At 40.9% G+C, this 72,089-nt stretch overlaps 1 protein-coding gene, 1 long non-coding RNA gene and 3 other non-coding genes across 7 annotated transcripts; 4 read left to right on the top strand and 1 right to left on the bottom strand.

The window, feature by feature from the left end:
• The first annotated feature begins 6,067 nt into the window (after positions 1 to 6,067).
• Positions 6,068 to 6,140, top strand: Trnaa-agc (transfer RNA alanine (anticodon AGC)). Its single transcript has one exon. It is a non-coding gene; the product is annotated as a tRNA-Ala (tRNA).
• Positions 6,141 to 9,246: 3,106 nt separating this feature from the next.
• On the top strand, positions 9,247 to 9,319 carry Trnaa-agc (transfer RNA alanine (anticodon AGC)). The gene has a single exon. It is a non-coding gene; the product is annotated as a tRNA-Ala (tRNA).
• A 4,705-nt stretch (positions 9,320 to 14,024) lies between these two features.
• LOC143400995 (uncharacterized) lies at positions 14,025 to 25,050 on the bottom strand. Its single transcript, XR_013091552.2, has 2 exons — positions 24,931 to 25,050; positions 14,025 to 14,327 (listed from the first exon to the last, which is right to left on the bottom strand). It is a non-coding gene; the product is annotated as an uncharacterized LOC143400995 (long non-coding RNA).
• Positions 25,051 to 25,156: 106 nt separating this feature from the next.
• Positions 25,157 to 51,579, top strand: Znf322 (zinc finger protein 322). Of its 3 annotated transcripts, XM_076859295.2 has the most exons (4): positions 26,239 to 26,328; positions 26,428 to 26,513; positions 37,057 to 37,130; positions 47,332 to 51,579. In XM_076859295.2, the coding sequence occupies exon 4, from the start codon at positions 47,514 to 47,516 to the stop codon at positions 48,711 to 48,713; it is 1,200 nt and encodes a 399-aa protein (XP_076715410.1). In that variant the 5' UTR covers positions 26,239 to 26,328; positions 26,428 to 26,513; positions 37,057 to 37,130; positions 47,332 to 47,513; the 3' UTR covers positions 48,714 to 51,579. The 3 variants fall into 3 exon arrangements, with proteins under 3 accessions (XP_076715408.1, XP_076715409.1, XP_076715410.1); XM_076859293.2 differs by lacking the exons at positions 26,239 to 26,328; positions 26,428 to 26,513 and adding an exon at positions 25,157 to 25,416; XM_076859294.2 differs by lacking the exons at positions 26,239 to 26,328; positions 26,428 to 26,513 and adding an exon at positions 25,434 to 25,804.
• A 17,424-nt stretch (positions 51,580 to 69,003) lies between these two features.
• Positions 69,004 to 69,077, top strand: Trnan-guu (transfer RNA asparagine (anticodon GUU)). Its single transcript has one exon. It is a non-coding gene; the product is annotated as a tRNA-Asn (tRNA).
• The last annotated feature ends 3,012 nt before the right edge of the window (positions 69,078 to 72,089 follow it).

Genomic DNA, 72,089 nt, shown 5'->3' with positions numbered 1-72,089 from the left:
TCAAAAGGTGACAGAAGCAAGGTGCAGAGGCAGAACGTCCCCTTGCTCAACCTGCCAGTTTTATATCAATAGGTTACATTAGGTCACTGGCATTATTGGTACATTATTGTTTATTGTATCACTAAGGTTGTTTATTCTGCAGTTACAGTCTACAGTTATAATATGCAATGTTAGGAGCTTTGTGTAGTTCTCAAGATTAAATCCACTGTTCGAAGTTACTGTTAGGTGGGCAGGTCCAGGAGCAGCAGAGCTTGGTGAAACATTGTAGTTATGGAGCAAGCAAGTTCCTTTATTCCCAGGAGCTGTGCGCCTGAGATCAAGGTCTGGCTAACAAGATTCCAGCACAGAGCCTCCTTGTGGAGAGTGTTGCTACAGCAGCTAGGCATCCTGGGTCTGCACAGAAACTTTCCCAGCAGCTGGGCATCCTGTACTTTCGTACAGACACTTTCCCAGCCACAAGCATGCCACAGCCATGAAGTCATCAGAGACCCCAATCCCAAACACAGAACCCTTACAAACCTTCCCCTGACTTTTAATGAATGGGGCATGCACACAGAGCCACTCTAAGTCTCAGGGTTGCATTCAGAGAAATGAAACCAGTCACCATACATTGTAGTCTACTGCCCATCTGACCTAAATATGCCATGTGGATGGAGGCAGCACGGATCTCACAGCCCTGAGAAGTCCACTTGGAGCATGAAATGCTCTCTTTCCTTTATGCCTGCATACAATGTATTTCTCAACCTTCATCCACTTGTGCAGACTTTTAAACATATGTAGCACTAAGCAATAAGCACCCTGCCCCAAGGAGCTTATTGAGGAAGATTGCCAAGAAATGGGAACTCCCTGTAAACGACACAAAGCAGAGGTGTGCCTGGATGTCTGGGAGTGCTGGGAGGGAAACAACTCAGAAACCAGGGGAGCTGGGAGAGGGGTGCTGTCTCCCAGAAGATGGCTTTGGATCCATCAAAGCAATTGGACAAGCAAGTATAGGTGAGGGGCCAGTGTTCTGCATGGGGTGATCCCTGAAGACCGGCATGTCTAGAGTCAAGTATGGAAAGTGAAAAGAGGACATAGAAGTGCAGAAGGGCCAGAGGAGGCCTGGGTTGCTCTGAGAGGCCCTAGGTAGCCTGCCCATCCAAGGACAGCTCTGAGGAAACAAGCTGATACACAGTTTAGGAAGCCCCCTCAAGAGCTAGCGTGGCTGGGGAAGAGTCAGACACCTCACAAGGTGCGCAAGGATGAAAAGCCCAGGTTTTACTCCTGTGTGTTTATCCCTGTGGCTCCTGCAGCTCCCCATTGGGATTTCCTTCTGGACTCTCAGCTCCTTCAGCATAGACCCCTCCCAGGACACCAAACCACGCAGTGTAGGCTGGCACGGTTCAGGAACACGGGGGGGGGGGGGGGGGGGGGGCAGCATGAGCTTGCTCCTCCTTTCTGTTGTTTGCGCTGTTTGTTATCTCAGCACTTAAAGGACCATAAAATCTCAGGAGGCCTGTTCTGATGGAAGCCTTGCCGTCATTCGCACCTGGCTCTAAGCAATTGAGCTAAGGAGGTGTCACCTTAGGTATTTAAGGTCAGTATCTCAATCACCCAGGGAAGTTTTCTCAAATTCGTGTTGGAAAAAGTTATGATTCCTGGATTCATCCTAAGGGGGAAGTTCAAGTCCATCATCTGCTTCAGTGGTTCCTGAGGAAGGGTTTCCATGGCCACCTCAGAGAAACTGACTCAAAACAAAATCACCTCCCCTTTCTCTCCACCTGCTCGCAAGGTGGACAGAAGTCAGCGCTCTGGGCCTCTCTGTGGTGGCTTCTAGTGCAGGTCCCTCTGTGTCTTCGACACCTTTGCCCCATAGCAAGAATCTTATTCCCCCAGAATGCACTCCGTTTTTTCACCAAAACAGAGAAACCACTCTCATTTTTCTAACTGAAAAGGATAAGTACGCTCAATTACAATCCTCGGGCTTACTTTTCATTTCTTAAGAAATAAGCTGAGTCTGTTGACACCTCTCGCACAAAGACCACTCAACTTTAAAGTCCTTGCTCATGGTCTTGGGTTTCCAGAGGGTCCCCGGCGCTCCCCTACTGCTCCTACCCAGGTCGACACATTCTGGTCCACAGGAAAAAAAGTTTCTTCACCACGTGCGGAGCTGGTCGCGCGTGTGCAGAGACGGCGGTTCCTCGGAATTCCCTGACGAATTGCGTGGCCGGGAGTAACCAGGTCCGCAGCTCGCGACGTCTGCAGACGTGCATCCCAGGGACGCTGCAGGCCCCAGGGAGTCCAGCCCACGGTGTGCTCATCACCGACGACCAGGCCCTCCGCCGGGCGCTTCGCCGACACGCTGCGGCTCCCCGGGCTGTGGGCACGACTCGCCCCTCGCCAGTGCCTCTCTCACAGCTGGCCTTTCCACCCCACGTCTGAAGTTTCACCCTCTCTCCTTCCCTCACGGTGCTCCCGCGGCTCCGCTCCGACGCCGGCTGGAAGTGCCCTCGGACCGGAAGCTGGAGGCCTCGGAGTTGAACTGTGGACAAAGCCCTGAGCAGCGACGGAAAGCGACAGCGACACGATGGCGGAGCAAACTTCCCCAAGCCGTCCGTGTGGTTTTAAAATCCGCACCCGAAAGGGCGGGGAGGCGACAGGAAAGAAAACCCCGGGAAATCTTGAGCTTGTTACCCTCGCAAAGCGCCGAAAGACCCTACAGTCGTGGCCGCGGAGAACCTCGGCTCGCGACGGACCTGTGGGCCCCTGCTCAGTGACAGCTCAGCGCGGCAGCTGGACTTCCTGGGGACCAGGCGGGCGCCTAGCTGTTTCGGAAGCTCCGCGGAACCTGCACTTTGCCCAGCTCCTTCTCCGCCTCCCGCTCTCCCCGTGACGCCTTCCGCGGGAGAACGCCATCGGGGGACCCTTCCCTGCTAGCCTCCCACGCCGACTCCACGAGTAAGCCCCTAGAAGGAGAATGTGAGAACCTTGAAGTCGTTTTAAGTCAAGAAAAGAAGAGCCTCCAGCCCCAACGCAAAGACCCTGCGGCTGCTGCAAGGCCCGCTCCCCGCACCCGCGACCGCGGGTTTGGGTGCGGCCAGACCTGCCATAGTCAGCGACCGAAAGAGCCCCGACTTCGGCCTCCGGGAGAAGGACGGGGGGCGCTGGCGACGTTTAAGGTCGGCGGAGAGGCCAGAGCCCGGTTCTCGACGCAACCCGGCGCCCGCTGAGGTGCCGGGCGGGGAAGGAGCCCCTCTCCGAGTCCCTCCTTTTCCCCTCTGTGTAACAATCGCCCGGAGACCTTCTTATTCTGCCATTCGGGCCAAAGAAGTGGGTACCACCCCAGGATTCTGCAAGTGCCCAAGATCAAGAAGCGAACCTCAAACTTAACGCAACGAACACGGAGTCAGCCGAGCCCCGCGCGCCTCGCAGCATCAGATCCCCGTCGCGGTAAAAAGGGGGCGTCCCTGCTGGTTCTAGGACTGAGGAGCAAGCGCAGGACGTGAGATCCACCTCTTTCTTATTTGTTAAACTAGACTGTTGTTCCCGATTCGCTAATGGACCTCTCAGAGCCGAAGTTCCCCAGCCATACGTAGCTTGATCCCGTTGGGAAGAAAAAGGACAAATTGAGGGGTGAATTTGCAAAAACCCTAGGACTCACAACACAGAGAGCGCACCAACCATACGTTACAACGACATAGATTCAAACTGTTTAACACCAGCCTGGTCAAACCCGAATCTGATCTAACATCTCTGAACAGATGTGCCCATTGGAAGCCTTACTGTCCAGCTACTGAGCCAGGAATTCACCCCGAGGGTAATCTCACCAGGTCCTGCTGAGAAGGGTCTTACAAACGCCACCTAAAACTATTCCATGAATAACTCCACCCCCAAAACTTTTAGAGCCTGTCCCTTTTTTAGGAGACTACAGAGATCATAGAGGTGGGCTCTTTTTGACTCAAGTTTAATGAACTCAACTTAGTAGGATCAATTTGTTTCCCCGGTCTTTTCTTTTGCAGGTGGGAAGGTCCTACAAAATGTTGATTCTGGCCCATGCCTATGGGCATTTACAGACATTTCCACTCCGTGGTCATGTGATCAATTAGCACAGAATGAGTTTCTCAGTCTGATTATGTCTAAAAAGTATTAAATTCAGCAACCTGATTTCCTCTGAAATAACTGCTAAATTCAACTATCTGAAACTGATCTATTAGTTCCATGTCCTGGAATTAAGGGAAGTAATAGGTCATAAGAGGTCTCAGTCCCTATTGAAAAAATCACCACAAAGACACCACGCGGAAGACGGGGAATCCAACAGTATCTATGAATGATTGATACACTGTGGATGGAGGAGGTTGTCCTAACTATGAAAGATTAGTTCAGTATCGGAAAGTCAATCATTCCTAATGCATCACAATATCAGGGCACCATTCATTCATTTTTTGGCATCTACTGTGCTCTTTAAGATTGTGGGAGGGAGAAAACATGTTTTTTTCTCACTACTTCTATACTGGGAGTGGGGAGGAAAAAATGAATGAATGAATTTACATGACATATGCATTTGAGATGCACACAAAATAAGATGTGTGGCCAGTAAGCACATTAGATATTCAATAACATGGATCAGTAGGGAAATGCAAATTAAATTCAAATACAAACAATACTGCACATGAACGAGAATGGTTACAGTTAAAATGACTGACAACATCAAGAGCTCGAAGCATGGGAAGAGACTGGACCTCTCACACTTTGATGGTGGTAATATAAATTGGAGCAACCAGTTTGGGGAAAATACCTGATACTTTATTATCAAATTTAGCATATCCTTTTATATGATCCAACAATGACCTTTTCACCCAATTGAAACAAAAGCATATGCCCACAAAACCCCTCTCCATGGATTTTCATGGCAGTTTCTTTCGCAGTAGCTAAGTGTTATCAGCAGGTAGAGGAACACTGATTTTCTGTCATACTCTACAAGGGAATGGAGGCAGTTTTAAGAAGAACATACACTGGTATATGCAACAATATGAATAAATGTGTCACACACTGAGTGACAAAAACAGATGCAAAATAGTGCAGACTGCATGAAATTCAAGAACAGACCAAACTCAGTGACACAGACATTCTACAGGCAGGTAGGTGTGTGGCAAAGGTGGGTGGGGAGTTGAACAGCAAGAGCCCTGAGGAAACAGTCTGAGATGATGACTTTGGGGGGTTGAATTGTGTCCTTCCAAAGGACATGTTTAAGTCCCAACCCAGCACCTCAGAAATAGGATCATCATAAAGACTTAATATGAAGCCCCTCTTAGAGTGGGCTCAAAGTAATATGGCTGGTGTCTTCATAAAAAAAAAGGGGGGGAGGAAACTCTGATACAGAGACAAATAAAGCAAAGAGGAAGGGGATGTGAGGACCCAGGGAGGAGACAGGGTGACAGGAGTGACATACCTAAGCAATGGAACCCAAGACCCTTGGAAAACACCAGGAACCAGAAAACCTGAGACGGATTCTCCCTTAGAGCTGCCAGAAAGAGCCCAGCCCTGCAGAAACCTTGGTCTCCGACTCCCAACCTCCAGAACCAGGACAGTAAATGTCTTTTTACCCTTGGGCTTGGGATCTTTACTATGCCAGCCCTAGGACACCGACAGAATGGAAATACCTCTAAATTCAAGGACCTGATGTGCAACAGATAAGCACCACATTCCAGATTCAGGAGGAAGTGGGTAAGAAATGATATCAGTTCCCCTAGACGGAGAAAAAAAATAATAGATACAAAAGACATTTGAGCTTATTTCCATATATGGAGTATGGCTTGGGGAAAAGTGCTCTTGGTGCCATCAAGAGAGCATTTGGAGAACAGGGGCCGTATTCTCCTTCATCTCGGCGGGAGAAAGAAACCGAGTGAGAAATAAGCTCCCCGACGTCTGTCCTGGGTCTCCCTTTGCCAGCTCCGCTGCTGTCAGAGGGCCCGTCCGGGCTCGCCTGCTGGGAAAGCTTTCGGACTGTCTCGGCAGCCGGGAAGGAGAAGCGGGCACGGAAGGAGATGGTGCCCTGGCTGCAGGAACAGCCGGCGGAGGCCGGGCGCGAGGGGGATTAGCTCAAGCGGTAGAGCGCTCGCTTAGCATGCGAGAGGCAGCGGGATCGACGCCCGCATCCTCCAGCTTTTGTCCCCTCACTCCACAGTCCCTCTGTCCCTGGGGCCCGGTAAACACCTTCACCAGATTTGCTTCCAGCTCGGAGCCACCCTGAACTGTACTCTTTTTGCGAAATTAGAGAAGAAAATCATATGTTACAAAAAACAAAATAGGAAAGGATTAGTACATGCCTTACACTCACAGGTTTGTAATGTTTGAAAGCGTCAGCTACAAGTTAAAAAAAAATATTTTTCTGAGAAAACCAAATGTTCAGCCTTTGGGTGAGGAAACAGCCTGGGAGTTGTGTGAGGGGGCACAAGGGTCTGGATGTGCCCACCTTTTGATTTTATTCACTTTGACAAACCATGTTCAGCTCAGAATGCTCAAGAGGGCGGTTTTTCTTTGCACTACTGGCTGCAGGGGCTTTGCCGTCCTTGACCCTACTGTCAAGATTGCCTTTCTTCCATTCTTTTCTCCTTTTCGTCACTTCTATTCTTTTGATTCCTTTTAGCTCTGCCTATGTTGACTGCAATAGAAAAATAGTTTTATCGATTACATGTGCCCCATAAAAGCCGATTTTCCATATCCCATTCTTAGGATATGCATTCCTCATGAACTGGAACCATGAAGGAAGGCCCTCCTGATGGTGCCCCAAACCATCTACAGTTCACGAAGGCTGGTGGCTAATATCTGCACCCATAAACCACTCTGAAACTACGAATGTTCTCCCTACAGATCATGGGCCTCATCCATGCCTGGTGCTGAGAAATGCTTCAGGAACAAATCTACAGAGTGAGATTAAAATTCTCAAGTGTTCTCTTCCTGGACTCCTCCAAGTTTCTCCATCATTCCCAGAGTCCTAGGGCAGGAAAGTGAGTGTAGCCTCAAGAATGTGTGCTCTAGGAAATGTAGGAGTTCTCCACCACCCATAGCCACCCAGAGGCTTGGATCAACAAAAAGATAGGGGCAAGGAGTTCAACATGATTAAATGAGATACTTGGGTCACAGCTAAAGGCTGTGATAGACACGACTCTATGGTCAAATTGGTTGATTCCATGTCCACAATTAGAAATATGGGAAGGGTTTTTGCCTATTGAATTTGGGCAGGGGGAGAGAGGGTAACCTTTCTTTCAGGTAAAGGAAACTGCTATTTCAGACTCAATGTCCCCACATCTACCCAGAGCTAAGATGAGACTGACAGCAGTGTTCTCATTCTTGAACTTTCCTTATAGTCGTTCTTTAGTCCAACTTAGGCAAGGCCTGCACTCTCACTTAGACCCAATAACCTTTAAAATTCTCCCAGCCACAAACTTGTTATCTCTCTGTAGAAGAAAAACTGGATCCTTATCTTTCATGCTGCACAAAAACCAACTCAAAATAGACCACAGACCTAGGAATTAGATCAGAAACTATGCAAGTCCTAGAAGAAAATGTGGGGTCAACACTCCAGAATAGGCACAGCATAGAAACAAGCAACCCCTTTCTCAACGGGACCCCTGAAACTCAGGAAATAATGCCAAGAGTTCATAAAGGGGATGAGTAAAATAAAAAAGTTTCTGCACAGCAAAGGAAACAATTAGGAATGTGAAGTGAGAATCTATAGAGTGGGAAGTATCTTTTCTAGCTACTCTTCTGACAGAGGATTCATGTCTAGAATATACTAAGAACTAAGTTTTTTAACTTCAAATCAAAAATCAATTACACAATTACTAAATGGGCAAATGAATTAAATAGACACTTCTCAAAAGAAGAAATACCAATGGCCAACAAATATATGGAAAAATGTTCAACATCGTTAGCAATCGGGAATGCAAATCAAAACTACACTGAGATTTCACCTCAATCAGTCAGAATGGCAGTCATCAAGAATACAAATAATAATAAATGCTGGAGAGGATGTGGAAAAAAAGGAACCCTTTGACACTGTTGGTAGGATAAGTTAGTACAACCACTATGGAAATCAGAATGGAGGTTCCTGAAAAGACTAAGCATGGAACCACCATATGATCAGCTATACCACTCCTCAGTATTTTTCCTGGAGAATCAAAGTCATCTCACTATAGTGATACATGCATACCCCTGTTTATAGCAGCATAATTCACAATAACCAAACTTTGGAAACAGCCTAGGTGTCCATCAACATATGACCGGATAAAGAAAATGTGGTATATATTGTGTAATGGAGTTTTATCCAGCCATAAAGAAAAATAAAATTATGTCATTTGCAGAAAAAAATGAAAAGAACTTGTGTACATTATGTTAAGCAAAATAAGGCAAACTCAGAAGGTCAAGAATAGTGTTCTACTGTCATGTATAACTAATTAGAACAAATTTAAAAATTAAAATTAAAAAAAGAGTCATACTTTTTTCATATGCAGAAGCTGGAAAGGAAAAAAGGAAAAGGTGAGTGTGGATCTCATGAAAATTAAAGGGAGATTAGTAGAGGAACAGGACTAAGAGTGGGAGGGAATGAGGGAGTGGGGAAATGCTGGGAGTGGTAGTGGCCTGATTACATTGTTACATTGAGCGCCTGTATGAATACGTGACATCAAATTCCATAATTATGTCCATCTATAATGTAATGTACCAGGAAAAGAAAGGCGGGGTTCAAAAACAAACAACAACAACAACAAACCCTCTCCCAGCCGCTGGTCTTCCCCGCCCCGGTGCGGGTTTGTGTCTCTGGGACGTCGAGGGGCGCTGGACTTCAGAAACTCAGGCTTCAGTAGAAGGCAGAGGAGGGCTCTGCGTCCCGCCCGCGAGGTGGCGCGGGTGGCTGAGGCGGGTCTGAAGAAAGAGGCCGCTGCACCGCTGCCCACGACCGCCGGTGGGAAGGATGAAAGAACTGGCATGAACCACGACTCCGAAAGACACAGAACATTAACGTCTGTCAAAACCCAGAGAAACTCTAGTGACAGCCTCACCCCGGAGCAGCCCCAGGCAGCGCCTCCACCCTTGGAACGGAGGTCAGGAAGGTGACACTGTATCCCCCTGATCTGCTCGGGGCTAGCGGGGCTAGCGGGGCTTCGCCCCAGGCTCAGTCTCACCCTGTCTGGGGACCTACGCGAATCCCCGCTGCCGGGAACTGGGAAAGTGGCCCGCTTGTGCCGCGCGCTCCGGCCGCTGGGCAGCGGGGGATTAGCTCAAGCGGTAGAGCGCTCGCTTAGCATGCGAGAGGTGGCAGGATCGACGCCTGCATCCTCCAGGCCTTTTCTTCCACCACCTTTACCTTCCGGGGTAGCAGGGAACGCGCTCAAGGCAGAGCGCCCAGCATTCATCAGCCTCTAGGTTTGACCCCCAGCACTGAGCGCCTGCGCGCGCACGCACACACCTATATCCAACCGGTGATGGAGTTTCTATTGGATGAAAGAATTGGCATGAATTCTCTGTATGATACCTAACATTTGTCAAAACCCATAGAATGTACACCACAAAGAGAAACTTAATGTTATTTAATGCATTAACATGAGTCCATTTATTATTTAAAATGTAACAAGTATTGCACTGGGAAACAGTGCAGTGATGTGGCTTGTGGGAAGTCTGCTTAATTTTTCTTTAAACCTAAAACTGCTTTAAAAATAAAATCTATTAAAGTAATAATGATGCATTCTTTTTCTCTTACTATTTTCAAAATACAATGTGTATTTTACAATTATGGCTCACTTCATTTCATCTGAGCCACATTCCAAGCACTTTATAGCCACATGCTACCAGGTCGAGTAGAACCACCTTGTGTAGTTCTTTTCTCCTGGTTTTCACTACAGCTACTATCTGAATTCTAGAGGACCTCCTCTCCTGAGTTCCAACCTTCATCCCTGAATCCCTCACTGATGTTTACTTGCACACTGCATGAGTATTTCAGGACTAACAGAACATGATAATAACCTAATAATTTATCTTCCCAAACCTCTGTAGTTGAAGAATATCCACTTGGGAGAAAGGCACCAACCAGTATCCATGAAATTCTCCAAGTCAGAAAACATCTGTAGTTTTTTTCCACAACAAAGCCTAATGATTCTACTCATATCTAAATTAGGAACATTAGCTTCTTTATATTTCCCCCCTTCAATAACCCAAGCTAATTTTGTTCCATGGCCTTTGCATAACTATTGCCTCTTCTTAGAAGGCTCAGGAGTCTTCAACGTACCTGACTTTTCACATTTTTTAGATTTCTCTGAAGATGATTTCCTTAAATCATATCAAATGTTTCACTTCCATTATATCTGGAATTATTAGCTGTTTTATTTTTAGTGTTGTCTCCTTTCACAGAAATGTGAGACTACTGTCTGTCTTGACCATGGCTGAACTGTCCAGCATGGCAGGTGATATAGCTAAAGCCAGCCTGTATTAAATGTGTTGCAGGAATGAGTGAGTTTAATTTGCTCTGTAAATTTGTTCAGCATCTTTGCCAGGCTTGTGATAATGCTCTAACTCTTCCCTCGACTTTTAAACTTGACTCATCTCTAATCATCTCTTGCACAGGCACCACTGTTGTCTTCCCCCCCCCCCTTAATTGTAGATGGACACAATACCTTTATTTTATTTATTTTTATATGGTGCTGAGGATCAAACCCAGTGCCTCACATATGCTAGGCAAGTGCTCTACCACTGAGCCCAACTCCAACCCCACCACTATTGTCTCTTAAAATGCAAATTTGATCATGTTACAAATCCAGTATAACATCATTCAGTGGCAACATTGCGCTTACAAGAGAATGCTCAGAGCCCCTCAGCTCCAAAATGTGATTCACCGGCTGTTCACTCCCTATGGGTTCATTTCTCTGAGACCTTGAACTTGCCTAAATTCTCTTTTCTAAGTTAGCAGTTTAACTCCTCATCCCATTAAATGAAATTGCAATAGTTGCCTTGAAAATGATCAAAAGGAATGGGGTGAAGAGATACAAACATCGTTTTGTATTTGCTGATTATAACAAGGTGCAACCTAAAGTAATTACTGCCAAAGATTTGGCTTCTGGGAGAAAAATATGAAAAAGTCAGGTGTCCAGCTGTCTGACTCAGACTCAGTCAATATTTGCTAAAGCCACAAGTGTGCTCATACATGCCACTAAGAACACAAAGGACAGTTCTGCTTATTCCTTGGTTGCATTATTTAATTTTACCTTTATTTTTCATTTTGAGGCTTAAGGGCTTAGGAACATTTCCTTCCATTATTATTCTGGGTTCCTTTCCCTACACACAATGCACCCCTGATCCCTGCTCCCTGACCACACAGGTCTGTGGTCTCCCAGGCAGGAGTTGCTATGTGCCCAGCTCTGGGCCTCTCTCCTGGAAGGACCTGACACTGGGTCTGCCCCACTTGAGCTGCCCTAGCCAGGGTGTAAAGAATCATTCCAAGTTCCTGCCTGTAGCAGACTTCGGCAGACACCTGATAAGGCCAGATAAGGCTACCAAAGGAAAAAGTGGTCTAAGTCCTGGGAGGAAGAAAGAAAGGCACTCGCCTCCTCCAGGCACCAGTGGAAGTAGGTGTTGGGAAGGCCCATGGGTAGAGGCTGCCCATTTCTGTCCTTCTTGGTGTTTCTGGGACTCGGGCTTTCTTCCAGGAGCTGCCATTCCTGTCCCAAATGTGAGCGTGAAAACATTGGGTCATTTGAACAACTGACACTTTCTCTGAGAATCGTCTTCACTATAGGCAAAAAGCCACTCTAGCACATGTGGTATATTTTCTTCATGGCCACAGAGGACCAGTTTATTTCACTGTCAATGCATTCCAAACTTTGTACCACACAGAGCAGTTTGGCAAGTCTATTGAAGTTACACGTATCCTTTGACCCAGACACTCCACTTCTAGGAATTCATCTTATAGAAACCCTTAAACATGTGCCAGAAAATGTACATATGAAATTACTAATTGCAGCACTCCTTACATCAAGAGACTGGAAACCCATAAATGATGTGAAGTATGGTGAAACAGAAATTCGAAACCCATTGATAAAAACAAGTATTTACACTGTATAAAAAGCTGTTAATTGCAAAAATTACATTTAGGTAATTACATTTAGATAATTCCTTGTACAAACTTTAAGTAGCTTTGGAAACACATACAAGCATTTCAGAACACTGCTCGCATTTTGGTTTGGGTATCAACTGCCTGGGAACACTTGGGTCACCTTTTGGAAAAACTTGGAAATATCAAACTGTGAATTTGTTATCTATCCAAAAATACACTAAAATTTTAAATAAAGTAATTATCCTACATACTATGCTATTTTTTCAAAAGAAAACCAAAAAGAAAAAGTGAATTCATTGTATTCTTTATTCCCAGCCTCAACCAAAGTCTCTGGACTCCCCACAGCAGTCTTCATCTATAAGGACAATTTGTATGTCCAGTCCAGGAACTGAGTATGTTACAGTCCTAAAACCTTGAAAAAAGAGATTTTCAAATTATTTTCCAATCCTGGTGGCACTTTTCACTTTTATCCACCAGATGCTGAGGGCAGGGATAAGAGTTGGCTCAAAGCGAATGATTAATTTTTTTGGTCAATTTATTAATTTATATGACTAAAGACCAGGATCAATATTAAAAAATGGGACATACCAGACAGAGATCATGCACCATTTCTCAGTAGGTGCCCCAAGCCTTCCATAACCGTGGGGCTCTTTTGAGTACAGGATTAAAAATGAATCCATGCAACTTGTTTGGGAATATTTTGGAGAACTAGTGACCCTACATCAAAAAAAGCTAGAAATCCAGAAAACAGTCCATTCTTGGAACGAAAATAAATGATTCCTAGAATCTGACCAGGAGATAGCAGGCATTGCTGTCTTATTGCAGTGGGTGGTGCTTCAGTTTCCAAATCTAAAGGTTCTGAATTTGAATCTTGTTAGAGTCTGTAAACAAGTCAGGATGGTGCCTGGCAAAATGCCAGAGGGAGTGGTTTGTGAGGTGGAGCCAGCCAGCTTCCTTATTGGTTGACTGCTGTATCTATTTTATGCTAATTAAGATAAGCCGTGTGGAATGCATAAATACCACTCCTGTCCTACAATAAATGGCTCCTACTCCTGCTGTATCAAAGTACACAAGTTGTTCGTCCCCCCCCACCCCCAGTCTGCTTCAGCGGAACTGTGGCAGAATCTCAAAGAAGTCAGCTTTTCACCCTGCAGATAGTTATCTTTGAAAACATTACACCAGTCACCTTCTCCACCTACAACTGATATTGGTCCTGCCTGTGCCTGCTGGGGTGCAGCCCCATGTGCAGCGAAGCATGAAATGTCCAGGCCCAAAACATATAGGTGCCAGCACCTCCTCCCTTTCATGGGCAAACTGCTGGAACCTGGGTGGCCACCTCGGAGTCATACACCGGGATGCAGATGCAAAAATCACAGACTTTTTGTTGTTAATCTTCCTGTTTTTTATTTTATCACACACAGAAGAGGGAACATCTGTGTCAATTGGTTCTTTCTGCTTTCCCCCAGTTTCCACGCTGACACTGACACGGCTGGCCCCTTCTAGAGGAGTCCCACAGACTACATGTGCTACGCAGGAGGCCCGGGGAGGGAGCAGGAGATGCAGGTCTGTGCCTGGCTGATGGTCTGGGTCTCAGGGATGCACTGGCTGCATGCTACTGGAGAGCTCTAATGACAAGATCTCTGCTCCTTGAGTCTCTATGAGGATTGACCTGACAAACAAGGGTGGCCAATTGCATTCTGTAGAAGCCAGAGCATGGACTTCGGACTTGGGGAAGATCCGAGGTGCAGAGTGGCTTCACCGCAAAGCACCAGTTAGCCAAAGGAGGGTCTGACCCCAGTGGGGACCCTGTAGAAAACAAGTCCACGCAGCAGAGGGACAGAGTGCAGCGCTGGAATGTTTGCCCTTATCTCAACTGCAAAGCCAGGCCTGAGCAAAAGCCTCAGGACCTTCAAAATCATAAAAGGAAACAAGGAGGCCAACGCTATTTTCATAACATCAAGACCATTTACTATGAAAAAGGCTGATGGGTGACAGTCCTGCGCTCTGTGTGGGTCATGGCAGCCACACTCTGTGATGCCAGTGGTCACCAGGTCCACAACCACGACAGCTGCTGGAGACTGGAGAACATGTTCGTTTTATTAAGTCTGCACCTTGAAGCACTCATTTTTCCAGTATTCTGTGGAAAGATGATAAAGCACCTCTTCTAGGTACCTGAATAAGACGCTTGTCTTGGTGGCTTCTGAGCTGTGAATCCTCCGAGCTGTTTTGTTTCATTGCACACCATCTATATTTGAAAGAACAAGTAACAGTCAAAACTATAATAGATGCAAACTTTGGTAATTGGCATTGTCTGGGGGAAGGGGAAGAGAGACTGTCACTTCAGGGAAAATAACTGGCAGTATTTTTTCTTTCCTTTATTTATTCTAATCAGTTACACATGACAGTAGAATGCACTTTGATACATCATACATAGTTGGAGTATAATTTCTCATCCTTCTGGTTGTACCTGATATAGAATTAAAAAAATAGCATTCAAGTGAAATTCTTCATTTAGATAACTTTAAGCTTTTAACATCCAATCATTTTTCCTGATGAGACTGTATTAATGAATGTTCTTTTATACTTGTTTGATATTATATACTGAAATGTTTTGACACTTGGAAGAGCTAAATACCTCAGTGAATCAATATTACCAAGATGTCACAAAATCACACATCAAAGTTAGTGATATCACTTTAGATTCTATGTCATTAACCCACCCTAAAGAAATTACCACCTGTCAAATCAAAAATTCAAAGAATGTCCACAATTACCTGGAAAATATGATTTAAAATGTGTTTAAATCATACAATGTGAATTGTATATAATTGTGATTTTTCTCTGACCACAGAACTGTGCAATGCCACTTTTTTTCCAATTTATAAAAACATATCAAAAATTTAAATGTGGAAACAGAAAAATATAGCTGTCTTCCAATAAACTAGTCATTAAAGAGTTAAAAGTTGTTCTTTTTATGTTTGCTTCAAAAATACAATATAGGTTGATCATTATTATTTCAAACAAAACTAACAAACATTTTAAAAGTTTCAGTTTTTATTTTTAACATGGTAAGTATTGATAGAGATTATCTACAAAGACCTTTGGGTTCACAATATTTTTAATGTATCAAAAGAATATTACTTATAGTTCCCTGATCAAGGTTCTGGGGTTGTTAAATACACAATCAGAATTACTTTTCTCCCTTCCTCCAACCCCGTTCTCTTTCTCTATTTTCTGCTATTATAATTTTTTTAAATTAATACCTTGTGAATATAGATAATGGCAAACTTCACTATGGTATATTCATATACGCACATAGGAAATTTAGGTCAAATTCATTCCACTGTTCCTCCTAATCCCTTCCCCCTCCCCCTGAATCCCCTTCATCTAGTCTACCAATCTTTCTCCTATTTTAATGGAATTTCACCCCCTCCACACCTTTTGTGGACCACCCCCCCCTCCGGCCCCCCGCGCCTTTATTTTGGACTAGCTTCCAAAATTGACTTTTGGAATCTGACTTATTTCACTTAGCATAATATTCTCCAGTTCCATTCATTTACTAGCAAATGCCATTATTTCATTCTTTATGGCTGAGTAACACTCCATTGTGCATATATACCACATTTTACTTATTCATTCATTTGTTGAAGGGCACCTAGGTTGGTTCCGAAGCTGGGCTATTGTAAATTGTGCTGCTGAAAACATTTATATGGATGCCTCCCTACAGTATGCTGATTGTAGAGCTTTTGGATCTATTCTGAGGAGAGGTATAACTGGATCATATGGTGATTTCATTTCTAGTTTTTTGAGGAATCTCCATACTGCTTTCTGGAGTGGATGTACTAGTCTATAGTCCCACCAATAATATATGAGAGTATCTGATCCCCCACATCCTGTTGTGTTCTTGATAACTATCATCCTGACTGAAGTGAGATGAAATTTCAATGTAGTAGTTTTGATTTACATTTCCCTAATTGCTAGATGTTGAATATTTTTTCATATATTTGTTGGCCATTTGTACTGTTTTTTTTTTTTTTTTTTTTTTTTTTTGGTACCCAGAATTGAACGCAGGGATACTCAGCCACTAAGCCACATCCCCAGCCATATATATACATATATATAATTTTTTAAAGAATATAATCCCATTTTCAAAATATTTATTTTTCTGGTGGACACAATACCTTTATTTATTTTTATGTGGTGCTAAGGATGGAACCCAGTGCCTCGTGCATGCCCGCTACCCCTTAAGCCACACCCCAGCCACCCCCAGCCCTATTTTGTATTTCATTCAGAGAGGGTTTCACTGAGTTGCTTAGCGCCTCACTTTTGCTGAGGCTGGCTTTGAACTTGTTATCTTCCCACCTCAGCCTCCCCAACCGCTGGGATTACAGGTATGTGCTTCCATGTCCAGCTGTATTTCTTGTTTTGATAATCAAAATAATTTTTACAAGTACAAGGGTCCTATCCAGAAAGCCTGAGAAATGTTACAGAATACTTCTACAATCTCTCTTGAATGTCTCTCTTCCTTCTCATTCCATCATTCATTCTACTCATAATTTATTGAGGATATGGCCTATCTCAGGTCTATATGAAGTTTGAGGGTCCAGAGGGAATGGAGCCATCCCTTCACCTTAGGAAGTGACAGGATACGCAAAGTTTCAGTTCCTGGTTCTTATAGCAAAATACATTCTCCTAAATATTTCATTTTGATAATGTAGAGAACTCTTCAGCTCATACAACTTTACTAGGGCTGCCATAACAACCTGGCAGAGTGGTTAAAACAACAAAGATTTTTCCGCATAAGCCTACACAGAGGCCTATATTTCTGTATTCCTTCTACTACCTCACAGGCTTGGATCAGTAACAACTACTGAACAAGAAATCTGGCCTGTATCACAGAGTAATTATTCTCTATAGCTGTCACAGGGTCCTGTTTACCCAGCAAGAGGCTGGCCATGAGGTTGAAAGCCAAGACAGAAGCTTGACTTAGTTCCTTGAATTCTCCTTGGGAGAGAGAGATGTTCCGTGAGGAAGGAGTGGGGCCATTAATGAGATAGGACAAGATATATTCAGGAATATCCTTCTACTATTTCTCTCCTCCAAATTTGAGTTCCTTCCACTTAAGCTCTTTTGTGAAGAGAGACCAACAGATATACCAGACATGTGGCCTCACAGAGAAAAGGTCTTGTGCAGACCCAAGAAGGTGGCCATTGGCAGGCTAAGGAGATAGACCTTAAGAGAAAGCAAACCTGCTGACACTTTGACCTTGGACTTCTAGCCTCCTGGACTTTTGAATAGAGCCTTCAGATATGGCCAAATCTCCACTTGCTTTCGTCCAGATTTCCAAAAGGAAGTTTTGCCTTCTCCATCTGTCCTTTTTCTGTAGTCTTCTCTGATGCCCACTGCCCTGCACCACTGCCCAGCAGAATAACCCAATTTCCCCAAAGTGCTTACTTGTCTGGTATAGAGTCTAGTAAATTAAACCAGGAACAAGGATAGAAAATCAGAGTTCAACCTGGTTAACAGTGGATAATGAATAGAAAAGGAACCTGAGCTTAAGATTTTATTGAATAAAAAATAAAAAAGAAAGTCACTACTGATGGATGTTGACTTCCAAGATTACAAGACTAGTATTTTTACTCGAGAACTTGCTACCTCTAAACTAAGCATATTTTTATTTCATTTTCAATTATGATTTTAAAAGGTAAGAATCAAGTTTTTAATTTTTGTTTCCAGTGCTCAGCTAGATTATATGGTAGATGCAAATAGCACAGTTTAAAAATGAGCTCTCTAAATTATCTTTACATTCATTCAACTTGCTCATTCTTTTTATACCTGAGTGGGAAAATCCGATACCCCAGAAAATCAGGTGAAAAGCAAGATTCTAGTTGAATCTTTAATGGTGATTCATTTTTGAAATGTTATTGACTAACTTTGGATCAAATCAGACAGGATTTTTTTTTGTGTGAAAATGTAACTCCTCTGAACCAGTTTCTGGTAAATAAGAACAGACTGGGAGCTTGATGAATATGGTACATGTGGCCATTTGGGACTCCTCCCTCCATGACCAAAGCAATAAAGATTATCTTTCCATTTAAGGCTGATTCCTTTCCCTTACTGCAGATTCCAGACTCTGCCCCATGGGCTTCTCTTTATCAAATGCCCCTTTCCTGAGTTTTCATTCTTCTCTACTGATGTTTTCCTGTTGGTAACATACTCACATTTATCCCCACGTCCCCCCAAACCCTAGGCCCTGTCCCTCTGTGGGTCCTGAGTCCTATGATAGTTAAGGGCTCTCTGTTCTCATTCATAGTCAAGAGTTCACACTTCAGCAGAAGATATTGCTTGGGTCCCCCTTTCCCCTGGGTCCCCCTTTCCCCCTGTATCCCATGGAAGCTGCCACTACTAAAGATGAAAGCAACCTCTTTTTTTTTTTCACCTTACCTTGTTTTTATTATTATTTTTTTTCTTTTCACAGCTCCAAACATACATTTTTTTTTCCTCCCTGCCTCTCCCCTTTAGACTGTGTCCCCAATAGAACCAGGACTTTGTTCATCAACATTTCTGTAGTCACTAAAAGAGTATCTGACAATTATGTGCATATACAAACATGTACCAATGAATCCCATCATTTGTGTTTAATTATAATGCACCAGTAAAAAAAAAAAAAAATAGTGTCTGATAAAAAGTGCACACTCAGTAGCTATTTGGTAACTGAGGGATTAATCCTAAAATCTTCAGAAGGAGCATATCCAACTCAGATTGAGGAAGTCTGGGAGAGTCTACTGTCCAGAATTTAGGTGTCATAATACCTTACACCAGGGGATTTCACAAGAAAGTTAATGCTTCCAAAATTATAGTCACCCAACATTTCCCTCTATTCTTCATAGTCTGGAAGGGAGTTGATTGCTACTTTTCCCTGACAGAAAGATTTTTCTCTGCCTTGCAACATTTGATGGTTTGTCAGTGCTCCCAAGATCCTACAGACTGACCTGCATGGGTGCTGGGGCAACACAAAGCCGTGATCAGCCAAACAGCTCACCTCAGGCTGTTTACTGTCCAGAAGAAAATTAGTAGTGCAGAAATTCTACAGGAAAAGTGTGTCAGATCATGGAGCAAAATACCAAGAGGTGGAATTAATCAGGGAAAAGAAAAGAGGAGGATGATCCAGGAGACTCAACGGAGGATTAATTTCACATGTGTGACTCCTGCTGGAACTCAGACAGAGACAAACTGGAAGGAAAATACACTATGTGAGAAAACCTCCCTAACTGGCAAGAGATGTGAATATAGAAATTAACAGACCTCACCGAATTTTAGGAGATGTTATCAAGAAACACTTTCACTTCTGGCCACATTGGAATTAGACTAGATTTACCTTCCCACACTAAATAAGTAGAAAACCAGCCAAAATGTATGCAACAATCACGACCACTGAGAACAAAGAACCAAAGGCAGGGAGCTCTGTCAATGTTCCCACTTACTGCCTGAGAGAGTTGGAGTATCTTAGTGAAATTCTTGAACTTTGAGAATAAAAAACTACAAGATGAGAAGAACAGAGCATGTAAGAATGAGGAAATAAAAACACTGTAATTCTCAGTAGGAAAGGGGGAGAAATGAACAAATGAAGTATATAGGATCCTGCATAATTATTATGTTCTGATATTATAATAAACGAGTATGGATTTGATTATCAGTTTAACTGCCAGCAGAATTTAAGATAGAGATGAAATTCCAAATCACCAAATTTGGAAAATCGATAAAGAAAAATTTAACATAGAAAGAAGAACTAATAATGGGAGAAAACAATAGCAACAAATAGCAAAATATAAAGAAAACATGCCACATAATGAAAAGCATAAAGTATATAAGTTCTCACTAAATTATTAAATATTGTATATTACTCAGCCTTAATGAAGAATGTAATTATGGCATTCACAGGTAAATGGATGGAGCTGGAGGATATCACACTAAGTGAAATAAGCCAATCCTCCTAAGACCAAAGGCTAAATGTTTTCCCTGATATGTGGATGCTAATTCACAATGGGGATGAGGGAGTGCTAGGGAAGGATAGAGGTACTTTGGATTAGACAGAGGAGAGTGGAGGGAGAGGAAGGGATATTGGGGTTGAAAGGATAGTATAATGAATCAGACATTATTACCCTATGTACATGTATAATTACATAACCAGTGTGATTCTACAGCATGTAAACCAGAAGAATAAGAAATCATACCCCATTTATGTATATGTCAAAATGCACTCTACTGTCATGTATAACCAATTAGAACAAATAAAAAAATGAAAAAAAAATAAATCAATGTTATCTATTCTTCAAATGTTATCATTAATTTAAAATCTGTATGGGGCCTGATTTTTTTGAAATTTTTTTTAGTTGTACATGAACACAATATTTTTATTTTTATTATTTATTTTTATGTGGTGCTGAGGATTAAATCTAGGGCCTCATACGTGTGAGGCAAGAGGTCTGCCACTCAGCTACAACCCCAGATCTGGGCCTCATTATTTTTAAGTGTTTACATTTTATCATCATTCCAATGCCTACATGGTTTTTGTTTGTTGTTTGTTTTCTATTCAATTTTTTTACTTCTTAACCAAATATTAGAGATTTATCAGTCATGCTAAGCTGCAGTAACAAAACCCTACCTTTGAGAAGTTTCACACAATGAACTGTTCACATCACAGTTTGAAATGGATTAGAGAGCCATCCTGCAGCTTATAGTTAGCCTGCAGCTTATAGTTAATATGTGTCTTCTAAAGTCAGAATAAAAGAGGACTAAAGGAATAAGAAAGCAACCTCTTGCTTACTAAATTCCACTCTTCGGAGAGGCAAGAACAGTGGTAACAAGCACAGACTCAGGCCAGACCATCTGGATTTAAGTCCCCACTAGGCCTCTTATCAGCTGTATGGTTCTTGCTTAAATCACTAAACCTTCCTGAACCTCATTTTCCTTTACTGTAAAATGGGGCTATTTTATTAAATGTCATAAACTGCTTGATAATTAAAGATTTAATAGAGAGCTTATAACAGTGTTTTGAACACAGTTCATATCATGTAAACATTATCCAAGTCTTTCATGTTTAATCTCATCTAATATTTCTGCAATAGTTGACATTGCTGACAATACCTTCTTAAATGAAACGCTCCTCCCTTAATAATGACCTATCTTTGTTTGTTTTTCTCATTTGCTTGCTGCTTATTCTTTTTTTTTTTTAATCAAAATGTAAAATGTCATCACTGTCTTTATTTTTTGGACACATATTTATTAAACAAACCAGTTTTACATATGCAACTGTAAAATCTAAAGAAACAGAATAAATTTTTAATAAATTCCTCATCAATGTAGTTCACTTTCAAAGAAATGTTTAATTGGCAGAGTAGAACAATGTGTTTCCACATGCCGATTGATCAGTGCAACACTGACAGTTATAGTTAACATAGTCAAGAAGCTGAAAATTGAGATTTATGGAAGACAAACTTAATTCTATCTGTTTAAAAAAAGGGGGGGAATAATTTAAACTTGTAAATCACACACTTTTCATGAAAAAACAACTAATTTTATCCCTATTTTCATTTTAAATGACCATTGAAGAATTAAACAATTTTGGGAAAAATTAAGTAAAAATAAAAAAACTATTAGTATACATTTATTAGAATAAATAAAACCAAATGTTAACTATTTTTCACTATACCATGAATATTGGCACTGTTTATTTCATATTCACGTCAGTTTCAAAGCTTAAAAAATCCTAATAAAATTAAATGGTTTGATCAGTCCAGTTTTTTTCAACAAACGAATCCCTTACTTCTAGATTATAGATTTTAAAAACTGAATTTTTGCCTTTGAATTTTCATACAAACAAAATACAAATGTATTTCTTTTATGTTGGTGGCATTCTAAAAGGCAAGAAATTCTGTTAATGTTGTCCTTAAAAGTACAGAATTAAAATCATGATAGAATCCATCTAGTGTACCCATAAGTGTGTGTTTTGATTTCACATCCTTTTCTTATAAAAACTGAGAATTCATAATACACATCATGTGGATATTTTGGGGTTAGAAAACCCATGGCTCTGGGCATTTTAAATAATTCCTGAGTTTCTTCACTCAGGAATTGCATGCTTTTTTACCTTCCCTCAAAATAAAACACTGATGATACCCTGGCAGCAAAACTTACTAAATTATCTTTAAAAGTAAAAAAGCAACATTATTTTCAATTGTCTGAATAGAATTATTATAAATGTTTCAACTTTCACAACCCAGGATTTTTTCTACTTAGTTTCAGACATCTCATGGTTCTCACTCCTTTTTTCACTGTGAAGATATTGATGAGTCCAGGCACCCCAGGCTCAACAGCACCAACTGCAACATAAATGATAGAATTTTAGGTCATCCACCTGGAAAGTAAGAAAGAAGGGGGGAAAAAAAAAAAAAAGCAAATGTTTCCTGTTTCTGGGCCACAGTGAGAAGGTTAGTCATTTGTCCATTAGCAACACTTCTTCCCATCTCCTGCTTGTACACTTTTTCTGTTCTTTCTGCAACATTCCTCCAGGTATAGAAAGTTTTCACTGCATATTTTCTGGAGTCAGCAATGCCCCCAACTTGTCAAACAGCTTTTTCCAACCCTTTGCCCAAAGATTTTACTGAAGGCTCCTATTATTAAATAAGATTTTCTGGAAGCACCTCTGGAATTCTAACTTGTAAACCAAAACTGGTTGCTTCCACAATCACCAGGCAGTGCTTCTATAGGGGACGTATAAAGAAAAACATGTCCTTGGACCCAGCCATTTCCAACATCTTAGCTCCCAAACACAGACTCTGTCATGTAGCTAGTGTCTTTCTTGTACTTCTTCTGAAATGATTCTCTTGGGTCCCTCTCCTCCAATGATGAAAATTAAAATCTGGATATTTCTGGTTAATTTAAGGATACCACTAAGAAAATTAGTCTCCTCTACAGGCCACACTGAGATGATTAAGGATCAGTTCCTACAGCAACCCAGTTAAGATGTATCCTGTTACCACTGAGTTCCATGGCTATTTGTCCTTATTCTCTATCCCTAGCTCCACACTTACAGAAAACAAACAACAACAAAAAAACTTCTTAAAGATGTTTAACCTCAGGGATAGCTGAGCTAGTTCCATACTTGAAATTCCAGGAAAGGTTTTCATTTCCTATAAAGCCCACCAATTGGGATCTTATTCTAAAATCTCTGGGACTTATTTCCTGTCTCCTATGCAGTCTCCACATTCAGGTAACTCCTAGTTTATATTCATTTACCATAACTTCTCTTCCAGTCTTTTCTGACCTATGTTCCCAGACCGCCCTATGCAACTTCTACCTCACACTATTTTTTTCTATTTTTTATCTGTTCATTTTAGTTAACATGACAGTAGCATGTATTTTGACATTTCATATCTACATGGAGTATAAATTTCCATTTTTGCCTCACATTGCTTTTGACACCTAACGTCTCTATACTAGGTTGTGAGTCTTAAAGAAATGGAACTGGGTCTTACTTGCCTTTAAATTCCTAATATCCAACATAGTATCAGGTGCTTAATAAGTGGTAAATGAATAAAACAAATGAGTGTTGCTTCAGCCAATGTCTCTTTAAAGAAAAGGTTGAAGAGTTCGACAATTATTCAGACCACCTTATGTGTAGTACAGGCTCAGAATCCAGTTTAATTTTATTCCAGTTCTTCTCTACAATACACTCCACTATTGAAGTAATCATAAGTACTAATGATCCCAAGCACAGGACCTACCATCAGTTTCAATTTCAGCTTCACCAGTAACTAAATATGTGAACTTGGGAAGTTAATCTCTCTGGGCACTATCTTACTTCTAAGAATGTAATACACATTTCTTTCAATTTATTATGACTGAATGATAATGCATGAAAATAGTATTTGGTACCACAACATCATACACTCAAAAAAAAAAAAAAAGTTACTAAACAACATCACTAAAATATTGAGATGACCCTAGGTGGAATATTTTCGCCTTACTTATAAGTTTCCATTTAAAACAAATGAAAATAAGAAAGTTGCAAATATCCCCAAAACCAAAAGTGAATGTTTCCTCTAATATGCAGACACTAATTCGTGGGGGTGGGGGAGACACTAGAGAAGACTAGGGTTACTTTAGATTAGGTAGAGGGAAGTGAAGGGAGGTCAGGGCAGGGGATGTGGGGGATAGGAAGGACAAAAGAATGAAACAGGCATTATTACTGTATGTACATAGACTGCATGACCAAAATGATAAGGAAGGAAGGGAGGGAGGAGAAGGAAGGGAGGGAGAAGGAAGGAAGGGAGGGAGAAGGAAGGGAGGGAGGGGAAGGGAGGGAGAGGGAGGGAGGGAGGGAGGGAGAGGGAGGGAGGGAGGGAGGGAGAGGGAGGGAGGGAGGGAGGGAGAGGGAGGGAGGGAGGGAGGGAGAGGGAGGGAGGGAGGAAGCAAGGAAGCTGCGGTCCTCCGCTGAAGACTGCGCCAGCCGGGAGGTGATTGATCCTGCGCGTGCAGGGGTTGCTGTCCCGCCCCCACCCCAGGACCAGCCTCAACCCATTCTCCCACAGTCCTGGCACTCAGCCTTGCCCTCCGAGGTCTCAGGGCTGTCCACAGCTTCCTTCACGGGACACCAGGCCAGGAGCACGCACTACGGAAAGCCGCAGGAGGTCTCGGCTCTGCTCCGGCCGGCCGAGAAGCCCCGCCAGAAGGGCCCGGACCTTCGCAGCCCTCCGCACCGCTCCCGCAGGAGCGCCAAGTGTAACCATGGCCGCCGTCAGGGATCGAGAGCGCCCGCGCGCCTCGGAATCTGGTCCTGTCCACACCTTGGCTTGCGTCTCCACGGCTGTAGCATCCAGCGGGGCTCGCGTCCAGGCCTAAAGGCCCTCATGCTCCGCGCCGCCCCCTCAGGAAGCTTACCCAACGCAGCCGCAAGCCGCGCAAGCGCGCCGGGCCCCGCGTAGGTCCCGCCCCCGACGCCCGCCTCCATTGGCCGAGAGGGCCGGCGGCCCTTCGAGGAGCGTGCGTCACGTGACTGAGGGCGGGGCTGAGGCGGCTGCTTCCCAGCTGGGCCGGGAGGGCTCCGCGCTCAGCCGGCCCGGTCGGCCCCGAGACCCCGCGGACTGCCGGCCCCAGCCGAGCGGGGCGGCGGGAGTGGCTCTGGCTGTTGTCGGCTTTCCAGGCCCGCTCGCCTTCCTTCCGGAAGCCGGGTAGTCGCTCCCCGATGCCGAGGCTGCGGTCGCCGCGAACCGGATGCGCGCCTCTGAGACGCACCGGAAGTGTCCTCTGAGGCCGAGGGGCGGCGCGGGCGGGTGAGCTACGGCCCTGGGTGGGCCGGGCGGCGTGCGGGTCCGTGCGGGGCGGCGCTGGTGAGGCAAGGCCGAGCCGGACCCGCGGCGTGTGGGGTGGCGCAGTGCGGGGAAGGCCGGACCCGGCCGGCGGCGTGCGGGGCCGATCGGGAGCGAACAGCTCCTGCGCCTAGCGGGTCCTGCGCCCGCACTCACCGGGGATCGTGGAAGGCCTCAGCTGGTTGAAAGCGCAGCCCGTCGGCACGGTCGACGGGGGTGAGGGCGGGAGACACCGCTGCAGGCGTACGCGGCTTTTGCGGACGTGGATGGCCCCTGCCTCCTGGGCGGCGATGCCTCGCGCTGGGCCGAGTCGTTCGTCCTAACCGTTGCCCGGTGGACACCGGCATCACAGGTAGCTGGGTTACCTACACCGGTCACGGCGCGTTGCGGTCTGTAGGATCAGAAGAAGGGGTCCTTGACCCGGAGGTTGAGAGAATGAGGACCAAAGCAGTTGGCAAAAGGAGAGGGATTCAAAGCGGAAAAGCAAGGCCTCGGGCTTTGTTAGGAAATTGAATGCCGAGCGAGTCTTGACATTTTGTATGGAGCAGGTCAGGAGGGAACTTTCTAGCAGGTTTGCTTACAGGAAAATCATGAAGGCAGTGGTGGAAAGAGGTGTAAAGTACGCTGCAAGGATGCTCACCAGACTGGAGAGTAAATGCGACCAGTATTTATTAATTTTTTTTGTGTTGTTGTTGTTTTTCCCAGCGCTGGAGATGAAACCCAGAGCCTGCACGTGCTAGGCAAGTACTCCACCACTGAGCTACACCTCAGGTCCTCTTTTTATTTAATTTTGAGACGGGGTCTGGCTAAGTTGACCTGGCTGCCCTGGAACTTGTGATCCTTCTGCCTTAGCTTGCCCAGTAGCTGGAATCAAAGGTGTGTGCCATGGCGCCTAGTTTGGGACCAATATTTAAATAGCACTAGAAAAATTATAAGCCTTACGAAGTTATTTTGAACACTATTTTTTTCTTTTAGGAGAGGGAGGACTTGAGTATTGTGAATAGTTCTGGTCTGGAGACCTGTTAGAGCCAAAAGGAATACAGTCTTGAATCTTTCTTATGGTAAATGGCATACCAGACTTTATGTATATTTTCTTCTTCTTCTTCTTCTTCTTCTTTTGGTGGGGGCGGGTACCAGGGGTTGAACCAGGGGTGCTTAACCACAGCCCTTTTTTTGTTTTTTATTTTGAGACAGGGTCTTGCTAAGTTGCTGAGGCTGTTTGATTTTGTGATCAGCCTCCCAAGTTAAGCTACCAGGATTATAAGCCTGAGCCACCTGCCTGGGATTTGTTTTGTTTTGTTTTTGTAGTACTGGCCTTTTATTTTGAGACAGGTCCTGCCCAGATTGGCTCAAACTTATGATTCTCCTACTTTAGCCTCCTGAGTTGTTGAGCTTAGATGTGGGCCTCGCCTGCCCTAAGCCCTGCATTCATATATATAACTGTGGATTTGAGGGTAGGACAGAAAAGAATGGGAGAAAAACCAGTGGAGAAAGAATGTTCCTAGCCCTTAACACAGTAAAGCTGTAAGACTGAGCAGTGTGCCCTATCAATTCAAGAGTGTGTTCTAATTCTTTCTGTCTTGCCAGCATTTTCATGATAGACTTACAGTAATTGCTTCTTGATTAATATGCCACACAAAGAACATAATATGCCCAGTGCTTAGGCGGGCTCTGGTGTCAGAAGATATATACTTAACCCCAACTAGCTTTTTGGGGTGATTAGCTAACTGCCCTGAGCATCAGATTTTCTATTGAAGATACAAACATTGGTATTAATATCTCTTTTATATGGTTCTTGGGAAGATTAAAGTGAGGTAATCCCCTGTAATCAATGCAAAATAAATGAGGTTATCCCTAACAAGGGCCTATAATGTAAGCATTATTTATTTTTTAGGTAATGCTTTAATTAATGACTTTAATTGTCTCATACATACTTTCACTATAAAGATATCCTTGAACTCTTAAGCTTTGTGATTCAGCCTGTCTGCTTGGGAGGCTTTTGTTGCTTGTCTGATGATTTTGTACACTTTAACCACCGTGCACATGAGAATACCAGTCTCTTCCTAGATGGGGAAAGAGAAGCATTGTGGAGGGAGGAGGGTATTTGGGTTTGCCTGATGGACCATTTGGGTCTACTGGCATAGCCTGTTGTATTGCTACTGGAGATGAAAGGATGATAGCCCTTTTTTGTTCTGACATTTGTTTCTTCATATTTTTTACTTATTTAGCAAATGTATTTTAGATGGTAAGGATATTGCAGTGAAAAAAAGACTAGATCCTACCCTTAGTAGATGTTATATTCTTTTTTTCTTTTAATCCTGGACCGCACGCATGCCAAGCGAGCGCACTACCGCTTGAGCCACATCCCCAGCCCCTAGATGTTACATTCTAATAGGAGAGTCAAATAAAGGAACAAATATAAAATGTGTATTACAGAGTTGAATTGAGAAAAGTGCATGAAGAGAAATAAAATAGGACAAATAACTTGAGCTATTTTTAGATAAAGGTAGTCAAGATGTGCTGCTTTTTGAGGAAGTAATTTTCAGGCAGAAACTTGAATCAAAGGAACAAACAACTTGTAGCAATTAAGCAGAAGGAAGAAGTGGTATCTCTGAGGTATCTTGTGAGACTGAAGGGAGGCAGAGATGACACATTTTCTAGGGCAATAAAAACTTTGGCTTCTGTCTTGCCTGCATTTTCTGAATGTGATAGGAAACAGCATTTAAACTAGGAAAATGTCATGGTCTGCTTTGAGTTTGATAACCCATCTATATTGTATAGGTGCTGATATTTCAAACTTAATACATGAATGGGAAATTAATATCATTATTTTTTCAATTTTTTTTCTTCTTGGTGCCCCAAACTTTCTTGGTTATTTATGTCAAATACTATACTTTAGATTTATTACATTAGGGAATAATCGGATTACTTTGCCAGCCTATGATCAAACTCAGAATCCTTTATATTGAACTCTCCTTTTGAACTTTATCGCATTTCAAAAGACAAAATACCATAAACCCATCATTTTGTACCACCTATTTGTCTGCATGCCTGCATATCTATTTAGTTATGATTCTGAATTGAAATTCTTCCCTTCTAACATTTCTGCATATATTTTCCCCTAATATTGCCATGTCTTTCTATTAATCATTAACCAGCTGAGTCTTTTTATTTAGTTTATTATCTTAGTGGGTTTTGAGCCAGACTTGACACAAGAGTCAGGTACAAAGGATGAGCTCAATAAATGTTAGTGGTTAGCACATGCCTATAATCCCACCAATATGGGAGGCTAAGGTAGAAGGATTGCAAGTATCAAAGAAGTTGGGAAATTTAAGTAACTTACCCAAGTTCTTCCATCCACAAAGGAGTACAGCGGGAATTTGAACCAAAATGTGATTTCAGAGATTAACCTTTTAATATTGAAATAATTTCAGATTGTTTTTTTTATAGTTGTAGTTGGACATAATACCTTTGTTTAATTTATTTATTTTTATGTGGTCTTGAGAATGGAACCCAGGACCCCACATGTGAGCCCCACACGTGAACGTTCTACTACTGAGCCACAACCCTGACCCCCTAATTTCAGATTTTTTTTAAAAATTGCAAAATAGTACAAAGAATGCCTGTATAACCTTCGGTGTGTTCTCTAAATGATAACATTGTATCACATTTGCTTTATGATTTTATATGTCTGTATATACACACAGATATGTATACTCTTTTTTTTTTTTTTAATAAGAATTTGAAAGTGATCTGAGGACTTAATGTCTCTTACACTGTGAAAGAAGTTAGTCCTGAAGTCCTAACTTCTCTCTTATGTATACATGCACAGTGCTACTAGCTACCTGCCATTCTTGGGAGAATTGAGAAAATAGTTATTCAAATATATTTTCTGTAGTGCTTTATTCTCTCCTGGAACGCTAGTTGAGGAAATCTACCTAAATACTCAATTGCTTATCGCATTTCAAAAGACAAAATATCAAAAATATTTCCTTCAATTACCAATATAATATTAAAATCAAGAAGTAAACATTCATATAGTACTATTATCTAATCTCCAGACAGTATTCAAATTTAGCCAGTTGTTCCTATAATGTCCTTCTTAGCAAAGGAGGGGTGTCTGTGGTCCACGATCCAATCTGGCATTATTCGTTTTGTTTAATTATGATGTCTCCTTTATTGTGTGACATCTTCTCAGACTTTGATAACCATGGAATTTGCTGATAGAGTGTCCCTTAGTCTGGGAGTGTCTCCGACTTCCTTGGGTGGATTCAGGTTCCTGTTTGGGGCATGGTGCCACAAAGGTTCTGTGTTCTTCTCTGCACAATGTTTTTGTTTGTTTGTTTGTTTGTTTTGTTTTTAAAGAGAGTGGAGAGAGAGAAAATTTTTTTTAAATATTTATTTATTTTTTTTTAGTTTTTCGGCGGACACAACATCTTTGTATGTGGTGTTGAGGATCGAACCTGGGCCACACGCATGCCAGGCGAGCCACTACTGCTTGAGCCACATCTTCAGCCCCTCTGCACAATGTTAGAAGGCACCTGGAGTTGCTTTATTTGGTTACTGATGAGGTTGACCTTGATATCTTGGTTAAGGTGAAATCTTTCCAGTTTCTATGCTGTGAAGTTATTCTTTATGGTCTTTGTGGCTAGGAAATGTCAAGAGTGTTATATCTTGATCATCATAGTCACTTGATCATGTAGTCACTTTTCACTAAGTAGACTGTTGTCTGAGACAGTACTCTTCTTTTGATTAGACATGGTGATTTTTAAAAAATTCTACCATTTCTTTTACACGTAATTGCTGGCTTTTCTATGTAAGAGACCATCTTTCCACTTATTTATTCCTCTGTGAGTACAGATGCCTGGATTCTTGTGTTAGTTCACTGCTGTCATGACTTGTTTTGTTCTACTGTGTCTTTTAGATTTGCATGGTGGCAGCTCCTTCATCTCAGTTCCTGGGTTGTTGTGGTACATCATTGCTTTTTGAGTACTTCCTTACTTTCTGGCCCAATAGGCTATTCCAACCTCATCTTATAGCTTCCAATCCTATAATCAGCCATTTTCCAAGGAATCCTCTGTTTCCTTTCCATGGAGAAACCAAAATTTTGGTCTTGGTATATTCGTTGCCACTAGGATTTCATTTCTGTGACTTTTCAGCAGACATTACTAGGAAAAAAAACACAGATATTTCACACATACAGTACCTTCCTGTCTTCTCTCTGTGTACTTGAAGTTCTGAACTCGTTCTGATACCTGTCTCTGATTCCAGTTAAACAGTAGAATTCATTCTAAATTTTTCTGTATCTGTAATTTCCCTGACAGTGGGGAATCTGGGTGGCATTTTTACCCTATAGCACATCCACATTTACTTATTTGTTTAATTCCAGGATGAATGTTTAACTAGTATATCCTACCACCATGAGGAAAGAAAACAAAAATACCAATTAGTTTGGTAATTTTTTAATGAATCTGTTTATTTATTCTAATTAGTTATACATCACAGCAGAATGCATTTTGATTCACAGTACACAAATGAAACACCATTTTTCACTTCTCTGGTTGTACACAAAGTAGAGTTGCACCATTAGTATAATCATATATGTACCTAGAGTAATGATGTTGGCCTCATTCCACCTTCTTTCCTACCATCTCCCCTCCCCTTCTGTCCCTCCCCCCCAGCCCTTTTTTATATTTTATTTAGAGACAGAGTCTCTGAGTTGCGGAAACTGGCTTTGAAATCAGGCTGGCTTTGAACTCGAAATCCTCCTGCCTCAGCCTCCCGGGCTGAGGGATTACAGACATTTGTGTTGCGCTGGGCTCTCTGTAGTTGCTTGTGGCTGTTTACCTTTAGTTTGAATTTATGTAGTTCCAGCACTGTATTACTGTGTTTAAGCGTTGTTCTACCCTTTTCTTGATGGTTGTTATTCATTTGAAATACAAACACATTTGGTTTTGAATTGTTTATCTTTTCTTAATTCTTTTTGGCCAAATAGACATTCATATAGTTTTAAATTTCTGCTTTCTTACATAAAAGATGGCATTTTTTTGCACTTTTCTTTTTAAACTATGGTAGAAGTCACTCTACTTTGTTCTTAAAGATTTCACTCAATTCTTTCTTATATCTGTCTGCATAGTACTTTGTTATGTTTGGTTATACCAATCAATGAGTGTGGAGAGCCCCCTCCAAAATGCATGTAGCACAGGGTCTCCCTCTGCTGAAGTCCCATCCTGGAGTGGTGCATTGGTGAACCCTGCCTGGAGTGAACCTCTGTTGCCACTTTGTCATCACACAGACTGCATAGTTTATGTTAAGGTTCGCTTTCATGTTGTATGCTTTGGGATTTTGACAGATGTATATAGGTCTATGTCTTCCCTTTGTTCTAAATGGCTGTGCTCCACCTATTTATCCCTCCCTTCTCACTGAGTAACCATTGAACTTTTTTGCTAATTACTTACTTTCACCTTTTCTAGAATGTCATATAGTTGGAATCACGTAGCATGTAGTTTTTTAAAATGACTTCTTTAATTTAGGAACATTCCTCCATGTCTTTCTGTGATTTAATCTCTTCTTTTTAGTACTCAGTAATAATCTGTTATTTAGATGTACCACTCTTTATTTATTCATTCACTTACTGAAAAATATCTTGGTTACATTCATGTTTAACAATCATGAATAAAACTGCTATAAACATTTGTGTGCAGCTTTTTGTGTGGACAGTGCTTTTCAGCTCACTCAGGTAAAAATCAGGGTTTGTGATTATTGGGCTAGTTTATGTTTCTCCCACAGTCTCACCAGCATTTGGTTTTCAGCCATGCTAATGGATGTGTAGTAGTACCTCGTTGCTGCTTTAATTTGTAGCTCCCTGATAACATAGGGTGTTGAGCATCTGTTCATATGCTTACAAGTGGTGACTTGTGTGTCTTCTTTAAAGAAATGTCTTTTATGTCTTCTCCCTTTTTTTTCTTTTAGGGGTTTTTTGTTTTTTGGTTTGTTTTCTTGCAGTACTGGGTGCTGAACCCAGGGCCTTATGCCTATTAGGCAAGCACTCTACCATGGAGCTACATCCCTAGCCCATTTTATTTTGAGACTGGGTCTCACTAGGTTGACCAGGCTGACCTTGAACTTGTGATCCTGCTGTGTCAGCCTGCCCAATAGCTAGGATTACAGACTCTGGACCAGTGTAGCACCTGGCTTCTTATTGAATTATATAAATGTGTGTGTATGTGTGTGTGTGTGTATAAAATTGGTTCTTATCAGATTTGTCGTCTTCAGGTGTTTCCTTCCAGTGTGATTTGTCTTCTCATTTTCTTGACAGTGTCTTTTGCAGAATGGAGGGGTTTTCATTTTAATGAAATTCATCTTATCAGTTTGCTTCCATGGATTGTGCCTTTGGTATTATATCCTTATCCATAGTTATCTAGTGATTCTTTTATGTTATCTTAGAGATTTTATAGTTCTGTGTTTTACCTTTAGATTTAAGTCAATTTTTAAAAACTAATTTATTTAACAGTTAAAATTTGTGTGTGTTTATTAATGTACAAGATGATGTTTGAGATGTATATACATACACACATACATCAGGGAATGGCTAAGTCGGGGTGTTTAATTAATGTATTATTCACATATTTTCTTGTGGCAAGCATCCACTCAGAAATTTTCAAATATCAGTTTATTGACTATTAATAACTATAGTCACCAGGACATAGTAATAGATCTCTTAAACTTAATTCCTAACTGAAATTCTGTATCTTCAACTAACATCAACCCAACCTCTTCCACTGAGCCACTAGTAAACACCCACTTTGCTTTCTGAAGTAAAATGAATTTAGCTTTAGCTTTTTTACACTCTGTATTAGCGACATTGGGTGGAATCTTTCCTTCTGTGTCTGCTTTAACTCAGTTAACATATTGTCCTCCAGATTCATCTGTGTGGTTTCAAATCAAAACATTTCTTTTTCTGTAAAGCTGAATAATACTTCACTATTTGTAGGTAAGACATTTTATGTATCCATCTATTCATTGTATGATCCATTTTAAGTTAATTTCTATAAAAGGTGTAAATTTTGTGTCCAGGTTAATATTTTGCATGTCCATTTATTCCAATGCCATTTTTGAAAAGTTGTCTTTTCTCTATTATATTTCCTTTACTCCTTTATTAAAGATTGGCTAATTATACTTAATGTGTATCTCTTTAGCTTCTCTGTTCTGTTCCGTTGATCTATTTGTCTGTCACTGGTACCCTGTCTTGATTACTGTAGCTTTATAGTAAGTCTTTTTTTTTTTTTTTTTTTTTTTTTTTTTTTTTTAGTTTTTTTAGTTTTTTTAGTTTTTTTAAAATTTGTTCTAATTAGTTATACATGACAGTACAATACATTTAAGCACTTTGATATACATAAATGGAGCATATTTCTCATTCTTCTGATTATGCATGTTGTAGAATGACACTGGTCATATAGTCATATGTACATAATGTAATAATATCTGTTTCATTCTACTATCCTTCCCACCCCTGTACCCCCTCCTCTCACTCCCCTTTATCTAATCTAAAGTAACTCTGTCTTACCTAGCTCACCCTCCCCTTATTGTGAATTAGCATCCACATATCAGAGAAAACATTCAGCCTTTGTTTTTTTGGGGATTGGCTTTTTTAATTATCATGATATTCTCCAGTTCCATCCATTTACCAGCAAATGCCATAATTTCATTCTTCTTTGAGTAATATTTCATTGTGTATATATTCCACACTTTCTTTATCCATTCATCTGTTGGGCACCTAGGTTGGTTCTATAGTTTAGCTATTGTGACTTGAGCTGCTATAAACATTGATGTGGCTGCGTCACTGTAGTATGCTGATTTTAAGTCCTTTGGGTATAAACTGAGGAGGGGATAGCTGGGTCAAATGGTGGTTCCATTCCAAGTTTGCTAAGGAATCTCCAAATTGCTTTCCATGGTGGTTGCACCAATTTGCAGTCCAGCCAACAACGTGTGAGTGTACCTTGCCACATTTATTGTTGTTTGTATTCTTGATAATTGCCATTCTGACTGAGGTGAGATAAAATCTTAGAATAGTTTTGATTTGCATTTCTCAAATTGCTAAAGATTTTGAACATTTTTTCATATATTTGTTTATAGATTGCATTTCTTCTTTTGTGACGTGTCTGTTCAGTTCCTTAGCCCATTTATTGATTGGGTTATTTGATTTTTTTGGTGTTAAGTTTTTGAGTTCTTTGTGTATCCTGGAGATTAATGCTATATCTGAGGTACATGTGGTAAAGATTGTCTCCCATTCTGTAGGCTTTCTCTTCATGTTATTGTTTCCTTTACTGAGAAGCAGCTTTTTAATTTGAATCCATCTCATTTATTGATTCTTGATTTTACTACTTGTGCTTTAGGAGTCTTATTAAGAAAGTCAGATCCTGGGGCTGGGGTAGTGGCTCAGTGGTAGAGTGCTTGCCTAGCATGCTTAAGACACTGGATTCAATCCTCCGCACCACATAAATATAAAATAAAGATATTGTGCCTACCTAAAACTAAAAAATAAATATTAAAAGAAAGTCAGGTCCTCCTAAGCTGACATTATGAAGATTTAGGCCTACTTTTTCTTCTTTTAGGCACAGTGTCTCTGGTCTATTTCCTAGATCCTTGATCCACTTTGAGTTGATTTTGTGCATGGTGAGAGAGAAGGGTTTAATTTCATTTTGTTGCATGTGGATTTCCAATTTTCCCAGAACCATTTATTGAATAGGCCAGCTTTTCTCCAGTGAATGTTTTTGACACCTTTGTCTAGTATAAGATAACTGTATTTATAGTGGGTTTGTCTCTGTGTCCTCTATTCTCTACTACTGATCTATATTTTTGTTTTGGTGGCAATACCATGTTTTTGTTTTGGTTTTTTTGTTTTGTTTTGTTTTGTTTTGTTTTGTCTTTTCTTTTTTTTTTTTTTTAGTGGTGCTGGATATTGAACAGTTTGGTGCCTTGCAATCCAGGCAAGTGCTCTATCGCTGTGATATATCCTCAGTCCTTTTTTTCCCCTTTACCCCCTTTTCTTTTCTTTACTAAAACTGATCTTGGACTTATCAATCCTTTGGCCTCAGCCTCCCCCCAGGGAGTTGGGATTACAGGCATGTGTCACTGCACCCAGCCCTTGCCTTGCTCTGGATGTTAATGGAGATGATGCCAGATTTTTTTCACTTAAGCTACTGGGCTTAGATTAATCAGTTTATATTTTTTCATGTTAAAAACCAATATTCGTTATTTCCCACTCAGGGTGTTTTCAGCAAGAATGAATGTTGTTTCTGTTGTGAATAATTATGCAGCATCTGTGGAGATAATTGTATGGTTTTTCTCCATAGATCTATTAATATGGGGTATTATGTTAATAGGCTGCCAAATGTTGAAGAGTTTCCTGATACTGACCCAATCTTGCATTCCTTAAATAAATCCTACTTGTTCATGGGGTATTATTTTATTAACGTGACTGTTGATCTTTGTTAGTATTTCTCATTAATAGTGATATTGGGCTGTAAATATTTTTGTGCTCTCTTCATTGGATTTAGTTGTCAGTGTTATTTTTATTTCACATACAAAAATGTTATTTTTTTTATTCATTTTCAGTCTTTCAAAAACATTTTTGAATCAGTGGGCTTATTTGGTGTTTTTAGATTTGTTAAATTTCCCTTGTGAAATAATCTCTTACGATTAATCTGTGCAAGTCGGTATTTTAAAACTTTCTATATCTAGTAGGGTTGATTTTTGATAAATTATGTTTCTTGAGTGCTGAGAGCCATAGCCAAGTACGAATGACGCATGGCATTTTTGAGTTGAAAGGTGACCCTGCTCAGGGATTAGGGTGGCTCCGGGTTTAGGGTGGATCCTGCTGGAATAAGGTGGCTCCAGGTTTAGGATGGATCCTGCTGGAATAGGGCGGCTCCAGGTTTAGGGCAGATCCTGCTGGGATTAGGGCATATCCTGCTCCTTAAGTTCCCGTTGAGTTCTCACGGGGTTCTGAGAGAATTGGTACGCAGAGCCCAGGGGAGGGAGTGTATTTTTCCCAGAACATGCGTGCGGGTAGAGTGTCGGTGAGAGTTCGGGAATAAAGAGTTGCTGTTTGAATCTACAAGGCTTTTGTGGTGGCTCGGTTATTTTGTGCCCAGCCAGACTGCGGCACTTGAGAAAGCAGTATATTTCATAAGTAATCATATTTATTTAGGCAGAGATCTAGAACACTGTCTTTCTGTTTCAGTAGTTATTCTTGCTTATCCTTTTTGTTTTGTAAATATGCTTTCTCTCTTTTTTTCTTAAGTTACCTAATGGTCTATCTGTTTCTTTTAAGATTTTCAAAATAAGCAGGATTTTTATTTATAATTAGTTTTGTTGTTTTTCTTTTCTCTAGTTTTATTTTTGTCCTTATTTTTTTTTTTTAAAGAGTCATATGGGATGGTTTAGGAGTATGGTTATTTTCTACACAGTTGAATTTGAGGGATTACATACAAAAAATTTATGTGTCCCCCCTCATTGTTAGATCCTTTGAGAATAAATGAGCTAATGATGAATCCTCCCACTTACAGCTTTTTGTTCTTTTCATGTCCTTGTGTTTTACAGAATGCTGTCTGCCTTGAGAAATCAAATTCTCAGGACCAGGAAGTAAATGCAGCTTTTCTTCATCTAGATTCTAGGTAAGCTAAAGTTTCTTCAGTCTTTTGAAATGTACCTTCTCTCTCCCAGTCCAGGGCCTATCCCTGTAACATTTTGGTCCTTTCTCCTTATCAGGTAAGGAGTGAGTCAAATTTCAATGAGAATCATTCATGCACAGCACATTGTTAAGCACTAACTTTATGCCTAGCACTCTATACTGGGGAAAGAACACCAAACAAAATAAGCACCCTTTCCAAATTTTAACAGACAATAAACTAATAAGTGAATTTTATAGTATGTTAAGAGGCAATAAGGACCATGGAGAAAAGTAAAACGGTATAGGTGCCGCAGTCTCTGGCAATAGGGACAGCAATAGGGACATAGATAATGCTGGAGTATGGGTGAAGACATGGTCATTGAAGGAACTGAGAGGAGCCATGCAAGTAGCTGGAGGAGGAAGGCTGTGGACAGAACAGAAGGGCAACAGCTCCAAGTGGAGTGTGGATGAGGAACAAATGGGAAGCAGTCATTATGGGGAGGTAGCCAGTGCCTCATTGGGGGTTGTTCTTCCTGTTCGGGAGCATTTAAGCTACCTAAGAAATAAAAGTCTAGAATAATTAGGAACCAAAGACAAAGAGTCAAAAAGAATAGTTTTGGGGGGGAATGGGAGGTACTGGGGATTGAACTCAGGGGCATTAAGCCACATCCCCACCCTATTTTGTATTTTTATTTAGAGACAGGGTCTTTCTGAGTTGTTTAGTACATCGCCGTTGCTGAGGCTGGCTGTGAACTCATGATCCTCCTGTCTCAGCCTCCCGAGCTGCTGGGATTACAGGCATGCACCACCAAAGGGAGCTTGGAGTGCCTGAAAGATCCAGCTCACACAGGAACTGGACCTGGACCATTAGAAAATTATTCCCGTGGTTTATTTAATGGGGTCCATCAAAGTCAGGGGTGAGATTTCAGGGGTGGAGTCTTGCTTCATGTTGTCTTGCAGTCAGCAGGTTGACTGGCATCTTGGCAGGTCACACCCCTTTATGAGAGGCTGTGTGGCTGCAGCAGGCCACCCCATCTCCAGTGCTGTGTGGGACCTGGGGCAGAGCTTGAATAGGGCTCACCATGTGTCTGGGCAGTCAGCCAGAGGAAATGTCCACTGGAAGTTCCCACGCACCAGGTTTTCCTATTCACTAGGCCTTGGTGCCAATGTCGTCCACACACAGCCCATGATGACTCTCGACAATCATGGCTGAATTAGAACACACAAAGAGAAAAGTAAGAAAGGAGCTAAGAGAGACAGTCACAGGGACTGGGAAGGCAACTCAACTGTGACCTCCTGGGCCATTGTGAGGTCCCAGTGGGAGAGGACACCATTGAAGACAGGTTACACTGGCTGCAGGGTTGAGAAATAAAGTATTGGGAGGGCAGGGGCTCAAGGATGTGTTGGATTGCTGGGACTGCAATGACAAGATGCTGGGGACTAGTGCCTTAAACAACAAAATGTGTTGTTTTGAAGACTAGAAATCCAAGATGAAGTTTCTTGTAAGGGTTTGTTTTTAATCTTTTCTTTCCTTCTTTCAATTGGAAGATTATGCTTATGCATAGTGGTTAGATTCATTTTGACAAAATCATACGTCATGGAGTTTTATCACAGTTTCCGTTCCACCCCCCTTTTCTCTTCACCATCCCCAATTCTCCTTCTTTCTCTCTTCCCCCTCACCAATTTTCCTTCCTCTACTGACATTCTTTTCACTCATTTATTTAATTTTGGTTGGTTCTGTCTACATATCTATGAAAGTAAAATTGCCTGTGGTGTGTTTATATATGCATCTAATAAGAAAAGCATTAAACCCTTGATTTTCTGAGACTGGCTTATTTTATTTCATTTATCATGAAATAATAATTTCCACCCATTCACCAGGAAAATGCCATTATTTATTCTTATTTATGGCTGACTAAAACTCCATTGTGTACATGAGACACATTTTCTTAATCTACTCATCTATTGATGGGCATCTGGGCCGGTTCCATAACTTGGCTATTGTGAATTGTGCTGCTCTGAACATTAATGTGACTGGATCATTTTGGTATTCTGTTTTTAGTTCTTTGAGACAAATACTGTGGAGTGGGATAACTAGATAGTATGGTGGTTCCATTTGTAGTTTTTTGAGGAATCTCCAAACTACTTTCCAGAGTGGTTGTGTTAATTTGCAACCCGCCAACAATGTATGTGTGTGCCTTTTCACCACGTCATTGCTAGCATTTATTATTTGTATTCTTGATAATTGCCATTCTGAACATTTGCCTTCCTTCTCTTGAGAAATCTCTGCCCAGTTCATTGAGGTAGAGATTTAGCTTTATTCTTCTATATATGTATGTCTAGCTTTCCCCGCACAATTTGTTAAAAAGGCTCTTTTTTCTAACATGAATATTTGGCACGTTTGTCAATTATCAGATGACTGTAAGTTTGAGAGTTTGTCTGTGTGTCCTATGTTCTGTTCCTATTTCTTCATGTCTGTTTTGATATTTTTGTTACTATAGGTCTGTAGTATAAATTGAGATTAGGTATTGTGATGACTTCTCTATCACTCTTATTCAGTATTGCTTTGGCTATTCTGGGTCTCCGATTCTTCAAAAGGATTTTTTTTTTTTTTCCTGATTCTGTGAAGAATGTCATTGGTATTTTGATGGCAATTGCATTGAATGTGTATATAACTTTTGGTAATTTGGCCATTTTGACAATATTCTGTCTACTAAAGAACATGGGAAGTCTTTCTGTTTTCTAAGGTCATCTTTAGTTTTTTTCTTCAGTGCTCTATAATTTTTCACTGTAGAGATCTTTCACCTCCTTGATTAGATTGATTCTCCAGTATTTTATTTCTTTTGAGGTTATTGTGAATGAGATAGTTTTCTTGATTTCTTTCTCAGCAGAATCACTGTTGGAATATATGAATGCTACTAATTTTTGAATGTTGATCTTGTATCCTGCAACTTTGCTTAATTCATTTATCACCAGAAGCCCTCTGGTAGAGTTTATTAGGATTTGACTTTTCTTTTCACAAGTGTATCCCTTAATTTTCTTCTCTTGTATGATTGCTTTGACTAGTATTTCAAGTACTGTATTCAGCAGAGTGGTGAGAGTAAACAACAAAGGCCTTGTTTGCACTATTGATATGATATGACTCTTATCTTTAGTTCTATTTAAGTGGTGAATACATGTATTGATAGGTGTATGTTGAACCAATCTTGCATCTCTGGGATGAGCCCACTTCATCATGGTGTATTATCTTGATTTTTTTAATGTAGTTTGCTAATATTTTATTAAGAATGTTTTCATCTTATGTTCATCAGGGATATCGGTCTGTGGTTTTCTTTTCTTGATGTGTCTTTGTCTGGTTTTGGTATCAGGGTTATACTTGGTTATATTTGGGAGTGTTCCCTCCCTTCCAATTTCATGGAATTTGAGAAAGACTGGTGTGTGTTTTTCATTAAAGGTCTGAATTAACTCAGCTGAAAATCCATCTAGTCCCAGGTTTCTCTTTGTTGGTAGGCTTTTAATTACTTTCTCAATTTCATTACTTGATATTGTTCTGTTTAGGGTTTTCTCTATCTTCTAGGTTCAATTTGGGCAGGTAGTATATGTCTAGAAATTTGTCAGTGTCTTCTAGATTTTACAGTTTATTGGAGCATACATTTTCAAAATAATTTCTGTAATAATCTGAATTTCTGGAGTTTCTGTGGTGATATCTCCTTTTTCATCTCTAATTTTGTTGATTTGAGTCTTCTTTCTCTTTCATTTAGTGTGGCTAAGAGTTTATCAGTCTTATTTATCTTTTTGAAGAACCTGCTGTTAGTGGTATTGATCCTGTGTATTTTTTGTTGTGGTATTTCAATTTCATTAATTTTGGCTCTGATCTTAATTGTTTTATCTTCTACTGATTTTGGAATTAGTTCGTTCTTTTCTAAGGTCTCAGGTGGAGCATAGTTTATTTATTAGTTTATTTATTTGGAATCTCTTTTTAAATGTGGGCACTCAATACTATGTATTTTTCTCTTAGAATTGTTTTCATAATGTCCCACAGGTTTTGATATGTTGTATCTGTTCTCATCTGTTTTTAGGAATTTCTTGATTTTTTTTCTATAATTTATTCTTCATTTAAAAAATATTATTCAGGGACTGGGGTTTTAGCTCAGAGGTTGAGCACTTACCTCACATGTGATTTTTTTTTTTTTAAAGAATATTATTCAATCTCCATGTGTTTATGTGATTTCTGTAATTTTTCTTGCTATTGCTTCTAGTTTAATTCCATTATGGTCTAATAGGATACACAGGATTACATTGATTTGTTTGTTTGTTTGTTTTGTTTTTTGTTAAGACATATTGTAACCTAGAATATGGTCTATATGATTTTTGGAAAAGGTTTCATGAGCTACTAAGAAGATAATTTAGCTGTTTGGGGGGTGAAGTGGTCTATAAATGTCTATTAAGTCCATTTGACTTAGAATTATTTAGGTTGGAAACATCTTTATCGATTTTGTTTGGATGACCTGTTGATGATATGTTGAAGTCACCAGTATTATTGTATTGGGTTCTGTCTGAAATTTAATGTCAAGGTTTTAATGTAATTAGGCACACTTGAAAGAAAAGTGGCTCAGGACTAATCACACACACACACCCGGGATAAGAAGTGGGTTTATCTTCAGGAGCCTGATGAGGCTGCTCTGCCCAAAGAGAGGGACAGCAGCAGCAACTCCCCCTTGAATGTTACCTTTATACGCTAGAATCATGGCCACTGGCTAGGGGTGGTGGGTTTAGCCTTGACTGGCAAAGTGAGCATCCCCTGAGCTTGTGGAAGGCAAGTTTGTTTCTTGGGAACAAAGACTGGCAGTTTTCCTATCTCTCAGCAGAGGGGAGAGGGAAACTGGCAGGTCCCTTTATCTTCTCAAGGAGAGAACAGGGAAACCAGTATGTTCCCATCTCAGGGGCTGGTAAGTTGTCTCCTATGTCCCAATGAGAGAACAGGGAGAGACCAGCTAGTCTCCGGACCGGTAGGTTGTGTTTCTATTACTTGGGAATAAGAACAGTATTCAAAATGTGGGAGTGGGGTAAAGGAAGGTGGCTGCAATTATGCTAACACTGACATTTGGGACATATGTATTTACTGTTATTGTATCTTCTTGTTGGATTGTTCCCTTTACCAGGATGTCATGGCCTTCTTTGTTTCTTCTGTTTGATCTTTGCTTGAAATCTTTGTCAGCTATAGAGTAACTATGCTTGTTTGAGGACTTTGTGTGGAATGTTTTTTTGTTCCTTACCTGCAGCCTGTGAGAAGTGTCTTAGCCTATGAAATGAGTCTTATTAACTACACATAGTTGAGTGTTGTGTTTTGATCCATTAATCTACCCTAACTCTTTGAATTGGGGTGTTGAGATCATTACATTGAGTGGTGTTTATAGATGTGTGTTGATGGTTTCCTGCCATTTTGTTTTGTTTGCGGTATTTAATTCTGTTTTGATTCTCATTCAGGTTGTTATTCTTCTGTTGATCTTCATCTGTTTGGGAGCTTCGGGATTTGTTTGTGGGTTCCTCAGTGTGGGTATATCTTTGAGTATTCTTTATAGAGCTGGATTGGTGGTAATTCTTTTAGTTTATTCTGGTCGTGGAAAGTTTTTATTTTCCCATCGATTTTGAAAGAGAGCTTTGCTGGGTGTATCAATCATAGTTAGTAATTCTTTTTCCCCCAGAGCTTGGAATATCTTATTCAAGGCCCTCAGCCCTCTCTGACTTCAGGGTCTGAGTTGAGAAGTCAGAAGTGAGCCCTGTTGGGGCTGGGGTTGTGGCTCAGGGTGGAGTGCTCACCTAGCATGTATGAGGCACTGGGTTCAATCCTCAGCACCACATAAAAATGATATAAAGATATTGTATCCACCTAAAACTAAAAAAAAGAAGTGAGCCTTATTTGTTTGCTTCTGAATGTTTCAGTATTGCAGCTTTAATATTCTTTCCTTGTTTTCTACATTAGGAGTTTTGATGTCCATAGCCTCTGTCTCTAAGATCTCTTCTATCTCAATGACTCTAAGGTTTGGAATCTTGATTATGTCCCAGAATTCTTGTATATTCTGATCATATTCTTTCCCTCCTCCCTTTTTTGCATACTGAGTCTTCAAGTTCATGTACAAGTGAATTTTTAATGATTTATTAGGTCTTTAATTTCCAGGAGTTCTGATTGGTTTCCTTTTAATATTTCTATTTCTCTATGGAAATGGTCTTTCATCCCTTATATTTGCTCTCAATTTATTCCTTAGATGTTCTTTTAATTCATTGCACATTTTAATAATCAGATTCTTATAATCCTCCTAGAATTTTATTCACTTCCATGTCTGTGGGATCTTTTGTTGGGAAATTGGGAGAGATTAGTTTGCCTGTTTCCTAGTGTGTCAGAGGTCCTGGACTTGCACATCAATTCAGATGTGTTCTCTTCTTCTTTTACACACATGTCCTTTTTTGTTCTGGGACTTCTCTTTGTTTGGGGTACATGAATTGATGCCTGGTGGTTCTTCCTTGGGGCCTGGTTGTTGGTTTGCCTTTTTTCTCTCTCCACTTCTATGAGTTGAAGTAATGTTGAGGCTCAGGTGGGGCTAGATTATGTGTGGGGTGAGATTCACATTGCTTGACTCTCTTCTGTGTGAACTTGAATTGCCCCACAAGAAAGAGGGAGCCAGGAATAGCACTAACATCAGCACCAAATGCATAACCTTGAGATAAATGTCTGGTGTCTACTTTGACATCTGTAACACTAATCACCCCTATATTGGAATGGTGGGGTCAGTGTTAAATAATCCAGGAATGGGATAGGAATTACATAAACTATATAATTCTATTATTTAGTGGGATTACAGTTTCTTAAGTGAAGGCAAAATAGGGTAGGAAGGCAAAAGAAAATTTGAAATATTTCAAAAGTGAACAAAGGAGAGGAAGGAGATAGTTTGCAGATGTGTGATGGTTGGAGTTGACTCAGTATCAGTGTAGGTCCTTTAATGGCTTCCTTTGACTTGTTTCAGTCAGCTTTTTTGTTGCTGTGACCCAGAGACCTGCAAGAATAATTAGAGGAGGAAAAGTTTATTTTTCTCACAGTTTCAGAGGTCTCAGTGTGTAGACAGCCAACTCTATAGCTCTGAGTCCAGGGTGAGGCAGATCCTAGTAGAAGAGCATGATAAAGGAAAGCACCTTGGGACATGGCTTCCCAGGGAAGCAAAGAGCTCTGTGCATGGACAAAATATGAAACACCAAAGGTGCACCCCCAGTGACCAACCTCCCTCCCTCCTCCAGCTGCACCCTACATGCCAACAGTTACCACCCAATCATGAGCTTTGGGGGAACACCACATATTCAAACCAAAACAGGCTGTGTAAGGCACGAATAGATTCTAGGCATTTAGCTGTGTAAACTTAATTTAATAATAGGAATAATGAATAATGTTCTGATACTTTTGACTTTGAGGATTTACTGTGGCGGGGACAAAGTATGCTCTGGGGCTTAATACTTTGTATATTGTTGTTAGCAATTTTCCTACTAACCGTAAACTAATAGGTCCTTGGTTCATAGATGAGCAATGCAGTGTTTTTCATAGATACCTGCCATTATAGGTAATCCCTGAGACTCAGACCCATGTGCATGAAGCACAGCAAACTGACTCAGCATCTTGGTAATAAATGCACAGAAAAGTATTCATTGTCTCATAGGGGCAGAAACATGCTAATTTTAATGATATTTTATAAGCTCATGAGTTCATGTGATGGGTCAAGTTGTATACATGGATTTCCTAGGATACCCATTACCAAATGAGGAGAGAGTGGAGTACTACAAATGGTTTTGTAGTTTAAGGGGTTCTTCTATAATACCATGAGGATTCCTGAATTTTATAATTTGGACCAAAAAAAGGTATATATGGTACGGTGCAGCAGTATATAGAGACATGTTAAATACTTGAAATGTGAGATGTAGTCACTGTGTTTAGCACTAGCATGGCTATGTTGTTTAGCTTACCTACTTTCTTTCTTAGCTGTTGGACTTCCTGGTTCTTGTTAGCCTTCGAGCACACTTTTCTCTCTGTCCCTCTTTGGTCACAGTTCTGTATTTCTTATGAATCTGTATGTCTTAACTGAAGAAATTGCACTACTCTCAACCCATTCAGTTCTTTCTTCTATCCTCTATAACTAAATTTTAGAACATTCTGAATTGGCATTTGAAGGCTGGGTATGTCTTTTTATATCTGTAAATAACTTTTCTTATTGCAAGAGTAGTCTCTGTGCTTTGCATAAGGAAAGCATACAGGTTGCTGAGTGAAGATTAGAAAACAGTAGTTAAGCAGATTGGTGAAGGACAAAGCCACCCATCATCACATTACCAAGAGGTAACACAATGTGCGAGGATTCTACTATCTTCTATGAATGTTTAAGCTCCGGTCCAATATCAGTTTTGTAGTTAAGGGCTCTTTTTGATGAACTGAGGACTCTCTCCCCAGAATAGTGGACAGATTCTGAACAGCATCTTGTTACACATCAGTTAAAGGTTTTATGGGTTATCTAAGACCCTCCACGGATGCCAAATAAGAGCTTCCATTCCAAGCTGGAATATCTATCTGTATGTGCCAGGCACCTGCCAGGGAAACTGCAGTGCACACAACAGACATCAAAACAAAATTCCTGTCCCTTAGAAGCTTTACTTAACCTTCTGTGGAGAAGAGCAAAAAGGAGAGAAGGGGTGTTGTTCGTATAGGTCAGCTGCAGTGGAGATGTGTTATAATTTAAAATAGGATGGTCAGAAATGGCTGCCTGAGAATGTGACAGTTGTGCAAAGATGGGAGGGAGGTTAGAGAGACCATTGACAAGACCTGGAGGGAGAGCCCTTCATCCAGAGAGGGACGGCAAGTACGCAGACCCTGAAACTAGAGAGGATCCGACTCAGAGTATCTGAAGAGCAGAGAACCCAGTCACAGTGGTGACCTGGAGGCAGACTTCTCTGGGGCTTGTAGGTTTCTAACGGGCAGTTCTAGGGGAGTGGTGAAGGTGTCTGGTTAGGGTATGTTCCAGAAGCCTTGGAAGACAAGAAATGGAGACAACAGACTGATTTCTTTTGAGGAGTTTTATGTAAAGAGTAACAGAGAAATGGGACAAATAGCTTGAGGGTGAGGGGGTTGAAAGAAGTTGTCTTGTTGGTTGTTCAGAAGAGAGAGAACTGCCAGTTTGCTAATTAGAATGATCCAGTAGAGAGAAAACAAGAATGCAGCAGGAGGGTAGAGCAACATCCTTGTGGAAAAGCAGGTGGAGTCCAGCACCAGGAGCAAGGTTGACCGCGGATTGCGTGGCTAAGGGATGGGGGGGTGCTCAACAGGTGACAGGCTGGTTGAAGTGTTGGGAGCCTGAGAAGTTGTCTGCCTTTGTGTTTGTGTGTGTGTGTGTCTCACTGTTTTCATTTTGCTTCCGCTTTCTTAGTAAAACCAAAATCTTCAGCTTACACTGCTTAGATGAAGGATGGCCATGCCAGTGTGTAAGGCGGGGTCAGACATCACAGAGGTCCTGAGGGAGTAAATGGGAAGGACACAGAAGACTCTCCCCTCTGCTTTGCTTTCTTCCTCTCCTGAACATGCCTATTAATGTTATTAGAATCATCTTAATCTTTCCTTTGAAGCAATGAAAAGAAAAACCCTGGTTTTGAGATCACCCAGGTTCATATAAAGAGCTTTTATTGGTGGTTTCTCATATGTATGTCTCATTTTTATATTAGCAGAGAGGAAAACCAAGTACAGATTGAGTATTCCTAATCAGAAGCTCCTAAATCTGAAATGCTCCAGAATCTGAAACTTTTTGGGTGCAAGTATGATGCCATGAAAATTCCACACAGTGAAACTTTGTGTTTCATGTACAAAATTATTAAAAATATTGTATAAAATTGCCTTCAGGCTATGTGTATAAAATATATACCAAACAAATGAATTTTGTGTTAAGACTTTGGTGCCACCCTCAAGACTTCTCATTATATGCATGCAGATATTCCAAATTCTGAAAATGTCCAAAATCTAAAACACTCTGTTTCCAAGCATTTTGGATAAAGGATACTCAGTCCATGCAAAACATAAAAGACTTACAGATTCTGATGCAGGATTTCGACCTTTTCTGTAGTGATTTTAATTTTAAGGATTCTTAATGTAGGAATTTAAATGTTATTTCCACCTTGCCTTACAGGTTTAGAAATACCAAGTAAGAAATTCATGTATATGATTCTGGAAACTTGGAAAGGCAGATTGCTCGTGACTGAAAGGCTTAACATAGATGAACCTTCCAAGTTCCTAAAAACAGAATGACTAAGAAGACAATGATGGGTCAAGAAGACCAGTGGAAGACTCCCTAGGAGAGAGCCATAGAAAATGTACACTTCAGAAGAAAGATGGGATCAGAGAACTCAGAAAAGGAAAGTATATCATGTATACCCTCAAAAGGGTAAAAAGATTTTTATTCATGTGCATCAGATTACTCCAGTAGATAATCAAATATACGAGTGCCTTGAACGTGAACGAGACTTCTGTGAAAACTTAGCTCTTATTATGTGTGAGAGAACCCACACTGGGGAGAAACATTACAGATGTGATATGTGTGAGAAAACCTTCATCCAGAGCTCAGATCTTATTTCCCACCAGAGGATCCACAATTATGAGAAACCTTATAAATGCAGCAAATGTGAGAAGAGCTTTTGGCACCACTTGGCCCTTTCAGGACACCAGAGAACACATGCAGGTAAAAAATTCTATACATGTGACATCTGTGGCAAGAATTTTGGTCAGAGCTCTGATCTGCTTGTTCACCAGCGAAGTCATACAGGCGAGAAACCGTATCTTTGTAGTGAGTGTGATAAGTGCTTTAGTCGAAGTACCAACCTAATAAGGCACCGAAGAACCCACACAGGTGAGAAGCCATTTAAGTGTCTGGAGTGTGAAAAAGCCTTCAGTGGGAAATCAGACCTTATTAGCCACCAGAGAACACATACTGGTGAAAGGCCCTACAAGTGTAACAAGTGTGAGAAGAGTTACCGACACCGTTCAGCCTTCATTGTACATAAAAGAGTTCACACTGGGGAAAAGCCCTATAAGTGTGGTGCCTGTGAGAAATGCTTTGGCCAGAAATCAGACCTTATTGTGCACCAGAGAGTCCACACAGGTGAGAAGCCCTATAAATGCTTGGAATGCATGAGGAGTTTTACTCGCAGTGCCAACCTCATTAGACACCAGGCAACTCACACTCATACTTTTAAATGTCTTGAGTATGAGAAAGGCTTCAGCTGTAGCTCAGACCTTATTGTGCATCAGAGAATTCATGTGGAAGAGAAACCACATCAGTGGTCTACATGTGAGAGTGGCTTCCTGTTAGGTATGGACTTTGTTGCCCAACAGAAAATGAGAACTCAGACAGAGGAGCTACATTATAAGTACAGTGTGTGTGATAAAAACTTTCACCAGAGCTCAGCCCTTCTCCAACATCATATTGGTGAAAAACCATATATCTGTAATGTGGGTGACAAAGCTCTTGAGCTCAGCCCTGCTCATGCATCAGAAGCCTCACAAATGTCCTGACCTGGGAAGAAGTTATGATACCATGAAAAATTAAACACAGATCAGAGCTCATTAGGATGAATCTAGGTGAATCTCAGACTTGGCCCAGAGCGCAAACTTCAGTGGGGACCAGAGAGCCTGCAATTATAGGAAGCATGAGGAATACTTCACCCAGAAGAGCTGCCCTAACAGCCACTCCAGTGAGAAACTCCACAGGTGCCCTGAGTTTAGGAAAACCCTTAGTCTGAGCTTGAATCACCTACAGGATTTGCACAGATAGGAAACATGTACTGCATATACAAGCTTTCTTGCAGTACCCAGCCCTCCTCATTGCAAGGGAATTCACACCAGAGAACAGCTTCTTAATAAATGCCTTCAGTGTCAGCAGAGCTTCAGACAGTATGTACATCTCGTTGGACACCAGAAAACCCACCTGGGGAGAAGCCCCAGAAAGTGTGGAAAGGCTTCTAACAGAACTCGACCTTCTTACCCATCAGAGAAAGCATACTGGTGAAAAATTGTATGTCTTGAGTATGGCAAAAAAAGAAAATAGAAAAAAAAAAATCTGAGGAAAGATCTTATAAGTGTCTGAATGAGAAAAAGCTTGTCAGTGATCAGCTCTTGTGGTATATCAGGGCGCTCACATAAATACCTTGAGTCTGGAAAGGCCTTGCTAGTAGCTCCTATTTTATTGGGCCCAAAGAACACATTTTGCAGAGAAGCTTGCATCATTAAGAGGTCTGATTGTGAATTGTGGGTGAGAATCTGTGTATATATAGTACATGTAAGAACTGGTCTTAAATTTAGTTGACCCATGGGGTAGAACTTTTAAGTGGAGTCAGTAAGGAAATCATTTTTTTAGATACCCAGAAGCTTGTTCTGGGGAAAGCTGGGGTGGGTCAGAGTAGACCTGTTGGGTAACTCAGGAAAAGATGCTTTTTCTTTTATCTGAACCACTTAATGATTGCTTTATTTTCACTTTTTAAAATTCAGAAATTCAATAAAGGAAAGGACTGTAACCTTGTAATAGAAGATGTGGCATGTGTTACTCTTGGGGGGAAGGAAAATATTGCTTTTTTTTTTTTTTTAACTCCTTTTTTTTTCATCATTGGCTAAAATGGGGCTAGTGTTTTGATAGTGACATAGGAACCTTTAACTGGCTGTGAGAAGCGCCGAGAAGCTAGGAAGTAGTTACCCTAAATTAAAAGTCTCCCAATAGTTTCCCCTCTGCAGGATCAACCTCATAAAAAAGCAGAGTACTCAGCTGTAGTGTATATTGAGGCACACCTTCCGAATTTCTTTTTTCCCTAAAATGTCTTCTGGGTTATCATTAGTATTTAAATTTTCGAATTTAGAAATTCATTTCTTTGCAACTCAAAGTGTAGATTCCAAGATAATGGTTGTGATTTGGTCAGTGTCCATATTTTTTGGCCTTATTGTTCCTTTCACTGATAGAGCATAGATCCCGTCATTCAGTTCCTGGCTGAATGGCCAGGGGAAGGCTGAAAGGAAGGTGATATCTGAGTGAGCACAGAGTAAAAGACTCCTAGTGATATTTGTCAGTGGAGGACCAAGACTATTTCACTTGGAATATCCTGCCTCCACAGCTGGTTTTCTTTTCTCTCCACTGTCCTGCTGTTTATAGCAAATCAGGCCTCATAATGATACATCTTTTCGTTTATTTCAGTTTTTCCAAGGGAAGAGAAAAACACATTTTAATTCCAGGAAAGGATTGCAGTCATCACAATATAAGGGGTATATATATATATGGGCTTGGAATGCAGGATTCTAAATGCTATAAGGGAATAAGTAGTTGTTGGATCCACAGGAAGTTTAAGAATAAATATTGTTTCCCATTTAACAGGGTAATAGTTATCTTTAACATTCTGTAGAAATACTGTTATCTGAGGATCTAAAAATGGTCACTTCTCAGCTTTTTTCCTCCCATCAGATTAAAAAAAAACACTTAAGACAGATACTTTCAAATTCCTACAGTATTTGGGACTCTGCAGGCAGGTAGGTGGTTAGAGTCCTTTGTTTTGGGTTTTCTTTGCGGACCCCTGAACTCCAGAGGGTATTGGCATTGGATTCGTGGAGTAGGCCTGCGGCTGCCTTGTATGCAACTGTAAGCCTTGCTCTTGATGGCGGGCCAATGATCACCATAGTCTAGGGTCAGTGGCTCTAACTCCTAATGGTAACAAAGAATCTGATTCTAGCACTTTTGTCTTTTAGAAAACATCCTGTAAGTTTTATTTGTTTTTACATGTTTCAACAATGTTTACCAGTAGCTCTTATATCATGAAAAGTTGCCCAGTGTGATAAACATACAAGATGTATTTTTTTCTTTCTCTTTGATGAGAGTCATGCCTGTCACTAGTATGACAATTGTAATACTTGGTAGTATGGAGTGTATGGCATGGCAGTGAAAAAATGCGTCCTTATGACCGCTTATTAATTATTAGACCTTGGAGAAGGGACTGAGTTGGTGTCATTAGCAGGGCAGTACCTTGCCCCTTCTCTCAACTAATCTTACTGATAATTTCTCTAGTCCTTAAATGAACCATGGGCCATCCTTCCAGTGGAGAATTTGGGGTGTGGAACAGGTCTGAGGGTTAGCCACGGGGGAAAGGCATTGGTGTTATTCATAGAGCAAAACCTGAGGTTGGAGAGGACCACTTGGGAGCCTGTAACCAAAACCAGAAGGTCACTTTTGGGATGGATGGAGGTTCCCTTGAAGCAGTGCCAACCTAAATCTACCTCAGGTAAGTAGTTAGAGTGACTTTCAAGATTTCAGACCAAATGAGATAAATTGTATTCAGTCAATGTATTCCTATGCTTACTGTTTTTGTTTCCCCTTAATTCTTAAATAAACATTTGTTGAGAGAAACTCCATTTTTGTCTTCACTGTACTATAAGAAATTAGCATTTACCCTACACTTGCATTGGAGTAAGGCAGATATTCAGTGGTACTTAGGCCTGGTGGTGGTGATAGCCACTGGGTAGCCTCAGGGATTTCAGGAGTGTTTGAGGCCGAGACAGAGGAGTGGACACCTGGAAGAGCTATCCTGTTTGCTCTGCTTTTGTGCATTAGATCCTTCTGGCAGTTCCCCCACTGTGTCATGAAAATAGCACAGGGAGGAGCAATAACTTGAACTGACCATATTAGGGGTTCTGCTAAAATAGAGTAGCAACAAAACTACTTGTGTGGGTAATTGTCACTCTCAAAATTAAAGCAGCATTTTGAGTTTGCAGTTCCTGGCAGAATCCACATTTTGCTCCACTGCTGCTTGTATTTTATCACTTGTTGAGTTGGAGTGGGGTAGAGGAGCTGGTGCCAAAATGGTATGCCAGGTTTTCACCCTTTGTGATGCTTTGTTGACTCTGCCAACAGAATAGGTCTCAGCTTTCATTCTGAGAAGAAGGTGAGGTAACACTGGCTGAACGCAAAGGGGAAGGCAGGATGGTGGATTTCAAGTGTGCTCCCTCCTCCATTCACACAGCAGTGTTGCTAGACCAGGACTACAGCCTTCAGGCTTTTTTCCTTGCTTAAAAACTGATGCTACATCCCAGCATTGAGGTGAGAAATGTTTCTAGCAAAAATACTAGTCATGTCCCTAGAATAGCTGAACAAGGAAGGGTCCCAGCCCCTGGGAAGTGGAGAGGGAGAGGTGGCTCCCAGTGTGCACACTCATCAGGTGATTCTCCACGTTCCTCTTTGAGAAAAGAAACCCATTGCAATGAATTATCTGCATCATCTCTGACCATCACACTGCCTTCCATCTTCTCCTGTCACATTGTCTTTAGTGACCTCTGGAACCTGTCTTGGTCTCCTCTATTGATGATTTCCTTCACTAAGATTTTTCCTGTCTTGGGCTGGAGATATGGCCCAATTGGTAGCACGCTTGCCTGGCATGCGTGCGGCCCAGCTTCGATCCTCAGCACCACATACAAAGATGTTGTGTCCGCCGAAAACTAAAAAATAAATATTAAAAAATTCTCTGTCTCTCTCCTCTTTAAAAAAAAAAAAAAAAAAAAAAGATTTTTCCTGTCTTCACATATGCACAAGTGTCCTTTCATTCTCTGTTGAAAAACAAAAATGTTGCCCTAAATATTGCCAGTTTTCTGTCTTTGCCCCCTTTCAGAATTCACCAGCTTGCAGGTCTCACTAAGTGGCTAAGGCCGACCTCAAACTTGGAATCCTCCTGCCTCAGCCTCCTTTGAGTCACAGTGGAAAATAAGCCCAACATTGCAGACCAGTTGCCAATCCCCCCTCCCCTTCTGTACTTAGCAGTACAGTTGGGTACTGATTCTGTTTCCAACCTTTTTTTTTTTCCTAACCTAACTTTTTAGGCATCTGAAACTTTTCCTTTACACTATACCATGAACAGTTAATGTAGAGTGAACATTTTTGCCCTCATGCATTATGTAGTAGAATGTGGATTGGTTAATTGAACCCAACACCAGATGTGAAATGCCATTTCCTTTTCACGTTTAGTTGGAAGATTAGTCTTAAACTAATTTAGGACATAGCATTGTCATGATTGGTGATTCTGTCTGGGGTAGACACGCAAGCTAAACCAATTAGACTAAGGGAAGACTCTTACATAAACCCTTCCCCTCCCCACCACCCCCCACTTCACAGGCACAGACTGGGCAGTGGCAGAAGACAGCCAAGAATTGCAAGAGATGGCCAAGGAGTGTGCCTGAAGAGACATGGCCTTCCAGTGACTCAAACAGAGGAAATCCCTTTTCACTATGCCTCCTCATGTTGGGTTTGTTATTTCAGACTGAAATTGCCTTGACACTGCGTAAACTCTCATCCAGGTAGGCAGTTTTTCTTCATTCCCTCTCTATTCTGCTTTCTGTGCCTGGACACTGCTAAGTGCTACTTTCTGTCTACTCAACTATAAATATATGAGTATAAATACCAGTGTAAAATATGAAGCTGTGTGAAACTCATAAATGGGCATTCGTTGATCAGTGAGTTGGCTGAAATCATATGCCAGGTTTTCAGGGGGAAAGGCTGTGGGTTCACCAGATTGCTGAAGAGCTGGGTTGGCCCACCAAGGCAGGATGTGCTGCTGCAGCCCTCTCAAAGTTCTCCTTCAGACTTCCAGTTTCTCACATGTCAGTCCATGGGGACAACATGAGATGACCAAGAAGAGTAATGACTTCTTGCACTAACGTGTTACTGAAATGTCTGAATCACAGAATCAGGGATCTTGGGAGAAATAACTAGTATAAGATTTGGGGTAGGAGGTGTCCAGGGTGACTGACATGTCTCGTCATGCCATCTGGCAGGGAGGACATCGCAGCCTTCAGACTGCTCCTGGGAGTCAAGCCAGCAGTCAAGCAGCAGTGAGGACAATGATGGAGTAGGTTGAATCACCCAAATGGGAGTGCACACTGAGAAGTCAAGGAGCCCGGCCTGTTTTATTATGTAAGACGGGTCTCCTGTGTTCCTAGGCCCGGTGTTGAACTTGTGGCTTCAAGTAATCCTCCTGCCTCTCCCTCTGGAGCAGCTGGGAGGACATAGTGTGCCACCCTGCCATGGCTTCTCAACTGGGCTCGTGCGAGGGGCGTTAGGGAACCCAGACATCCTTTGAATGGATAATTTAGGAAAAGAGTCTAGCATTTGGCTTAGGCTATCTGCACAACCACAGTGAGAATCCATACAGTTGAGAAAGGAAAACGTGCATAGAAGTATTCCACCCAACAAAAGCAGAAGAGATTGTATGAAATGGAAAGCAATGTTTCTGGGTTTTGTGACCTGAAAAAGTCTACTATGTTAAGGAAGTTTTAGAAATCATAGAGCCTTTGTATTGAAATAAACAGAAGAGTCTCAACATAGTTAAGAATATCAAGTTTCTTGTTTTAAAAATTTTGATAAATTCACTTCCTGCCCACCTCTCTACAGTGCACACTCAGTGAAAGCAGAGCAAGTCTGAGTGGACAGCTCCTGTATGTCAGCACCCAGATTTGTGCCGAGATGACTGTGATAGTTATCATGTGCCAACTGGCTGTACGCTACATCTTAGAACTCTGAGTGGATGCAGGGGTCTACACACCTGTATAACCCATCCAATTGAACTACGCGAGCTCCCTTAGTTTATGTCACAAGGCATGCTTCAGTCTTTCTGGGTATGTTACCCTAGCAGACAAGGTATTCTGTTGGCCTGGAACTAGAGAGTGGGGTGCCAGAACTCTGCCTTTTCACTGCACAAGACCCAGAGGGAAGAGCCTCATTGTCGGCTCGCTCACTCTGTTCTTACGGTCCCAGTTTCTTACTTTAAAATGTTCATGCCAGATCACGACTTAATGCTTTTTCTTTACCTGTACATATTATTTTTTCCAATTGAATGTGGATTTCGGCCATCATGCCTGTCACCCTTGAATACTCAGACATGCGTTTCCTAGGAACAAGGGTATGCCTTACTCGCCACCTCTAAGGTGGTGTGTGCGCTTCCCTCTGGCTCCTGTCAGGAGGCATGGTGGGTCTGTGTGCCCGTTACTAACAGTGCTGAATTCAAGCCCTTGGTTAAAGGGTATACATCAGACATCTCCATGGTAAAGGTGCCTTCCCCCTTTGTAATTAAGTGGTATATGTTAGGGTATTTTAAGAATGTGTGCATCGTTTTGATATCCATGATGATCCATGCCTGAGGGACCTGATTCTCAACATATATTTATTTGTGTTATCTACAATATATAGAGAAAAGTTTCAGAATAACTAAACAAAAAAAGCTAACAACTAGCCAGATGCTATAGTGCACACCTGTAATCCCAGCTGTTTGAGACATTGAGTCAGGAAGATTGCAAATTCAAGGCCAGCCTCAGCAATTTAGCAAGACCCTATCTCAGTAATAGAGAAATGGGGATGTAGGCCAGTGATAGAGAATCCCCGGGTTCAATTCCCAATGCCAAAAAATAATAATAAATAAAAGTTTACAACCATTCTATTAGGTAAAATTAAATTTTCTTTAGGTTTTTTTTTTAAGCATAAAGATTTGCTTTTTTCCACTTGTTTTTTCTTCATATATAAAACATTACCATGATTCGAAAGCCAAGATAATATAAAAACCTCTAATTGGGAATCTTGGCCCTCTCCTTATCCTTTCCACTCTATTTCTACCACCCCAGTGGTTGTTCACCCTTCATTTGTTTCTTTTTGCAAAAATGAGCAAATACATACACATATGTGTAGTTTGATGCGTGCGTGTATACATTCATCCTACTCCTCTAGATCCAGCCTGTGTGGCATCTTGGGGCTGTTTCTATTGATTACTTTTCCCCCCTCTGACTCTGAATCACATCCCTTTGTGTGAGTGTCCATGTGAATGTGTGCATGGATGCATATGTCTGTCTCATCATGGTTGATTTTGTACTGAGCTTTGTGAATGATATGTCATAAAGACTCTAGGTTCTTGTATTTCCCTCTCATTTTAGCAGTTCAGTTACTCTCTGTCCCCTGGAATTGTGTAAGCCAAGATTTACTGTCTTAGGAAAGCCAAGTCCCTCTTATTTGATGAGATAGAGTCATGATCTGTGTTCCCTGTAGATCATGCTTGAGACTTTCTTGGGTCTCAAGAAGGGCTTACTCTGAGTTGTATTACTTCAAATGTCAGACTTTTTTTGTGTATTGACTAAGTACCCAGGATAGAAAAAGTTTTCTCTATTCTGACCTGATCTCCAAAATCTCAGCGTTTTTTGGCTCTAGAATGTCTGATCTTCTTGCAGCACAAAATCAGCCACTCTGGTAAGCCTCATACCCGAGGGCCCCAGCCCTCAGCCAGAGCTATATGGAGGACACTTATACAAACTTATATGCTTATACGCTCTCTGCAGATCACTTCTTTGTGTGTGTGTGTGTGTGTGTGTGTGTGTGTGTATATATATATATATATATATATATATATATATATATATTTCTATTTTTTATTTGTTCAAATTACTTATGCATGACAGTAGAATGTATTTTGACACATCATACATAAATGGAGTATAACTTCCCATTCATCTGATTGTACATGATATAGAATTAATTACACAGGTCATGTAATCATATATACACGTAGGGTAATAATCTCCAAATTCATTCTACTGTCATTCCTACCCCCATGACCCCTCCCCTCCCTTCTGTCTAGTCCAAATTACCTCTATTCTCCCCCACCTCTCTTATTGTGAATTAGCATCCGAATTTAGAGAGAACATTCAGCCTTTGGTTCTTGGGGATTGGCTTACTTCACAGCAATGTCTGAGTGAACCTTTCCCCCCACATCCTCACCAACATTTATTGTTGGTTGTATTCTTTCTTGATGATTGCCATTCTGACTGGAAAGATCACTCCTTTTTAATGCCCTGCTCCACAGATTATAACTGCCTTTATGCACTCCAATGTATGTACCATGTTTTGACATGATTATGTTCATGTATGATACATGTACCTTTAAAATCTTGTGCTAGTCTTTTTTTTTTTTTTTTGGTCTAATAGTATACAGTTAAATGAAAAAGCACTGGAAAGTGTTCTCTACTACACAATCAAGAAATCAAAGGGTTTTTTTTTTCCTCCAAAGACAGTAAACAGAATACAATAGAAAGTTCAGAAACAGATTCACAATTTATATATGAGAAGTTGGTATATTTGAAAAGTGTTACTCAGTAAATGGCATTAGATTAGATTAATAGGTAAAAGCTCAAGAGAAAAAAATGTTAGGTTCTTTCCATGCCATTTGCAAAAATAAAAAACAGGCAGGTGAACGAATTGGAATTATAAACCCAGCTCCACCACAGTAAAGCAAGAAGATCTTGAAGAAAGTCCCAAGACATCTCTGGACTTCCCATTTTCTACTCTATAAAATAAACATTTGAACTAAACATTTACATTGTGTATTAAGCTAAGTCCTATGTCTCTGTTGAACACTTGGATTTTAGTCCAAATTGAAAGTTAGACCAACATCCTATGGTGAATATAGATGCCAAAATTCTCAACAGATTACTAACAAAATTGAATTCAACAACACATTAAGTCAGTTCATTCACCTTGATTACATGGGGATTCATCCTGGCAACTCAAGGACGGCTCGGCATCCTCAAGTAAATGTGATTGATACTTCACGACAGAATCAAGGATAAAAGCATGACCATTACAACAGATGCAGAAAAATGTAATGAAATTCAATGTTCCTTGATTTAAAAAAAAAAAAAACTTTCAACAAACTAGGAGTATAAGGGAAGTACCGCGACACAACGAAGGCCACATGTGGCAAGGCTATAGGGGACAGTGAGCAGGAACAGCGGGAAGAAGATCCAGGATGCCCCCAATCCTACTCAACACTAGTCTTTGATTTAACTTGAATTCTTTATTACATGTCCCTGCATAGTTAACGACCTGCCGATTCGGCACATTAATACAAACAGCCTTCCTCTGGACCATATGCCAGCGACCATCTTGGATGTCCACAGAAACAGTCTTCCTCCAGACCCATAAATGATATCCAAGCAACCAGAACAATTCTGGGGTTACTTTGTCCTTTGTCTTCATTTATAACATTATTTGCCACTTTTTCTGTGGACAGTGTACCTGACCCTTTTTTCACAACAGAACTCCTTTTGTTAAATTAAAATTCCAGAAGCAAACTGTTGTCCAAGTTTTGTTGTGTTCACTAGGAGAATACAGGTCACTTTTGGTGGTTACTGTTCAAACTTCATTGCTCAATATTACAGTTGTAACTCATTTTTTAAAAGATTCTGGTAAATACCCACTGAAATAGTGCCTGCTTTTTAATGAGTACAAATGTTCTATGTAGTGTCAGTTGTGTTTCCAAGATATGAATAACCATTACAGGAGTAAAATTTTTAAAAATGTAGTAATCACTTCTAATTAAAAGAATAAAAATATTGGACTGGGGATGTGGCTCAAGCAGTAGCGGGCTGGCCTAGCATGCATGTGGCCCAGGTTCGATCCTCAGCACCACATACAAAGAAAGATGTTGTGTCCACCAAAAAAAACTAAAAAATAAATATTAAAATTCTCTCTCTCGCTCTCTCTCTCTCTCTCTCTCTCTCTCTCTCAAAATAAATAAATAAATAAAGATATTGTGAAAAGAATAAAAATATTTTCAGGAGAAGTACTATAAAAATTAATAATATTCTGATATAATAATCCCATAAGGGTGACACAAACAAGCTTCTAAGAGTCTTGGCAGATATATCCTAATATGATCTGCATGTAACAGACTCCCCGCAGCGACCAGTACCTGCCAGGCCCCTGGGTGTGCTGACTTAATCCAGCACTGCCACCCCCAGAAAAGCCCCGAAGCTCTTGGATGTTCCGACTATGCAGACACGGACACATGTCCATACACACATCTCTCCCTTCTTCTCGCTTTTAGCATTTTTGCGAGTCATTGTTCCTGCCGTACCCTTTGAGGATCAGGGTAGTTTGTTTCCCTCTTTTTCCCCCCTTTCTTCTCCTGCTAATAGCCAAATTCTCTTGTTCTCTTGATCCTTCACTTTGTTTATCCTATTTTTTCTCCTCCTCCTTTATAGGCATCACTTGCTTCATCTCTTCTGCATTCTCTCTGTTCACCTTTTCAACTATTTTCTACCTTCCTGTCACTTTTTCTTTTTTCTTTTTTTCTTTTGTACCAGGGTTTGAACCCAGGGGCGCACAGCCACCGAGCCACATACGACTGGTCTCACTGAGTTGCTGAGGCCAGCTGTAAACGTGTGATCCTCCTGCCTCTGCCTCCCAAGCCCCTGATACTACAGACTTGCCACCTGCCTGGCACACTTTCTCTATTGAACAGAACTGTATTTTTACCATCTTTTTGGTTTATATAACTCCTACCCCCCACCATTCATAGTGTTGCAATTATTGCTGTTCTGGATGACACAGGTAACACCTGCTGTAACTTTCATGCAGATCTAGCTCACAGTTATTTATACATTTTTGCTGTATAAATGACCATTCCTGTTTTGTGGTAGTATTACACATAAGTCAGAGTAGGCACCAAGTTTTTATTTTAATGTTATATATCATTTGTGTCAGTTGTAGATATTGTTTCCCACCCTTTCTGTGTGAAATTCACAGGGACACTACAAAGTCACAGGTTAGAGACTCTGTTCCTGAACTAAACCCAGCAAAAAGACAGCACACCTCACTCCACACACAAATGACACTTGATCTACAGCTATACATTAATTCAAAGATAAAAACCCAAACTAATGAACAAGCACCAAGTAGGACTGGCTAGGAATGGGCCTTCAGGCCCCATTCAGGGATATCCACTACTACCACACCTACCAAGAGTCTTAATCTAGATTGCTCCCTGCCCTTAACATACAGAGTTATTAAGTCTGGACCCTCAATCTAAACCACTCTAGGACATTTTGGCAACAGAAGGCCATGCCCTAAAAAATTCACAGATAAAAATGGAAGAGAAATTCATTCTAACAGATGCTTGCAACTCAAACAGCAATGCAAAAAATATGAAAAAACAAGGTAACATGATGCCTCTTAAAGTTCACCAGCAATTGACTGCAAAGATATGTTAAGGTCTGTAAACAAGTCAGGATGGCACCTAGTATTTTGCCAGAGAAATGTTAGAGTCTGCAAACAAGTCTGGATGGCGCCTGGCAAAATGCCAGAGGGAGTGGTTTGTGAAGTAACAAAAGCGAGCCATTAAGTGTGGAGATTCCTTATTGGTTGACTGCTGTATCTAGTTTATGCTAATTAGATAAGCTGTGTAAAATGTATAAATACCACTTTTGTCCTACAATAAACGACTTCCATTCCTGCTGTATCAATCTACACAAGTAGTTCGTCGCCCCCCCCCCCCCCCCGCCCCCGGCAGATGGTGGCCCGTACCGGGAGCCCCGGGACACTCGGGGGTAAGTGACGAAAAAAGCTGCCCGTCCATAGATAGGACGGGAGCAATCTGCTCGTCCCTAGGCAGATAGGGCGAGAGGAAAAATGGCCATTTCGAGAAAATGGAGAAGATTGATGCAGTATGTTTGTGTCTTGTTTTGTCTTGAAATGTTGTATTGTCTTTGTGATGAAAATATGGAAGGGGTGAGAAGTATATTGATAAGGGAAAAAGGCACCCCAGTGGAACCAAGAATAGTTAGGGCATGTGTTGATAAAAGCCCAGAAACTCGAGTCAGAAAGAAAAAGAAAGTTCAGAAGAAGAAGGATTATCAGGAAAAAAGTTGCAGCAAAAGGCTATTACTGAATACTTTTCGATACCGGAGGGTGCGTGAAATGACAAGGCGGCTGCCACCTGCCCAAGCCGATCATGGCGCAGCAAGAATTTTCCAAGCGGCAGTTGCCGGCTCTTCCCCGCCCCCCTGCCCGGGGGAGCGGATCGCCACTGTGAGCCCAAATCTAGACCTGACCTGGAGGCATAGTCTCGCAGGCTTTTGCTCCCTGTGCCTGGAAGCAGTTTGAGTCTGGGACTCTCCCCAGGGCCATCTGGGGCTGCCTGGGATGCTACAGCTGGCAGAAGACACTACTGGCGTCCCTGAAGTTTGATCATTTCCAAGGCCAGTAACTACAATGGGTCTCCCACACCTGGAGGCTGATGAGTAATGAGTACTATTAAGGCTTATTTCAAATGTAAAAAACCTTGAGATAATGTACTAAATTGTTCAGAAGGTTGTTTTCTTAGTGAAATGCTACAGGATTTTCTTTAGCCATCTGGAGTTCCTGCCTTCCTCCCAGTGCCGGTGAAAACAAAGGTGAAAGAATTTACAGTGTTGCTGAGAACCGGAGGAAACTTCGGCTGAGAACCCAACGAGACTTCGGAGCTGTTGCTGTTTCTGTGCTACAACTTAAGCTAGCTGCCTGCAGAACTTACCTGGACTGTGATTTACCTGGACTGTGAGTTAATCTATTGAGACACTGCTTTATCTGGACTGAGACAACAAACTATTATCTACAACAAATTGTAACTCGATATCTTTGTTAATGGTGTCATTGCTGGTATAATTTTTCCAAGGGCTTCTTGCATGGAGCCATCAATTAGCTTGGAATTGTAACATTTTGTATCCTCCCTTTCTGTTTCTAGCAGGTTATTTATGGTGTTTCTGTAAAAAACACTATGGTCATTATTTAAATTAAACAAAAGGGGGAAATGTTAAGGTCTGTAAACAAGTCAGATTGGCACCTGTTATTTTGCCAGAGAAATGTTAGAGTCTGTAAACAAGTCTGGATGGAGCCTGGCAAAATGCCAGAGGGAGTGGTTTGTGAAGTAACAAAAGCGAGCCATTAAGTGTGGAGATTCCTTATTGGTTGACTGCTGTATCTATTTTATGCTAATTAGATAAGCTGTGCAAAACGTATAAATACCGCTCTTATTCTACAATAAACGGCTCCTATTCCTGCTGCATCAACGTACACAAGTTATTTGTCACCCCCCCGCAAAGATACTGAAGTATAGAAATATCAGATAAAGAATCCAAAACAATGATTATAAAAATGACTGATGAATTCCAAGAGAACAGGAAAACAACTGAACGAATTACAGAAGTGAGTACAGTATGTGAATAAGAAATTCAATTAGGAGATAGAGATTTTGAAAAAGAACAAAACAAATCTTAGAAATGAAAGACACAATAAATCAAATAAAATGTTCAACTGGAAGTCTAATTCTGAAGACAGAATCTCAGAGCTAGAAGACAAAATGACCAGTCTCAGATATTTAGACAGCATTAAAGAAAAGAAATAACCATGATCAGAGTATATAAAAACTCAAGGATAACATTAAGAGACCAAATTTAAGAATCACTGAGATTGAGGAGGATAGTGAGATGCAGGCTAATGGAATGAATAAGTTTTTAGGGAAATAGTAACAGAAAATTTCAAGACATTGATACTAAGATGGACATCCAAAAACAGGAGGCATTCAGAACCCCAAATATACAAGATCAAAAAAGAACCTCTCTATGACACATCATACATAATTAAAGTGACTAACATACAAAACAAGGATAGAATTATAAAAGCCTCAAGAAAAAAACATCAAGTCACATTTAGAGGAAAGGCAATCAAAATACCTCAAATTTCTCAGCACAAACTCTAAATTCCAGGAGGGCTTGTCATGATGTGTTCTAAGTCCTAAAAGAAAATAACTGTCAGACTGGGGTTGTGGCTCAGTGGTAGCACGTCTTCCCAGCATGTACGAGGCCCTGGGTTCTATCCTCAGCATCACATAAAAATAAATAAACAATAAAATAAAGGTATTGTTTGAAAATAATAATAATAATCAAAAATAACTGTCAACCAAGATTGCTATGTCCAACAAACCTATCCTTCAAAATTGAATAAAAACTTTCCAGATAATAGTCAAAAATTCTTTTGTTTCTGCTTAAGTCAGTACCACAGAAAACGCTTAAAGAAGTACTCCACACAGAAGAAATTAAAAACAAGTCCCAGAGCTCACAAATAAAAAAAAAATCTCATTTGAAAAATAGCTAAGCAAATGAGATACAGGGCCAAATTAAAAATAAATCAGAATGGCAGAAATTAATAAATATCTCTCTATAATAACATAGATTGTAACTGGTCTCAACTCTCCAGTTGAAAAATACAGACTGGCAGAATGGATTAAAAACAAAAGCCAACTATATGTTGCTTACAAGAGACTCATATTTTAGGCAAAGACAGGCATAAAATTGAAAGTGAAAATATGGAAATTGATATAATATGCAAACAGAGCCCCAAACAAGCAAGAAGGCTATTCTCATATCCAACAAAGCAGACTTCAGACCAAAGTTAATCAGAAGAGACTAATAAAGTCATTTCATATGGTAAAAGGTACAATCCAACAAGATGATAAAACAATAGTAAATACTTATGCCCCAACCATTGGTATACCTAATTACATAAAAGAGACACTACTAGAATTAAAGTCTCAGATAGACCCTAGTACAATAATACTGATTTAAACATTCTTCTCTCACCAGTAGATAGGTCATCCAGACATACACTCAGTAAAGATCCTTTGGAGCTAAGCAAAGACTCTTTTGGACCTATTATAAATCAAGTAGACTTAAAAGACATCAATAGAATATTTGATGCAACAAGAACTGAATACACATTCTTCTCAGTGGCTTATGGAATCTTTTCAAAAGCAGAACATAGTTTAGGTCACAAAGCAACTCTTATCAAAGAAAAAGAAAGATATAATTTCTTGTATTTTATCTGAACATAATGCAATGAAATTAGAAATCATCACAAAAACACCCTACAGAAAATATATAAACACATAATTGAATGATACACTTCTAAATGATAATTGGGTAATAAAAGAAATCATGGGGGGCTGGGATTGTGACTCAGCGGCAGAGCGCTAGCCTAGCACACGCGGGACCCAGGTTCGATCCTCAGCACCACATACATACAAAGATGTTGTGACCGCCAAATACTAAAAAAAATAAATAAATATTAAAATTCTCTCTCTCCCTCCCTCTCTCTCTCACTCTCTCTTTTAAAAAAAATAAAATAAATAAAGGCACTGTGGTTTTTATAAAAAGAATAAAATAATAGAAATCATGGGAAAATAAATTTGAATAGTGATACAACTTGCCAGCATCTCTGGGCCTAGAACCTGGTTCTAAAGAGGAAAGTTTATAGATATGAGTACCTACATTAAAAAAGCAGAAAGATCCCAAATAAAAAACCTAATGTTGCATCACCAGGTTCTTGATAAAAGAAGAATAATCCAATTCCATAACCAATAGAAGGAAGAAAATAAGATCAGAGCTGAAAACAATGAAATTGAGAATTAAAATAAATATATGTAAAGTGTCAATGAAACAAAGAGTTGATTCTTTTAAAAGCCAATTAATAAAATTAGAGATGAAAAAGGAGAAATCACTATAGACATCCCCAAAACACAGAGAACATTGGGGACTATTTTGAAAACTTATACTCAAATAAATTGGAAAACCTAGAATAAATGGATACATTTCTGGACACACATGATCTGCCAAAAATTGGAGCAAGCTGACACGGAAAACTTAAGCAGACCATTAACTACCAATGAGATAGATGCAGTAATAAAATGTTCTCCAACAAAGAAAATTCCAGGACCAGATGAATTCTTGACTGAATTCTACTTTTAAAGGAGAATTTTAAAGACCTTTAAAGAAAAACTAAAGCTAATGCTCCTCAAATCATTCCATTAAATAAAGTGTTGGAACACTTCCAATTTTATTCCATGAAGCCAGTATCTATCTCTCTCTCTCTCTCTCTCTCTCTCTCTCTCTCTCTCTCTCACACACACACACACACACACACACACACCAAAACTAGATAAGGAAACATCAAGGAAAAAAAACTACAAACCAATATCCCTGATGAACTTAGATGCAAAAAATACTAGCAAATTATACTTAACATATGAAGAAGACAGTCTAGGGTGACCAATTTGGTTTTATCCCAGGAATGCAAGGATGGCTTAACATAACAAATCAATACATATAATTTAAACACATAAATGGAATTTGTAACAAAAAGCATTTAGCCATCTCAATAGATACAGAGAACGCCTTTGACAAAATTCAGTACCCATTTATGATAAAAACATGGAAGAAACTAAGGACAGAAGGAATCTACCTCAACATCATAAAGGCTGTATATGACAAACCCAAAACTAACATCTTAGTGAATGGAGAAAAACTGAAAACATTTCCATTAAAAATCTGAAAAAAAGACAAGTATGTCCACTCTTACTACTCTAAAAATTGTAACCAGAGCAATTAAGCAAGAAAAGGAAATTAAAGGGATAAAAATAGTAATGGGGGAAGTCAAATTATCTTGTTTGCAGATGATATGATACTATACTTAGAGGATCCAAAAAGCTCCACTAGAAGATTGCTAGAGCTACAAAGCCAGAAAAGTAGGTAAAAAAATTAAGATAAAAAATTTAATAGCATTCCTATATACCAATAATGAGTCATCTAGAAGGAAATCAGAAAAACAATCTCATTTACAATAGCCTCAAAAAAAAACACCTAGAAATAAATCTAATCATAATCAAGGAGGTGAAAAACCTCTACAATGAAAACTGTAGAACATTAAAGAAAGAAATTGAAGAAAACTCAAGAAAATGGAAAGACCTCCCATGTTCATGAATAGTAAGAATTAATATTCTTAAAACAGCCTTACTACCAAAAGCAATATACAGATTTAGTGCAATCCCTATCAAAGTACCATTGATATTCTTCATATAACTAGTTTTTTTAAAGTTCTAAAATTAATAAATGACCCAGAATAGTCAAAACAATTCTAATCTACAAAAAGCAATGCTAGAGCCATCACAATCCCTGAATGCAAAATATACTACAGTGCTATAGTAACAAAAACTGGTACTGGCATAAAAACAGACATAGACCAACGGTCCAGAATAAAAGACACAAACACACAGAGATGCAGTCATCTGATCCTTGGCAAAGATACCAAATATATATGAAGCCTTTTTAACATACGGTGCTAGGAAGACTGATTATCCATATGTAGAATGAAACTAGACCCTATCTCTCACCCTGCACAAAAATCAACTCAAACCTGATCAAAGACAGGAAGTAGAGCAGAAAATATGCAACTTCTAGGGGGAAAGAAAAAGCAGGATCAACACTCCAGCATTTAGGCATAGGTTAACGACTTTCTCAAAGGACAGCATGTGTATGGCAGCATAATTCACAATAGGCAAGAACCAGCCGAGGTGTCCATCAATGGATGAATGGATAAAGAAAATGTGGTGTTTATATACAATGAAGTATATTTTATTTGGCCATAAAGAAAAATGAAATTATATCATTTGTAGGAAAATGAATGGAACTCAGGACCATTATATTAATCAAAATAAGTACAACTCAGAAGGCCAAAGTTTGTATGTTTTCTCTCACATGAAGAAGCTAGAGAGGAAAAAGAAAAAGAAAGGTGGTGGTGGATTTCATAAAAATCAGAGGGAAATTAGTCATCCAGGGCCTGACTGAAGGAAGCGCTGGAACGTGCTCAGGAGCCGAGCTCCTCAGGGAGCAGAAGCTTGGTCAAGACCTCCCATCAGATAGCTGTTGCTTTGTAGGTGCCTTTGAAAATGAACAGGGTTTCAAGAGGCAGTGGTGGACAGAAGGACCTCCACAAATGAAGATGAGCAGACGTCACAGTCTAGAGCTCAGGGCATGTTCTGTAGACAGGAAGCAAGTGTGTCTGCAGTGTCTGACAAGCACTGAACCTTGGACAGGCATCTACACCTGTGTACTAAAAACTCAGCACATTGTAGTGACTACATTCAAAAAAAAAAAAAAAAAAAAGAAAGAAAAACATTTTTTCTCAAGAAGTTAGCCATAAGATATATGTGCAACAATTAAAAAATTACTAACTGCCATAAGTAAAATAATTTCAGTTACATTCAATCTGTTTCAAACAGCTTCGACATACTTTAATAAGAGAATTTTCAAAACTTTGAATAGACTCAATATCCTTCGTGTATTTATTCTAAGAAAGATATTTGAACAAAATGATGAAATTTAATACTTGAAGTAACCAAGAATCCTTTGAAATAGGTGGAGGGTAATTTTTAAGGAACAAGGGGGCAGCTTACAAATGAAGTCTGGTGGGCATTGCCTTATCTCTCCAAGATAGTAATGGCCTGTCCTGAAGTCTTCAAGCCGAGTCACGTTCACATATGATGATGTAGAGCTGACATGTGTGGTAGTGTTAGAGTCTGTAAACAAGTCAAGATGGCGCCTGGCATTTTGCAGAGGGAGTGGTTTGTGCAGTAATGCCAGTGAGCCATTAAGTGTGGAGATTCCTTATTGGTTGACTGCTGTATCTAGTTTATGTTAATTAAGATAAGCTGTGTGGAATGTATAAATACCTCTGTTGTCCTACAATAAAGGGCTCCCACTCCTGCTGTATCAATCTACACAAGTTGTTCATCACCCCCCCCCCTTATTTTGCTGCAGCCAGACTGTGGCAGATGGTGGCCCATTACGGGGAGCCCCAGTACACTCGGGGTAAGTGATGAAAAAACAACAACAAAAAAAAAGCTGCCCGTCCTTAGATAGGACGGGAGCAAATCTGCTTGTCCCTAGGCAGATAGGGCGAGAGGAAAAATGGCCATTTTGAGAAAATGGAGAAGATTGATGCAGTATGTTTGTGTCTTGTTTTGTCTCAGTGTATTGTATTGTCTCTGTGATGAAAATATGGAAGGGATGAGAAGTAAATTACTAAGGGAAGGAGGCACCCCAGTGGAACCAAGAATAGTTAGGGCATGTGTTGATGGAAGCCCAGGAACTCTAGTCAGAAAGAAAAAGTTCAGAGGAGGCTCCCCTCCACCCAGAGAAGCCCGCAATCACCCCTAAACCCAGCCTGAGGATTCTGCTTAGTAATAGGACAAAAGGGATCCGGGGTGCATCAGCGTCCTGGGACTTATGGGGGAGGCTGACTCCTTCCAAGTGGGGTGTGAGTGAGTGTGGGTGTGAGTGTGGGTGTGTGAGTGTGGGTGTGGGTGTGAGTGTGGGTGTGAGTGTGGGTGTGGGTGTGTGAGTGTGAGTGAATGTGGGTGAGTGTGAGTGAGAGTGTGTGAGAGTGGGTGTGAGTGAATGTGGGTGTGGGTGAGTGTGAGTGTGGGTGTGAGTGAGAGTGTGAGTGTGGGTGTGAGAGTGTGAGTGTGGGTGTGAGTGTGAGTGAATGTGGGTGTGGGTGAGTGTGGGTGAGAGAGTGTGAGTGTGGGTGTGAGTGAGTGTGAGTGTGGGTGAGTGTGAGTGTGGGTGTGAGTGTGGGTGTGAGTGACTGTGAGTGAGAGTGTGAGTGTGGGTGTGCGCGCACTGAACCTGAAGTCCCACGTCCCACCTGGACTCCCGTGCGCTGCCGCCAGCTCTCGGCGGCCGTGACCGAGCACCGGCCCTGGCAGCGGGGGGCAGGGACGGTCTATCAGGGTCGCCCGGGAGCAGCAGGCCCTTTCCGGGGCTGGGGTGGGGCTGAGCCAGCGGAGCGTGTGGCCGAGGGGCAGCGCACAGGACCCCGGAGAGGGAGAGCCACCCCAGCCGCCGGCCGCGCCCCACTGCTCTCCGCGCTTCCGCCTCCCGGTGCGTCGGGCCGTGGCTCCCAGGTGACGGCGCAGCGGGCTCTGGGCAGCGCGGCCGCCGGGACCGCACCGAGTAGCCCTCTTGGTTTGCTGTAGAGAGGCGCCGGGACGTGAGTAGCGGAAACGGGGGCGGAGCCGGCGTCGCCTGCCCAGGTCCCGCCCCAGTGGAGAGGCGAGTCCTGTATGTGGGACGGGGGAAGGCGGGCGGCAGCCGCGTCTCTGTGGCGCAATCGGTTAGCGCGTTCGGCTGTTAACCGAAAGGTTGGTGGTTCGAGCCCACCCAGGGACGTGCTGCGGCGGCGCCGGCCCCGGGGTCACTTTTCTTACTTCCCAGTCGTCCCCGCGAACCAGACCAAAACCCGGGAGCCACGCAGGCTGCAGCAGGCCTTATCTGAAATCTGGTTTCCAGGGACCTCGGGGTTTCCGGAGTGACCAGCGCCTTGGCTTCCTTTGCTTATAGATAAGTGCCAAATAGGGTCTCCAACACACATCAAAATGCCAGGGCTACCTTCCCCTGCAGTCCGACTGCACCTTTAGACAGGCTGTATTCATTCGCAGGACTACGATTGACCCGTCAGTTCCACTAATTGTCACGCTCAAGTCAACCCTCTTAAGGGAATATTTGTGATTAAAATTAGGTTCCACCCGGACAATCCAAACTCCCCACCTCAAGATCCTCGACTTTATCGTGTCTGTCTGCAAAGCCCTATACAAAGTAACATTCACAGGTTCTAGGGATTCCACCTTTTGAAAAGGCTGACTTCACTATGCTGAAAAATATATCTTTTTGAGGGAAATTTAAGAAAGACTAAACAAATGAAAGATCAAGCCAGTAATTGGAAAATTCAATGTATCATAGATGTCAATTCTCCCCAAACTGTAGATTAAATACGATGGCAAAGTCACAGCAAGATTTTCTGTGTAAATTGACAATGATTCTATGGAAATGCAAACAGCCAAGTCAAGATGAAGGAAAAAGAACAACAGTGGAGTACTTTTGCATTAATTTACAGTAAGGACACATTGAGGTCTGGGGGTAAAAAGAGATAAAATAGACCAATGTAGCATTAAGCGATCATTCATGACAGATATATTGACAAGCGGTTTTTTTTTTTTTTCCTTAAAGATTTTAGTTGTCAATGGACATTTATTTATTTATATGTGGTGCCGAGGATCGAACCCAGTGCCTCATGCATTCCAGACAGTGTGCTACCTGCTGAGCCACAGCCTCAGCCCTGTGACAGACACATTGAGTGTCACAAGGTGCCTGATACAATTAGAGGTGCTGGATTCTCAAAGAAGTCATTTTTGTGGGCTGGGGACATAGTTCAGTTGGTAGAGGGCTTTCCTCCCATGCACAAGGCCCTGGGTCCAATCCCCAGCAAAACACACACACACACACACACACACACACACACACACACACAGAGTTTTTGTGCTGAATAGAACATTTAATGGTTAAGTAAAACTGTGTTCATTGCATTCACCAAAGCATTCATTGAAAAGTGATTATTGCTGTTGGCAAAACTGGAGAAAGATCCTTGCCATACAGTATTTATTGTCTCAATCAGTTTGAAGAGCCATTTAAAATTTTCCTATAAAAAGTTACAATGTAAATGACACTGGAGTCAACAGTTTCAATCCAAATACTTCTATACACATACTCATGGATGTTCATTACATTATTTCTAAAATAGAAAATAATCAGAGGCAACCTAAATATTTATGTTAACAAATGGTTAGAACTTTAATGATACAAACATACAATGAAATTCCACACAGTAGTTAAAAGATTGGAGATCATCAAATTGTACTATTGCATGCCCCCCTGCAAAATGTCATAATGTTGCTATCTATATTACTATATCTATATTACTATATCTATATACATAGTATATAGATAATATAGTATCTATTCCATTTATTCTAAGAAATGTGTTTTAGCAAACTGTTCTAAAATAGTTTCATCAGCAAAGAACATCTTCCCCCTTTTAAATTTTTGATTGAAACAATAATCATGCATATTTATGGGATGTGATAAATACATACACACATACTATTTGCAATGATCAAATCAGAGTAATTGGCATTTTTATCTCCCTAAACATTTATTGTTTATTTGTATTGGGAACCCTCAAACTCCTCTCTTCTAGTTCTTTATAAAATATGTAATAAATTGTTGTAAACTATTGTCACCTACTGTATTGTAGAGCACTAGAATGTATTCCACCTAACTGCATTTTGGTCCTATTATCAGACCTCCTTCTGGCTCCCCTTCTCCCTACCCACCCCACCCTAGTCTGTATGGACACTATTCTAATCTGTTCCATGAAGCCAATTTTTCTAGTTTCCACATGAGTGAGAACATGTGGTCTCTATCTTTCTGTGTCTGGCTTATTTCACAAATGTAATGTCCTTCAGTTCTATCCACATTGGGACACATTTCATTCTTTTCTATGGCTGAATAACAATTGTGTATTTATGTCATTTTCCTTATGCATTCATCTGTTCTTAGACAACTCCTGATTCCATTTCTTGGCTATCATGAGTCATACTGCAGTAAACATGAGGATGTGTTATCACTTTGCCATACTGATTTCTTCTGGATGGATACCTGTAGTGGGATTGCTGGATTTTATGGAAGTTCTATTTTTAGCTCTTTGAGGGACTCCCATGTCATTTTCTATAATGGTTGTATTAATTTACATTCCCACCAACAGAGTGTAAGTTTTCCTTCCTCAACATCCTTGAAAACATTTAACTTTTTTTTCTTTTTTATTATCACCATTCTAACTGGAGAGAGATATCTCACTATGGTTTTGATTTACATTGCCCTGATGATTAGTGATGTTGAGCATTTATTCCATATATTTGCTCGCCATATGTAAATCTGCTTTTGTGAAATGTCTGTTAGGGTCATTTGCTCATCTTTTTGCTGGGTTATTTGCTGTTGTGATTTTGAGTTCTTTATATACTCTGGATACTAAATTCTCAAATAGTTTGCAAATATTTTCTCACATTCTGCAGGTTGTCTCTTCACTCATTTCCTTTGCTTTGCAGAAGCATCTTAGTTTGACACAATACCACTTTTGCCTGTTTTGAGGATATAATCCCCCCCAAAACAACAACAACAAAAAAAAATATATTGCCTAAACACATTGTGAAGTATTTCTCCTGGCCTGAATTATATCCCTGACCAATTTATTTTTGAGATGATTTTCTAACTTAGCATCCTTCTGCCTCAGTCTTCTTAGTAGCTGGGTTTTCAGGCATGTGCCACTGTGATGTCCTCTGCTTTCTA

Source organism: Callospermophilus lateralis, chromosome 6, assembly GCF_048772815.1.
Source record: "Callospermophilus lateralis isolate mCalLat2 chromosome 6, mCalLat2.hap1, whole genome shotgun sequence".
In the NCBI taxonomy this organism is placed as follows: Eukaryota; Metazoa; Chordata; class Mammalia; order Rodentia; family Sciuridae; genus Callospermophilus; species Callospermophilus lateralis.
The sequence above is the reverse complement of the archived record's forward strand: the minus strand, read 5'-3'. Positions and strand labels throughout refer to the sequence as shown.

Bases quoted from the DNA above. Each gene is read 5' to 3' on its own strand.
- Znf322 (XM_076859293.2), top strand. From the start codon at position 47,514: ATGTACACTTCAGAAGAAAGATGGGATCAGAGAACTCAGAAAAGGAAA.